Source organism: Arachis hypogaea, chromosome 20 (genome assembly GCF_003086295.3).
Source record: "Arachis hypogaea cultivar Tifrunner chromosome 20, arahy.Tifrunner.gnm2.J5K5, whole genome shotgun sequence".
In the NCBI taxonomy this organism is placed as follows: domain Eukaryota; kingdom Viridiplantae; phylum Streptophyta; class Magnoliopsida; order Fabales; family Fabaceae; genus Arachis; species Arachis hypogaea.
Window position 1 is genome coordinate 3078154 of NC_092055.1, and position 72089 is coordinate 3150242.

General features: G+C 27.6%; 2 protein-coding genes, 1 non-coding gene and 1 pseudogene across 3 annotated transcripts; 2 read left to right on the forward strand and 2 right to left on the reverse strand.

Annotated features, from left to right (window-relative positions):
- Window positions 1–12281: 12281 nt before the first annotated feature.
- LOC112784912 (protein GRAVITROPIC IN THE LIGHT 1) lies at window positions 12282–13649 on the forward strand. Its single transcript, XM_025828272.2, has one exon. It carries the CDS (start codon window positions 12282–12284, stop codon window positions 13647–13649), a length of 1368 nt encoding a protein of 455 aa, XP_025684057.2.
- A 2288-nt stretch (window positions 13650–15937) lies between these two features.
- Window positions 15938–16011, reverse strand: TRNAI-AAU (transfer RNA isoleucine (anticodon AAU)). Its single transcript has one exon. It is a non-coding gene; the product is annotated as a tRNA-Ile (tRNA).
- A 28694-nt stretch (window positions 16012–44705) lies between these two features.
- Window positions 44706–47072, forward strand: LOC112783566 (uncharacterized). The gene is made up of 2 exons (XM_072230136.1): window positions 44706–45583; window positions 45644–47072. Exons 1-2 carry the CDS (start codon window positions 44706–44708, stop codon window positions 47070–47072), a joined length of 2307 nt encoding a protein of 768 aa, XP_072086237.1.
- Window positions 47073–53235: 6163 nt separating this feature from the next.
- Window positions 53236–55407, reverse strand: LOC112783570 (protein virilizer homolog; annotated as a pseudogene).
- Between the last annotated feature and the right edge of the window lie 16682 nt (window positions 55408–72089).

The window sequence follows — 72089 nt, forward strand, 5'->3', positions numbered from 1 at the left end:
GCTTTTAAAGTTACTTTAGGGAATTTGACCAAATCAACCACTAGATTTTTTTTTGTCAAAAATAAATGTTATTTTATTAATATAAAATAAAAGTGTTTTCATAAAGAAGTACAATTGGGTATTTTTATTTATCACCCAACTGTAACTGAAAGACTAAGAGCTTAAAGAAGAGTAAAGTAAGAATAAAGAAAATTAGCAGCATCTATCAGGTATAGCTCACGAGTTCACGCACTAAATTGCTGACTTCTTTCACTATCTTTGGTGCCGGGCTTATTACCTTCTCAAAAACACACCGATTCCTCGCTTTCCAAGTGCTCCAACACAGCGCCGCTATGAGAAGGGTCTTTTGTCTACCGTCGAATTGAGCCACTGCCTAGGATAAGACTCGTTGCCACCAATTGAAAAAGGTCTCTTCTTCTCTCATCCATAGGTCAGGGGTTATTAAACTTAGACTCCATATTATTGAAGATAGAGGCATTGGAACAAAGCATTAGAAATTGATTCAGCCTTCAACATGCATCTTGGACAAGTGGCAGTAGTGGATACGAACCGGCTGTGAACTTGTTGCAACACCGAAAGCTTTTCATGAAGATTTTTTCATAGAAAAATCTTAGTTTTATGTGGTAATTTCAACTCTCAAATGCTATTCCAGACTCTGTTGTGTATGTTCTGGGGCTTCAATGAAGTAGGAGAATGAAAGAATCTATAAGCAATTTTGTATCCTGACCCAACTTCATATATACCAGATTTTGTCCAGCACCAATTAACTTCATCCTCCTCCTCTGTTGGTTTAATTGAAAAAATTTTATTACATATATCAACTAAAAAAATCGAATCAATCAGATTTCTATTCCAACTTTCAAATCAAGCACTAGATTAAATTAAAATAAAAATAATACTACATAAATATTATTATTTTTTGTCAGTATTTAGCCAGTAATAATTTATATTTATATTTATAGAAATTTTGTACACAAAAAATATATAATTTTTACTAATATTTACTAAAATTTACACACATAAATTAATACAATTTATATTCATATTTTTTAGAGTTTGCACATATTAATATATAAAATTTATTTAATTAAAAATAATTTAATATTTATGTTAGTGAAATAAGGACAAAAAATATTAAAGATTGTATACCCAAGAATTTCTCTATACATAATTCGATTATATATTATAAGTTATATAGAGGAAAATGAGGAAAGATATATAGCACATCTTTTAAAACTAATAAATTAACTGTTCTTATTGGAAAGTGACTGATCTAATTAGACACCATCCATTGCATGTGTGACTATAATGAATTATCTTTTAGATTATTAGTGGTGGAACATGTGATCATATTGTAATAAGGCTTATAGCTTGGTCTAGCATAGAATAATATATGTTGTCTTTGACTGCTAAATGCTAACACTATGAAAAAACATACCCCCCCAATGCATGTAGCTGACTCTAGTAGCTAGATGATGACTCATTAACATTTTTTTTATAGGAAGCCGAGTAATTTAAGTGGATATGGTGGAGGGAATCATTTTGAGTCATGGGGAAAGAGTTCTAGTGTATGGTTCCGGGTAAACATTTAGTTAACTTCCCGATATGTGAAATCTAGTAATCTCTTTTAAAATAATTAAATCTTTTTAAGTGATACAGTAGACTCTAATGTTGAGAAAAGCAGGCTGAACTGGCTTACATAGGATTTTGATCATTATTATTAGCACCATAACTTGCACCTTTGCGGCGGTGGAGCTTGAGAAGGTTTACTATACTTAATTAAAAGAGTATAATTAATATGTAATAGTACTCAATAAACTTAATATATATAACTCTCAGCATGATGAGCATCATATGAACAAAATGTTAGGGTGAGCACGGGTAGTGGATACTTGATTATCCGTCCGAATCCAAATCGAATCAATTAAATTGGTTCTGGAACCAACGGGTAATCGGGTCCAATCCGAACCAAACTAATGACTTTTGTTAGTGATTGGTTCGGGTATCGGTTCTAGGGGTGTGGAACTTGAACCAACCCGTGAATCCGATAATATATTAATTAAATAAAAAAATAAAAAATATATATATGACTTTTTCATTAGACAATGATTATTCACTATTAATATGTTTGAATTTTAATGAATTTAGTTTTTAATGTATTTGGTGTTTAACATGTTTGGATTATTTCTATTAATGTTATATGTTTATTGTATTTATTGAATTTTTAAGATAAAAATTTAGTTTTTTTTTTTTATGAATTTCAAAGTCATCGGGTACCCAATTATCCAAACCGAACCAATCTGTTTTTAATCGGTTTGATTTAATTCAAATACATATAAAAAAAAATACAAATCCAAATCAAACTAAACCAATTACATTTTGATCGGTTCGATTCTAATTTTATCATAAATTCGAACCAAACCGACCCGTGCTCATCCTCCAAAATATTACCTTACATAGGATTTTAATCATGTATTGTACACTAGTCATCCCTCTTCTTATGAACAAAGATATCAGTATCTATGACCCAAAAGAAAATGATAGACCTTTTTGGAGTTTGGTGCAAATTAAATAAGCTTATTATGATGTCAGATATCAATCATAGCCATCAAGTCATCTATGAGTTTATTAGAGATATACCCATACAATGCAATTCTGGGAAGCAAGTATCGATTCAGAAGACTAAATCGATGCAAACGTTTCCTTAGAAATTATGATGATTCCTACAACTACTAGGTACAACCTATACTCATGAGGTGAGAAGGGAAACACAATAATGGTCCACACTCCACACAAATTAAAGTGTGTTTGGTTTTATACATTTTCGTTGGTTGGACGAAATTTAGAAGCAATTTGTGCTAGTTAGTAATCTACTCTTTTTTTTTCCCATGTTCATTGTATATTCCCTTTTATTTGTCAGAATTTTTTGGATAAATTACTAATTTCATCCTTGAATTATTAATATGCTGACAAAAACTTCACTTTTATTAATGACAAAAATACATTTAAAATATTAGAAAATGCTATAAAAATATCCAACTATAAATAAAAATATATTCTGTTGATAGAATTAATTGAGCTGTCAACCGAATTTCGTTACACCCCTTCTTCTGTTTTTATTTCATTCTCCCTCACTTTTTTCCTCCCCAAAGCAACTACAACAACAATAAACAGTATCTCAGTCACTCCTTCCCTCTCCCAAACCTCCCAGAAGCCGCTACAAGCTGCAACAACAACATATCTCATTCACCCCAAAATTGCAATAACGATAACAATATCATCTTCTTAGCTGAAGCTCCTACAACAACAACATCTTCCTCACTATTTCTCTCTTCAAATACAATGTCACTTCTTCTTTCACAGTTTTTCTCCCTCAAGTACGACAATGGTCTTGCTCTTTGTCAATGTCATCTTGCTCATCCACTTCTCGTTCTTCGATTCTTCTCTCTCGCCGCCTCTCTCTTTCTCTCTCCTTGTTGTTCTGCTTCTCTTTCTCCTCAACCATGGTGCCTGCGGTGATGCTGCCCGCTCCTCCCATCCTTCCTTACTCCCCAAAGCAACTACAACAACAAAAAGCAACATCTTAGTGACTCCCTCCCTCCTCCAAACCTCCCAAAATAGACCTTACGCCTCACTCTCTTCATTTCAACCACAGCAATAATTAGCCATAATCAATAATAATCATCTATAATCAGCAATTCCACAATTTTACATTATGATTTTTTAAATAATCTAATAAAAACAGAATCCAAAGAGAAAGAATGACAAAGAGAGGAGCTGGAGAGAGAGGGACTGTCCGCTGCTGGCTTACTATGTGCAAGACAGGTTTCTGACAGCGATGGAGGGGCAGCGAGCAAGCAGCGACGTCGATGGCGAATCTTGAGAGGAAAGATCGAGAGATCTACTGCGAGAGTGAGAGGGTAAGGAACTGCGAGATCCGCTTCTGACGACAATGGATGGGCGGTGAGCAAGCAGCAATAGCGACAACGAGGTTCTGCCGTTGAAGACAAAGAGAAAGTGGCATGGGTTGATGAGCAACAGTTCTGTGCATTAGAGAAATGAAAGTGAGAAGAAGGGAGAAGAAAAAAGGAGCATGGAGTGGGGTGTGAGAGCGCGAGACAGAGAAGATCGAAAGGCAACAGCCATAGATTCAGAGTGAAAGTGAAGAAGGTAAGGCGTAAGCTCTTTTTGGGAGGTTTGGGGGAGGGAGGGAGTAGGGATAGCAAAACTCTCTGAGACGTGGAGATCCCTACAGGGATTGCCCCGAATGGAGATCTGACTATGGAAAATTTTCTCCGTGGGGATGGGGACGGAGGCAAAATTCTCTCGAGGTAGGTGCGGGGACCCGAGCAGGGATCTTCGCCCCCGTCCTCGCTAATCCCCAAAATTCATAAATTTACTTAATTGTCCTTAATAATTTATTTCGCATATATATTTTTTAATAATTTCACATGCCATATATATATATAGACAGAGAGAAACCCAAAATTTTTAATCCTTATTTGCATAGCCCTTCTTCAATTCATAGAACCTTAGTGTCGTCTATACTCCATCCAACCTCTCTGCAGCCACCCTCTTGCCACTCTCCTGTCTCACTATATTGTGACCCCTTATTGTTCCATTCCCTCATCACGTCGTTCTCTATATTCGTGGCATTCCTTTCCACAACTCTGTCGCAGTATCCATTCTCCTCTCTACTGCCGCGTCCTCAACCTCATCCACTGTTCTGTGCTCTGACTCGCCGTGGCGTCTCTCACTGTGTCATTTTGAAAGAAGTCACTATCTTGTTGTCTAGATTTTTTGTATAGAATATTGCTATTTTTGTATAAAATGGATACTTTTAACTCTATTCCTATAAAAATTAATAATTAGTCAAAACTATTAGAGAAATAGGGAATGGATCCTCGCGGAGAATGGAGCCCTGTGGAGAATGGGGATGGAGAGCAATATCCCCTACGGCGAAAAATGGAAACAGAGATGGAGAGCAAATCACGGGACGGGGATGGAGAGCAAGAAGACATCCCACGTCTCCGCCCTACCCGTTGACATCCCTAGGAGGGAGTGAGAGATAATGAAAGAGAAGCAGAAGAATGATGTAACAAAATCCGTTTGATAGCTCAGGCAACTCTGTTAATAGAATAGATTTTGATTTGCGGGCAGATATTTTTGTAGTGTTTTTCAATATTTTAGATGTATTTTTGTCGTTAATAAAAGTGGAGGTTATTTTAAGTGTATTTACTCGAGGTTTTTTTATGTTATTTCTTAACGTAATAGGTTAAGAATTAATTTGTCGTAGATTAAAATTTTGTTTAAGAGTTTATTATTGACTAGTAAATTATTACACACAAAACGAAATTTAATTTTTGACACTTGCTGGAGACACTTGCTTAAGTGGATGTGTCATTGAGTTTCTTAAATTGTTTTTGGTCCGAGTGACTGTGTTTGTATATTTTCTGAGAAAGCCCAAGAAAAAAAAAGGAACTTCATCATGTCCTAAACAAGAATTGAAACTTCATTCGAGCCCAAGTTCTTTTATCTTTCCGTACATTTTAGCACGAGTTATTGGTACTTGTGTTCCAACATGAAAAGTCCAACCAAAATTGAAAGAGTGATTTGACAAAAGAAAAGCTGCTTTTCATGTCAATTATTTTGGGCTCTTCGTTGATTCATTTGATGATTTATTGTTGTACTTGGTATTTGGTAACTGTAATGCTTGTTTATACTTTATGATGGAGATTAAGGGCTAAACCTCCAAGACAAAAAAAAAAAAAAAGGATAAACCTTAACATCATTCCTTTTAGTGAAGTTTTCACTTAATTATTTGTTCTTTCCTTTATCTTATTTAATAATAACAGGATCTCGTTAGGGAGACAATGTACTATTTGTACAATATGTACAATGAGCTATTAAATTACAAAATGAACATCTCTCATACTATCTAGAATAATCATCTCTAGAGTTCTAATACCATATCATAATACCACTCATCCCAAAAGTTTTAGCTGATGGAAAAAGATAATACTAATAGTTATATCTCTAATACTTCCTAAACCTCCGTTATATACATTGTACAACAATTCTATTGATACTTTCCCTTAATAATAATGTCCAATACTAAAAGTGAGTTTAAAATTTATATTACAAAATTGCATAAACAATTCATGTTGAAACATGGAAACAATGCAATAAGCAGGGTTTGACAAGATTGGCATCACTACACTACTAGCTATTTTCTGCCACTTGAGGTCTTAAGACCATCTCCAGTAGAGAACTCATCCCAGTTCCTGTTTATGGCCCACCTGTCATAAAAAGTAACTCCACATCAGCTTTTGCGTCATAAACAGTAAATAGGAACTCAAAGCATCTCTCTCTTCTCCATTAGGAGGAACTAACTTTAGTCCCTGTTGTGGTCCCACTTAATTAATTAATTAAAATACTTAAAATTTAAATAATTAATTTAAAAATAATTCACTATTAAAAGAAATTAATATTAAATAAATTTATATATAACAACAATACACAATATATAATTCGGAATTACACAAATTTGTAAAATTACTTAATACAAAAAAAAACATAATTAAATTCTATAGTTGACGACAAGCATTGTGAAATTGTCATATGTGTTCAATCAAATCCTCTTTCAATTGTCTATACTGCTGCCTATTTCGAAGTATTATAATTACTTATATTAATTTAATTACTTATATTAATTATGATTTAAATAATTAATATAAATTATTAATCAAATAGAGTTATAATTAATTATTATAATTATTAATAAATTAAATATAATTTAATTATTTGATATAATTTTTTAGATAACTAAATTAAATACTTAAATCACATTTAATTTATAAATAATTATAATATTTAATTATATACATAAGGTTAAATAAGTTAGTATCTAATAAGATTAATACCAACCTTTTATTCACAACATATTTTATAACATTATTAGTTGTTATATTATTACGATATTATTTAATTTTTTTTTAAATTAAGTGCCACATGTTAAAATTTTATTGCTTACCATGAAAACAAAGCAAGGCCCTACTCAGAGGGACTTACTTGCTTTAAAATACGTACGGGGACTCATATTTATATTACTCCAATGGCAGGGCTTCAATTTTTGTCAGAACAGGTCCTTCATTGGATTGCCGTTGGAGATGCTCTAAATTCCTCACCTTCATGAACTTATAAGATACCATATCCTTCAGATTAGACCATTATTGTATTCTATGTGATTTCCTTTGCCAATTGCAACGCTGACTCACACACTCTGACAAACTCGAGAAAAAGTCCCGTAAACATGTTGAGGACACATTATTATTATTATTATTATTATTATTATTATTATTATTATTATTATTATTATTATTCATTTACCTACTCATTATTTTATTATCATGAGTTATGACATATAAATCTTCTCTAAACATAAATTAAGGTGTAGGAGAAAAAAAAAAGTGAAATTTTTTATTTTATATTTAGAAACACTTATATAAATCAAAAACAATCCTACTTGAATCACCCAAAACAATAAACATTACCTAAATATCTTTACGTAGATGATTATTTTAATTGGATTTGATTTAGTTATATATAATTAAAATATGTTAGATGTTTAATTCACTAGGTATGCCGATGATTATTTTTATCTTTAAGTGGATGGTTATTTTTACTAAGGATGAGTAGCGTGTGGCAAGCCAAACAGCGACGGTAAAATGAGATGATTATTAATGAATGTTGGGTGGCCGTCAGTCGAGAAAGAAGAGAGTATTTGAGTGAAATGCTTTAGTAAATTAGGATTTAAGATGGTTATTTTTTTAAAATAACTAACTGAATTTTTTAAAAATTTGAAAATTAAAATTGGAGAATTTGAAATTTGATATGAAATAATGAGAGTTTTTTAATTTAGATAACCTATGAAGTAATTGAACTAAATAACTAGCTCATTATACAAAATTTCAGGCCTAACTACTAAATAAAATAAATAGTACGTAAATCGCGCTAAAGTACTGTGATACCTTTTGCATATAAATCGTGTTACCTTTAGGTGAAAAATACTACAAATCATGCTACTTTTGGGACAAATTATATTCAATTTAAAAAGTTCAAATTCCTAGAACGATTTATGTGCATTTTTAAAATGAGTTTAATGCATAAATTATTTTAAAGTATGGTGATTTTCATATTATAAAAAGTACCAAATTTTAGGACAATTTATATATATTAATAAAAATAGAAGATTCACATTTTAAAATATGATCATATTAATTCTCTTTTATTTTATTTAAATAAAAAAGCCGTACTATATAATAAAATTGTATTTAATTTTTACTCATTACTAGTTAGAAAGGGTGCCTTTTCTGCGCATGGAGAAGGTGTTATTGGATCTTTTGATAATGTAGATAGCAGAAAGCGGGATGGCCTTAATTAAATTTTATATTTTTAAAGAGAGTAAGGTTAAGTAATCAATATTTTTTAGCTAATATTAATTATTTTTTAAAATTATTTTATTTATTTTAAATTTTAGACCTTTAATTATAAATATCGTTAAAATATTATAATTTTAAATTAATAGTTAAAAAATACTAACTAAAAATTACAAAAAGTTATTATTTTTAATTTTATTTAATATATTTTATAATAAATAAATATTAAATAAAATAAATTTAAATCGTTTGAATTTATTATTTTTAATATATATAATACATATGCATCAAATTGTGGAAACAAAACAATGGCATCGTATCGCAAATAATACTGTTGTAGCCAGTAACTCTATATTATTATTGAGAACGCCAAAATCATATCTTCCATTCTAGGATTTGACCCAATCAAACCCTTGATGGTATTTAATACTTTCTCTTATTTTATTGATTGTTAAGGTGGTCGGTCGGATTCAAGCGCCATAAAAAATAAAAAAAATTTTAAATTTTCCCAATCAATACGATACAATAACAATAATCATGGTACAATCAAAGATAATGGGATTTTCAAGTGTTTATATTATAATAATATTATATTATTATAGGACTTCTATAATTCAAGATATTGCTAATCATGGGATGTATATATGCATCAATCATAAGATTTGGTGTTGAACTGTTGATAGATTGACAAGGCCAACAAATTAAATATTTTATATGGAAACCTTTTTTATTATTATCTGATGTAGTAGTTAAATAGATAAATGATATATAAATCCTATAACAGTGGAAATTAAGCTTGAGATAGACTTCACTGCACAGTTAATTAACGGCATAATTCTGAGTTATTGACGGTACTTAGTACTTACGCATGAAAGTGCATGCCAAAGATTGAATCTAATACTAATACAAATTATAGTTTTTTACTTTAATATAGTATCTAATAAGGTTGTGTGCTTAAGAAGATATGGCAATGCTATATTAACTAATCGACTAATAATAATAATGAACTATGTCTATATGTATGTATTCGGCAGATCTAATTAATTGTTGCGATATGTGGAACATATAATTGCAGAAAGCGTGTATGGAATGTGGAAATGGGTCCCAAGAGAAAAATAATAGATCGCATGGAACTTGATATTGAAGCAACAAAAACTCAAATAGCTAGGTTGTATAATTTAATGTATCTGAGGCTCATGTTATGCAAATTTCATATTCCACATTTTTGTCCAAAACAATATTGTAGCCATCAATCACGTATGATAAAAGGGCCCACGGATCATATAATGTTTCTGTATAGCACTACATAATTCTAAGTCTACAAGTATATTATTATTAAAAAGGAGAGGGGGAAATTAAATAAAGAAGAGTAAAGTATCGTTTTTATTCTCAATATTTGGGATAAATTCTAAAGTTGTTTCTAACGTTTTAATCGTTCTATTTAAGTCTCTAATGAAACTGACTCAATGTTGTCCTGCCATTAGGGATCCGTTAACATAATTGACGACGGGACAAAATTGAGACGATTTTGAAACGTTAGGGATTTAAATAGGACGAAAACATTAGGGACAAAGATGATACATAGAAATAAATTTTAATTTTATCCTTCAAAAACATTAATTTTTTACTATACATAGTATTCAATTATTTTTTAGTCACATCTAAGTAAATTCTTAATCATATTACTTTTATTTTAAATAAATGATTTTTTTTATAATTTTACTCTTAAAAATTTTTAGTTATCATGAAATGTTTGTAAAATGACTAGTATATAAACTTGCAGACAAGAAAAAAATAATATATATATAATAAAATATAAATTATACCTTTTGTCTCTAATGTATTAAATTTTTTTAAAATTATAAAAAAATAAATTTATTTAAAATAAAAGTAATGTGATTAAGTGTAATTTATTTAGATGTAATTAAAAAATAATTGAATACTATGTACGGTAAAAAAATTAATATTATTAAAAGATAAAATTAAATTAAAATTTATTTTTATGTATCATTTTTGTCCCTAAGGTAGCGTTTAGTGGAAAGACAGAGACGGAAAGACTGAGACTGAGAGACAGAGACTAAGAGACAGGGATTGAAATAAATCTCAGTATTCTGTTTGGTGCAAAATGGGAGACAGGAATTGAAACAAGAATAAAATTCTAATTTAATTTGCACAAAGGGTAAAATTGGAATTAATTAATTGAAATGAAAGTATTTTAGGTATAAAATATTATTAAAGTTTCAGTGTCCATCTCTAAAAATTTCAGTCCCCTGTGTCCCTACTTTTTGGAGGTACTGAAATACTGAAATTTTAGAGACAGAGACAGAAATTTTAGTACCAGTCTCTGAACTAACAAACACGATACTGAGTCTCAATCTCTCAGTATCTGTCTACCTCAAAACAAACGCTACCTAAGTTTTCATTCTATTTAAGTCCCTAGCGTTTCTAAATCGTCTCAATTTTGTCTCGCCGTCAATTCTGTTAACAGATCCCTAATGGTAGGACAATATTGAATCAATTTTGAAATGTTAGAGACTTAAATAGGATAATTAAAATGTTAAAGATAACTTTAGAACTTATCCCAAAAGTTAAGGACAAAAAATACTTTACTCAATAAAAAATTAAAAAAGAAAGAATAAAATTAATGGCTTACATGTAAATTGCAAAACTCCTTCTGCTATAACCCTACCACATGACTACTTTCTCCAAGTAATCAAGTACTTTACTATTTATTTTAGAAGAGATTATATTTGTATTCTTTATCGGTATAAAAAGACATTATTTCATTTTTATTAATCACTTTAGTACTAAAACAAAAAGAAATATACAAAAAATAATATATGCGGTTGAAAAATTTGTATATGATTTTAAAAATGGTTAAATTCTTTAAGAAGGACCTAAGTTTTTTGCATATTACAAAAAACAAAGTTTTTATCTTTTTTGCATTTCTTATTTTTTAATTGTAAAAAAGATTATGTGTTTTCTTTTAATTTGTTAGTAGTATTAGACGATCAACACATTTTATGATTTGTAGTCATTAATTAATTATTAATATTTTTAATAGTCTCAGATTATATCTAATAGTATAAAATTATATATATATTTTTTAAATAATTAAATAGTAATTAAATTTTAATAAAAATACTAACGTTTTAGGCTTTCTCTTTTTCTATCCCAATGACTAATCTGAATCTCTGACATTTTGTAGGTTGATCAACCCATATTTTTTTACATCATTTTAGCCATCCATTTTAATAAATCTCATTAATTAAAGAATCATTTAATATATACAGTAGCGTTAGTAAAAAGATAATTTAGATTTATTTTATTTAATATTTATTAATCGAGGTTTTATGTCTACGCGTGGGTGCATGTGTTTATATAATAACATTCTTTTTATTTTTATCATAAAAAAGCAGATAATGCTACATATTTTTCCTTAATTTTTAACTCCAAAATAATTGACAGTGCTTGCAATATATTTATAGAAAAAGTTTAGGGCCAGTAAGTTTTGTATTTTATGTCCAACATTTAATCATTAAAATAAAAGTGAGTGATCTCCCACCATTAGATGTAATCTCACATCATTAAAAATACTATTAATAATCAATTGATAATTACAAAATACCAAAATTACTGATCTAGCATTTCTCATATTTATATATATTAAACATCACTGGCTACAACGTTTAGTCAAAAAGATTTGTGACCATTTTCAAACCAAAATCAAATTTTTGTCTCCCAAGTGACAAGTCCATAGAGTCTGATTTGACTGTGTTAGAGAGAGATAGATAGATATCTCTTCTAATTCTCATGCTTCAAACTAAGCATTATTTTCATGAGATGGAAACCATTGGAACGAAATCAGTAACCAAAGGTAGAAGCAATAATAAACTGTCCAAGACAATCCAGAAGGTCACTAGTCTCAATTTTGCTTCAAACAATGCCCTTTTCTTCCTCACTACTCATGAAACCAAAGCACATCATCATCAAGCTAAGAACAAAAATGAAGAATCCAAAGCAAGAACAAGAAGAAGAGCGGTTATGGAGGCTCTTATTGCAAGGCTCTTTGCTGGTGTCACCACCATTAAAGCTTCCTATGCAGAGCTGCAAATGGCTCAGCAACCTTACAACAATGAAGCAATTCAGAAAGCTGATCAAGCTGTTGTTGATGAACTCATTTCCATCTCTGAGTTGAAGAAAAGGTTCTTGAAGAAAGAACTTAACATTTCATCACCACAAGTGACTCTCATGCTTGCAGAGGTTCAAGAACAACAAAGCCTAATGAAGACCTTTGGAATCACCATCCAAAAGCTCCAATCTTTGGTTGATACCAAAGATTCTGAAATCTCATCACTGAAGAAACAGCTTCATGAGTGCACTGCATTCAACAAATCGCTTGAGAAGAAGCTACACTCAAGTGGTTCATTATCAAAGTTCGAGAGTCTTCATCTTTCAGCACTTAACACAACACACTTCATCCATTTTCTTCAACATACTCTAAGCTCAATGAAGAGCTTCACCAAGTTGATGATCAAAGAAATGGAATCATCAAATTGGGATTTAGAACTAGCAGCCAAATGTATCCAACCAGATGCGGTTTTTATCAAACAAAGGCATCAATGCTATGCATTTGAATCCTTTGTAAACATGACAATGTTTGAAGGCTTCAACTACCAAAACTTCAATGTTCCAAGTGAACCACTTCAGAAACACCATAACAGAAACCTTTACTTGGAAAACTTCAAGAGGCACAAATCTCTGAACACAAAACATTACTTATCAGCACACGATCCAAACTCATCGTTTGCCAGATTCTTGAAATCCAAGTACCTTCAAGTGGTTCATGAAAAAATGGAGTGTTCCTTCTTTGGAAACCTTAACCATAGGAAGCTACTCAAACTCAACAATGGTGGTGTCCCAGATTCAGCTTTCTTCGTTGCTTTTGCGGAGATGGCAAAGCGTGTGTGGTGTTTGCACTGTTTGGCACTTTCTTTAGATGAAGATGTCAGAATTTTTCAGGTGAAGAAGAACACTAGATTCTCTGAGGCCTACATGGAATGTGAAGCAGAACAAGTAGTTTCAACCTCCTCAGAGGAAGTTACTGATTCCGATTCCGGCGAGCTTCGGGTGGGTTTCACGGTGGTTCCGGGTTTTATGATTGGAAAAAGTGTTATACAGAGCCAGGTTTACCTTTCTCCAGTGAGTTAGAATGCATATATTTGGTCTCAAAAGTCAAAGTAGGGTTCTTCACACACTCTGCCTCAAATTTCCTTTCTTTTTCTTTTACTTTCTTAAATTTGTTTATGGTATGGTGCAATTACTTTGTAGCTTAAATTATTAGCAATATCAAGTGTATATTGTAATGAGTAATGAGTAATGTTTGGCAAGCTTTTGTTCTAGTAGCACTCAAGTCTCTTTAGATTACTATTCTGATTTTGATATAGGCCAAAGAAAGTTTTAATTGAGTAAATCCTAGTAGTGCTAAAACTATAGCTTATGCCAAAATAATGATTAAGCGGTTGGCGCCAAATAGAGGGAGGAGACATGATCATGATGGTGGCTAGGTGGTTGGGAAGGGAAGGTACATCGATTTATAAGAATGTTGCAGTTTGAGAGAATATTTTGATGATTGTTTTACTATCAATAATTAGTACAGCAATGTTAATTAGTGCATTAGGATTATATTAAACCAAAGAAAAGATAAATAGTGGTCTCACATATGAGTGAGGGTAGTTACTAGTTAGGAGGTTGGTTTTGTAGACAAAGACAAGTACCAATGTTTGGAAATGTCACATTCTTTTTTCAGGTGATGGGTTATAACTTGGAGGTTCTGATGTTTCTGACTATAGTTCACGGGATTGCTATCTAACATGCATTATTAGGACAAGTACTGCTATAACCTTTAGCTAATGTCTTTGTACAATCACAAGACCCAATCAACAATTTTTCTCATCTCATGTAATTCACAGGAAATAATAAATCACAACAATTTTTCTATGTTTGAACATAGGAATATTGTAGCTAATTAATTAACAAGAAGGCTTATGCTTAAAACCTTTCCTAGAACAGGTAAAGTGTATCTAACAATTCATAATTCTTTCCGAATTACCATTATTACCATAGTCAATTAACATGTTTGCTTAATGCTTACTCTCTAGTAAAGTTCAACTCCATGTGACAATCTGTTAGCTTGCAGTTTCTATTTGGGTTATAAAAGAGGGAGATAGAGATTCAAGTTGTTTATAATAAAGTGGCTTGCAATAAGAAGTTGACTGTTAGTTTGGAAAACATTGCCCCTCATGATGGCATGCACATGGACAGAGTATAGAGACAAAGAAAGGTTTGTACTTTGTAATGATAATGTATTTAAAACTCCATTCAAACCTTGAATTTATTTAAGAAAAAGTATAGGTAAACAATAAAAATATTAAATAATGTAAATAATAGATATATCGGATGTTTATTTTACTAGTGTACGGATGGTTATTTTAATATTAAAATTTAGAGAATTAATTTGGAGATGTAGTGTGTTTTTATTTAATTGGTGGTTGTTCATATTGTTCAACAAAATCATTGTCCCCCTAGCATTTCCCGTAATTATATATCTTCACAATGGAAAAGTATAGGAAAACAACGAAAATATTAAATAATGTAAACAATGGATATATCGGATGTTCAATTTAATAGGTATGCAGATATTATGTTGATTATTTTTAATTAGATGGTTATTTTTTTATTCGATTTATTCATGCATAGTTAACAATGATTGGATGTCTGAATGTTTAATTCACTAGGTGTGCAGATGGTTATCCTAATATTATAGTTTAGGAGGTAATTTAAAGATGGAGTATTTTTACTTTATTTGTCAATTCTAAAGCCTATTGTTCACATTGTTTAGAAAAATCATTGTCTACCTAACAAAATGGAACAATTTTACGATGACATAGTAACAGTCCTACATGTGAGTTTTATTTTGGTGATTTCTCAACTAGGTAACCAAACCCCTAGTAAATATCTCTCTCTGACTCTGTGGGCTACTTATCATGGAAAGCAGAGAAACCCATTTTAGCATTTTCTTCAATGTGCTGCCATAGCTTTCATTTCGAATGATTGATAACAACTATTGTGGCTGTGAGCAAGTAGAAGCAGAGTTATCACACTCTTCAATGAATGACACTGACTAAAGATGCAGAACATGCAATTATCAAAGTTTCTCTTCCTTGTCATTGTTCTTTGGAAATTATTATGATATTATCCAAATTAGCAGGCAACTTAGTTCGATTGACCTATGCAAAAATCTCCCTATGGTTTTTCTGCTCATTGTAACCAAATCAAAGTAGATTCCGCAAGTGACAACCTGATAAATAAACATATGGGAAGACATGATTAATAGAGTCGACATGCTTTTTTTCGTTATTAAAAGGTGTCATGTAAAAAGGGATATATTTAATATCACAGTAAACTTCAATGATGGAAGAAACATTAAAACGTTAATATGGCCCATGCAGGTTTCGAACCTGCGACCTTCGCGTTATTAGCACGACGCTCTAACCAACTGAGCTAATAGGCCAATTGTTCTTGGAGTATCAATATTATTATTTTGTTTAATGTAGACAGTTTTTTTTTAAAACATGTTATCAGTTTGGAGTAAAAAATTATTTATTTTATACTTTAAAGGGATACATAAATTTGTTTCAGATTAATACGTAATAATGATATACTAATATTTTAGCCTCCTAAATTACCAAAAATATTTATATTATTATATTTTTTATAATTTAAATTTAATATCTTTTATAATTAGCCACAGAGTCATCAATTTTAAGACATAAAATAACGAAAAACTCTACATTCAAATCATTTATCTAATAGTCAAAGAGTAATAGCTCAAATGGTATAGTCTCTCCATACTTAATTAAGAGGTTGCGAGTTTGAGTCTCCTATCTTTGGTAAAAAAAAAATCATTTATCTAATAAGTCCAACCAAATTATTATAATATATTTATCGTCGTCATTGTCACCATCACCATCAACTCCTCCTCTTCATCCTCCTTTCTTTTTCACTTGAATTTATTCTCCTCATTCCTTTTCCTCCTCCTCTATCATCATTATCATTATCGTCGTCAATGTCGTTTTCTTCTTATACGTAAGTTACCATGTTTCTTTTCCTCCTTCATTCTCTTTCAAAATTTTGCACATATAAAATTTCAATCTAATAAGTATGCATTCAAGTCTAATTGAAAAACAATGCTTAAATTAATAAATTTCGGTATTTTTTTATTTTTGGCAAGAATTCAATCCAATAAGTGTGAATCTACATTCATTCAATTAAATAAGTTTCTAACATAGTATAAACATATTCATTCAAATGATTTCGGTGTTATCTTATGATCTTTTAGTATGCAATTTACTTTTTACATTTATTTAATTAAATAAGATTGTAATATATGTTCATTCAAATTTAATATGAGAAACAATACTCATATAAAAAAATAAAAATCACAATTCAAAACAACAACTTCTCCTCCTCTTCTTCCTCCTCTTATTTCTTGTTATCTTGATTAACATTATTAGTTAGCAAGATTAGAACATTAAATTAAAATATTAAATTCTCATTATCTTTAGTTAGTAAGTAAAAGAAGAGAAGAAGTTCTCATTAAAGCATAAAAAAATATTTTTGTGTTTGTAATAAAATTTTAGTGTCAAAATTAAGAAGGTTTTTTGTTTTTTAGCAATATTTCAATGTAAAATAAAAAAATTTTGGTGTTTTTTATTTTTGGTAAGAATTCAATCCAATAAATATAAAGTTACATCCATTCAACTAAATAAAATTGCAATATAATATAAACATGTTCATTCAAATAATTTCGGTGCTATGTTGTGATCTTAACAATTCAAAACTACTACTCCTCATCATCATCATTATCATCACTATCATCATCAGCATCATCATCATAAGAAGCACAAAAAATACAGCATTAAAGAAGCTGTGTTTTTGTAGTTAAATTTTGGTATCAAAATTAAGAAGTTTTGGTGTTATTGTTAAGATATTTTGGTGTTATTTTTTAATAAATTTTACATAATTCAAAACTCATCATCCTCTTCTTCTTCGTTATCATCATCTTCTTCTTTTCTTGTATTGTATTTTCATAATTCTTTTTGTTTTACCTTTTTAACAAGAAAAAAAAAACAAAAAAAATAGAAAAAAAATCAAATAAAGAAAAAGATAATATATATAATGGTACAAAAAATCACCAGAAAAATAAAGAGAAAAAGAAAAGAAAAACGCAGCAACTGCTTGGAGAGAAAAAGGAACACCAAACAAAAGAAAAAATGCGAAAAAGAGGAAGTGCACGATGCCGCTAGAAGTCAGAACGTGTTTATACACTCTCACTAATAAAATTGATTTTTGTTAGATTTGACTCAATTTAATTATAAAAGAATCTTAAATATATACTTAGGATTGATAAAATAAATAATAAAATGGCCAATTCTATAGTGCCTATGAATTTTTGTCTAAATTTTGCCTAACTTACTTTTTGTAGTAAATTTTAATTTTTTAAAAATTATTTATTCTTATATCTTTTAAATTAAATAATAACTTTTAACCCTTTTTAATAAATAGACACAACTTTTTAGGCACCATAGCATTCACCTAATAAAATACTCATGAGATCAAGATAAATAATCACTGAAGTGGTATGCAAAAATATGATGTTTTGTTATTTATTTATTTATTTTTTTTTTGAATTGTTAGCATATCATATAAACTATAAAAAATTTTTCAAGTATATTTGTGCATTAGTGTTTCAATAATTTTTAATTATTAATTTAATTATAAAAATATGTATAATATATAATTAAGATCAACCATTTAAAATTATTAAAATACAGTGGATTAATATACTTAAAACCTTTCTTTCCAAACGATATATAATTCATTGATTGATGATAGGAAAAAACTAGCTACTAGTAGTATTGTCGTTTGAAATGAATAAAAAAAGAGAGAAAAAATAAAGCAGCATACTCGCATGGTCTACAGTTCTCTCTTCCATCATTTTAAGTACTTCAAATTTTTTAGAAAAAAAAATTTAAATATTCTCTCTGCAAATTACGATTCTCGTATTGGTATATTAATTGAATAATAAATCGTTAATGAATATTTATAACAAAATCATTTATTCCATGGTATAAATATTAAAAAATTATTAATTTTTTAATTTATTTATGAACAATACATATATTAATTATAATTGTTAATTAAATTATTTTATATTAAATTATTTATATAACGATAAACTCATTTATAATTTATTATCATTATTAAATCATCATTCTTTTTTTAAATTTGTTATGTTTATTTTTTTAATAGAATTATCTAGAAATTTTTGTTGTTTTAGCTTATTTAATTTAAATTCGGTTTAGTATAAATAAAAATAAAATAAGATAAGAACAAATAAAGATAAAATAAAAACAAGCGATTTAATAGTTATAAATGTTGAATTGAATAACTCATTATTATTTTTATGGATTAATCTCTACATATAAGTGTTTTGCGCTTACAAGCTTTACAAGCCTGAAGAGAACGAAACCCTTAAATGCGCTGCTTATGTTACGTGCCTCTTTAACAGATTTTTAAATCAATCAAAATCAATTAACGCGCGAATATATAACTTCTATTTTTCAAAAGATTTCGTTTCCTTTTTCGAGTTTCTTGCCAAATTTCTTCGATCTCTTTTGTGAGTTCTCTCTTTGCCTTTTTATTCATTGTTTTACCTACATTTATCACTGGTTTCTTCTTCGTCATTTACGTGCGTTTCTCTCTCTATATTCTTGCTTAGTTTTTTTCCAATTTTCATGATTTCTGAAATCAAGCTTTGAAATCGTTTTGAAGATAATGGAACTTCAGAAATACACCCAAATAATTACAGAAATACACCCAAACGGTTATAGAAATACACCCAAACAGTTACAGAAAGGATTATAGAAATACACCCAAACAGTTATAGAAATACACCCAAACGATTACAGAAATACACCCAAACGATTTAAGAAATACACCTAAAACAGGGGGGAGACAATATATTTCTTCTTGAAATCTTTTAATGTTTTGCTGGTTAAGGATGAGGCACATAGCAGAAACAATCTAGAAAAAAAACCTAGAAAAATAGTAAAACAGTACCTTGAATAATGTTTCTTGGTTTTTCTGGTGATTTTTTATGGAGATTTGTATCTTTTCTTCTTGATTTCTTCTACTCTTCGCGAGGAGTTAGAATGTTTCTTTAGAATTGTAGTTTGTTTCGAATGTCGCTTGAATTTTGACGGTTTGCATTTTGATTGAGGAAGAAGAGGAAGAGTGCGGCATAATGAACATGTTGTGGAAAAACGCAACGGGTGATTAAGGCGCGTGCGTTGGAAGCTCGATTCTAACGGAGTGGTGCGCGTATTTTTTTCTTGAATTTGGGCCAACTTGCATAGCTTGTAAGCCAAAAAGGCTTGTATGTGTAGCAGGCCTCTATTTTTATTTGAATTTAAATAAAAATAAAATCAAAAGTACTATTTTGTCTGAGTATTTAGATGTAACCGATGTTACACTTAAATATAATTAGTAATTCATAATTTTGGGGGCAAAAAACATAAATAAATTAAGGGGAGAATAATTTTACACAAATAAGATAAAGCAAAATCTGATTCATCAATCAACCAAATTACGTTTACATGTAGTTCGAACCTACCTGTTTTCGAACTTGGATTGCATGTAATTCGAATCACATAGATTCGAATTACTCACTGACACTCAAAGCAACATAATTCGAATCAAGTTGATTCGAACTACTTCCATGCACGCCATTCAACGTAATTCGAAGTGGATTAATTCAAACTACACCTGAATATTTTTTTTATAAATTTTTTTAATAAATTTATTTAAATTATACCACAAAAAAATATTTTATTCTATACAAAATAATTTTAAAAATGGCTTAAAAGATGTTAGGAGTACTATAAAAATTTGTAATGTCCTAATGACTTAGGATATTAAAGAAATACTCTGTATAGTCAACAATAATTTAAAAATTAAAATAAATATAGTTATAACTAGTATTTACCTAAATTACTAGAATATTACAAACTTTTATAGTACTCCTAATATTTTTTAAGCTGTTTTTTTTAAAATTATTTTGCATAGAATAAAGGGCATTTTAAGCCATTTTCTATGCAAAATAATTTTTAAAAAATGGCTTAAAAATGTTAGAAGTACTATAAAAGTTTGTAATATTTTAGTAATTTAGGTAAATACTGGTTATAACTATATTTATTTTAATTTTTAAATTATTGTTGACTATGTAAACTATTTCTTTAATATCCTAAGTTATTAAGACATTACAAATTTTTATAGTACTCCTAACATCTTTTAAGCCATTTTTTAAAATTATTTTGTATAGAATAAAATATTTTTTGTGGCATAATTTAAATAAATTTATTAAAAAAATTTATAAAAAAATATTCATGTATAGTTCGAATTAATCCACTTCGAATTACGTTAAATGACGTGCATGGAAGTAGTTCGAATCAACTTGATTCGAATTACATGTTGCTGTCTAATTCGAATTAGCTGAATTCGAATTATGTTGCTTTGAGTGTCAATGAGTAATTCGAATCTATATGATTCGAATTACATGCAATCCAAGTTCAAAACAGGTAGGTTCGAACTATATTATATGTAAATGTGATTTGGTTGTCCTAATTTTGGTTCGTTTCTAATATATTAAAGTCATCATTGCCGTTCCTTTTTGTTATCTGAGGAGTTGTTATTCAATCCAATCAAAAAAAACTTTGATCGAAAAAATCAAAGAATAAAACCTTTTAATTATGTTCACAAATTTAAGTACCATTTAGACCATCTCTAATAAAGAACTCATCTCAATCTTTATTTATGATCCATCTATCATAAAAAGTAATTTCACATAAGCTTTTGTGTCATAAACAGTAAATAAGAACTCAAAGCATCTCTTTTTTCTCCATTAGAAGGAACTAACTTTAGTCCCTGTTGTGATCACACTTAATTAATTAATTAAAATACTTAAAATTAATGTAATTAATTTTTTCAATAATATTATTTAAATTTATAAATTTAAAAATAATTCACTATTAAAAGATATTAATATTAAATAAATTCATATATAACAATAATACATAATATATAATTCGGAATTATACTAATTTATAATTTTGTGTTTACAACTGCTAATTTTAATAATATCGTTAGCATTTTAAATTTTAAAAATAAAAATAACTAACTCAACTAAAAATTATTTTGTAAGGTATAAAAATTAAATTTATTTTTTAATGTAAATAAATTTAATTAATTATAATATAAATAATTAATATAAATTATTAATTAAATAAAAATTTAATTATTACTAACTTTATTATTATAAAGTTAATAAATTTAATTTATTATAATTATTACTAACTTTATTATTATTTAATTATTTAATATAATTATTAATTATTTCAGATTTTATATGATTAGTTTTTTATAATAACTTATCAAAGTGACAAATTATTATTGAGAGACTCTTTCACCTTGAGATTCGTATAAAAACTCATCCCTTCTCTCTTTCAACAGTGTCTTTCTACTTTTGTCATAAATAAGGCCTCAAGATCCGCCCATTAGAGTTACTCTTAGCTCTTAGTTCTCTATATGGATGATTTTAGAGATGAAGAATTATCTTATCAATAAATTGATTAGAGAGAATAAATTAATTATTTTATAAACACCTAAGAATGACTTAATTTTTTAGAATTTTGTGTATCATCTCTTATAAGTTATAACGACAGAAAAAGAATGTTCGTTTAATCGTGTATCTGTTCTAATATAATATATATTATTGCATGCATATAGAAAAAGGAGGAATATAAGTAAACCGAAATATTTATATAATTAATCATTAATAAGTCGTCATACATAGAATATACGATGCATGCCCAATATTTATTAGCTATAGCTTTGCTTTGATTTGATGCATGAAGGGATTGTATTATTAAAATGGCTTGCCAAGTGTGGGCGGTGGCTGTGGATCATGGCGATGGCCTGGTCCGGATGGTGGTGGGGTTGGTCCCTTAATTAGAGAGGGCGGTGGCTCTGGATTATGGCGATGGCCTGGTCCAGATGGTGGTGGGGTTGGTCCCTTAATTAGAGAGGGCGGTGGCTCTGGATTATGGCGATGGCCTGGTCCTGATGGTGGTGGGATTGGTCCCTTAGTTAGAACAACGAATGCATCTTTATTATTACCTATTCCCTTATTTTCTTGCTCAATAGAAGTAAATAATTTTTGTCGACTTGCTGAGACTCCTTCCCCCAGCAACATCAGTAAGATTATGAAACAACAAAGTGACTGCATTGTGGCACCTAATTTAGCCATATTACTATTACGACCAAATTTGAGAAAGCTGTGTGTTTATGGTGAAAAACATGATACAACATATAATCTATTTATAGGTGAGAAACAAATGATAGGACAATTAAAATAATAAATACCTACCTAATATTTTATCGGAAATATTTGGTAACCAAAGAAAATCAGCCAAAAACAGCCATAACTTGCCTTATTTAGCATTTATTAATTGTTGCGACAATTAATTAATACTAAATAAGACAAGTTCCGACTGTTTTATTAATTAATTGTTACCTATATTTTATAATTAATAATAAGAGGTAATATATTAAAAACATTTTTTATGCAGGATGACAATAATTTGGTCTTTTATTGTACATGATGAGTAATAAACTAATAATTTGATTTTAGAGTACTACTACACATACAAGTCTTTCTGGTTGTTGCTACAAATTTTTCCTCCTTCTCTTTTTATTGATTTTGCAACATTATTTATTATTTTTCTTTCTTTGATTTTTTTCTCCCAAGAAGAATTATGAGAATATGAAATAAAAAGATGAAGAAGAAGAGGAGGAAGAGAAAGACTTTTAAATTATGCAGAATTTATCAGCATACGTACACTGAAAATTCTTAAAAAATACACTCAAATATCTTCGTGTTACGCCCAAATATCTTCGTGTTACACCCAAATTTGCTGTAAATACAGAAAAATATTTTCTCTAATGCAGAACTTTTACATTACACTCAATTCAAACCATCAAGGATAAAATATTATTCACCTATAGAATTGAACCACACCTCAACCACTTGATTGGATTCAAAACAATAATCATGATGATGATGATGATGATGATGATGAAAAAGAAGAAGAAGCAACAGAAGATGAGGAGGGGAGAGAAGAAAAGTTTTGAATTATACAGAATTTATCAGCATACATACACCGAAAATTATTAAAAAATACACCCAAATATCTTTATGTTACACCCAAATATTTTCGTATTACACCCAAATTAGCTACAAATACAGAAAAATATTTTCTCTAATGCAGAACATTTACATTACACTCAATTCAAACCATCAAGGATGAAACATTATTCACATATAGAATCATAAACTACTAACGAAAAAGTTGACTAGAATTGAACCACACCTCAACTACCACTTGATTGGATTCAAAATAATAATCAATTTCGTTCTGATTCAATTGACAATCTGAACTTGACTTATTCATCATCTTTAATAACGAGATAACTGATGGAGGAGAAGGGGGAAAAGAAAAGAGGAGAAGAAATTCCAATGAAAAAAAGAATGAGGAAGAGGAGGAAGAGAAGGAGGAGAAGGAGGAGGAGGAGGAGGAGGAGGAGGTGTTAGTGACGATGATAACGAAGGAAGAGGAGAAGAAGAACGTGCTCACGTAAAAAATATCAATGACTTGTAAGGACTTGTATTAGGAATCGAGATAATAAGAGATTGCTCTTAAGGTATTCTTGGATTATCACAAAAGAACTATATAAAAAAAATTTTAAGTAGATATGTCATAGAAAGTTGTAGACCAATAGACACACTCGTAACTAAAGGAGACAAGTTTAGTCCCAAGCAATGCCGCAAAATGATCTTGAGAAGACAACAATGCATGATAAACCTTATGCATCAGCACTAGGAAATTTAATGTATGCTCAAGTCTGCACACATCCCGGTATATCATTTACAGTAGGAGTGTTGAGTAGATACTTGAGCAATCCGGGCATAGATCATTGAATAGCTGTTAAACGCGTAATGCGTTATCTAAAGAGAATAAAGGATTACATGCTTACTTATTGGAGATCATAAAAAATTTGGAGATCATTGGGTACTCTGATTTCGATTTCATGCCATATGGTTGCGAAACTTTGTCACTGAGTTTCGTATAATAGATGATATTGAAAGGTTATTAAAGATATTTTGTGACAATAAGTCAACAATACTATATACTCCAACAACAATAAGAAGAGCTTGACAAAATCGAAGTATATAGACATCAATTTCTTAGTTGTCAAGGAGAAAGGTTAAGAAAAACAGATTTCTATAGAACATATAGGAACAGAGTATATGCTAGCAGACCCATTACTAAGGGATTGACCCCTAAAGTCTTTCATGAGCACACTGGTCGGATGGGTGTCAATATTTGTGATGCCTTGGTTTAGTGGGAGTTTATTTTATGCTATATGTCCTATGAAAGATATTGAATTATTTTATGCAGAATTAAGTTGGTGTTTATTTCATGTTATGTGAAATGTTTATTTTGTAATATTTGTTTTGTGTTTGATCTCAATAAAGTTTTAAAGTTGGACCAGTTGAAAATAGACATGCATGATATCACTTGGTATGTAATTTTCATATTATTCATCCAAATTTAATCTATGTCGTCAAGTATATTAGGATGGTGATTGTCGTGATTCAGTCATGACATTAATGTGATAAAAGCTGCGGTAGTTCCATATCTAATGTATGAGACGGATCAGATTATTAAAGTAATAAGGGAAATAGCATTTAGATGCGCGCATAAAGTTTATAAGATGTGATTATGTCAAGAAAGAATATATGTATAGCCCAAGTGGGAGATTGTTAGGAAATTATTTTAATTTCCTAATTTGTTTGTGGACAATACATATATTAATTATAATCATGAATTATGCTATTTCAAAATCAATGACTTATATAATGGTGATCTTATTTATTGTTATAAATGCTAAATTGAATAAGTCATAATTACTTTTGATTTGGAATTAAATGAGAATAAAACCAGATATTATCTTTTGGATTTTAGATATATTATCTTTTGGTTTAGGGTTTAGGTCAAGTTCAAATCACATCCCATCTACATTTTCTACGTTTGTCCCAAAATATTCGAAGTGGAGCATATAATGAGATCGAATTTCCTCAATTTAGGTTCAATTTTGAAAAATTCGTGCCAACCTTGAAGATACAATTCAAAGATTGGTACTATATCTAAATTTTTTTCTCTTAAGCTTTTTGTATTAAAAATAATTTTATAAAAGTCTCTTATAATTTGACAATTTTAACAAGAAGATAGTCTGAATTTGTACCGATTCTAAGTATTCGATCTTATGATGTTATTTCGGTTGGTTGTTACGAGAATGACTCTAATCTATACATATCTAAGGATTAGAATAGATTAAATATTATTTAAATAATTTAGTTCTAATATTAGTAGTTGATTAAATTAGTTTTAGAGAAATTTAAATTGTTGTATCAATTTATATATTATGACTATTCTTTATGGATATGTTATTTTTAAACTTTTTAATATGATTTTTTTAAGTTTATTTTCTTTTTTGATATATGTATCACCTTTTTTTTTGTATTTCAGATTAGTAATGCAATTATTAAGAGAAATGTAATTCATCAATAAATTAGAATGATTAAAAGTTCAATTAAGATTAACTAACATCTGTTTTGGACACAAGATTGGTTAATTAAGATTAAGGCGTGAAAAAAGAAAAAGAGTCACAATACGTGATTTTGCTTTCTTGCTAATATATAAAAATACGTAAAAAAATTAAAATATCACCATTTAAAAAATTGTTAATTATACATATGAAAAGGGATTGGGAATATGCATGGATATAAAAAAAAATTATTACTCGATTATAGAATAAAAAATAATCATATATATATATAAAAAATCATAACAAAAATATAATTAGCATATGTGACTTAAATTTTTACATGTACAATATATATATATATATATATATATATATATATATATATATATATATATATATATATATATATATATATAGATAAATAAAGAAATTATTATAATTTATAAAAATTATACATACGATACGATGACATTAATAATAAAGAATAAAAAAATTATTGAATGATTGTAGACTCAAAAAAATTAATTATGAAAAAAAATAATTAATATATATGATTTAAATATATTTACATATAATTAATATATATATATATATATATATATATATATATATATATATATATATATATATATATATAAACTACATAAAGAAGTATTTAGAATTATTTAAAACAATAAATATATTCTAAAAATAAAAAAAAAATTATTAACTAAACAATTGATATATATATATATACGGAAATTAGTATGATTTATAAATATTATTACGCATATGATGGTATTAATGGAATAACAAAATCAGTATAATTATTGTAGGCTAAAAAAATTATTTATAATAGAAAAATAAAAAATATTTAATATATGTGACTTAATATATGTGTACTTAAATAAGGAAATATTTAAAATTATTTAAACAAAATAAATAAATATATCCTACGAATAAAAAAATCATTGACCAATCGATTAATATATACTGGTAGTATAAATAAAAAACTATTAAATAAAAAAGAAATAGTATGTTTTCAATTTTGGGAATAAAACGTAAATAATTATAATATAATAATTTGTTTAATTATTAATATTTATAATTGTTATTTTAAATCATAAATTTAGATAAAAAAAGTAGATTAACAAAAACGATTAATAACTATATTAGAGTTGATATACATAACACTAGATTAAGAAAAAATAAACGCAATTACTACAATTTAAATTAATTTTAATAAAATAATTTAAAATTATAATTTCAAACTTATTATGTGCATAGTACGAATTATTGAAAGATTTATTATCATGTACATGGCACGGATTATTAAACAATTTCTCATGTGTTTTTTTCCTAAAATAAAAATATTATTTTTACTTATAATTATTATTCTTTATCAACTCTTTCATTTAAACACTAATATTATTTACTAATTTTTTTATTTTTATTCCTCACATTTATTAAAAATTCCTTTTCAATAATTTAGGTATTAATTGTGTTATTTAATTAACTTATTTTAGGTATTTACTTATTAAAATTTTAGGTATTAATTATACCTCAATTACAGTATTAAGACTTTGAACATAATTTTAATTTAATTTTGGACAATATCAAAAACAAATATATATATATATATATATATATGATATTTTAGGTATTAATTATTATTATCTATTAACTTATTTTAGGTTTTTAATTATTACCATGTTAAGCCTTTAGACATAATTTCAATTTAATTTTAGACAATGTAAGAAGTAAATATATATATAATATTAAATTAGAAGAGTAGATTTTAATTTTATATAAAATAATATAATAGATATAGAGTATAAATAAATTTACTTGACAAATATAATTATTTATAGTGTGATATTTTATTACGATAACATATCTTTGTGCATTGACTCCCTATATAGCATTAATATATATATAGTTTGTTATTTTTTCATTACATGACATATTTACTATCTACTTCTACTTAATATATTAAAATTAGGTTTTCCCCCAACTAATTAAGGTGACATGTCGATCTCTCATGACTCAATTTTCTCTCCAAAATGAACTTTCATATTCTCTATTCTAAATTATTTTATAAAAAATATATATTTTATAATTATATTATAATTAATATTTAATGAATAATACATAATTATACTAATTTAGAAACATATTTTTATTTTTAGAAAGTACTATTTCATGTAATTCTAGCACTCTTCTCTTTTCTAAAATTATTTTTAGAAAAATATCTTTATCATAATTATATTACAATTAGCATTTAATGAATAATGCATGATTATACTAATTTAGAAAAATATCTTTATTTTTAGAAAGTACTATTCTCATGTAATTAAAGCACTCTTCTCTCTTCTAAAATTATTTTTAGAAAAATATCTTTATCATAATTATATTACAATTAGCATTTAATGAATAATGCATGATTATACTAATTTAGGAAAATATCTTTATTTTTAGAAAGTACTATTCTCATGTAATGAAAGCACTATTCTCTTTTCTAAAATTATTTTTAAAAAAATATCTTTATTATAATTATATTACCATTAGCATTTAATGAATAATACATGATTATACCAATTTAAAAAAATATATTTATTATAATTATATAAAATAATATACTTAATATACTAAAATTGGATTTCCCCCCAACTAATGAAAGTAAGGTGTCAATTTCTCATGAATTTATTTTCTTTTCAAAATAAAGGCACTATTCTCTCTTCTAAATTTATTTTAAAAAATATCTTTACTAGAATTATATTACAATTAGCATTTAATGAATAATGCATAATTATACTGATTTAAAAATATCTTAATTATAATTATATAAAAAGTGAAACATAAATTTATAATTCTAATTGCTATAAATATGATACTAACGTTCATAGTGGTAAATTGATATTGCAATAATTAATTTCTATAATTATTTTTGTACTACTAAAGGCTATATATAGTATTTCTTTGTGGTTAGTGAATCTAAATCTAAGAATCAAAGCATTTTTTTCTAATCTGTTATTCTTTTTTTATTGGGCAATTGTTTCTAAGGAGTTTTGTAGGTCAAGTTTAAGTTACATCCCCTCTACGTTTTCTACGTTTGTCCAAAAATATTCGAAGTGGAGCATATAATGAGATCGAATTTTCTCAATTTAGGTTTAATTTTGAAAATTTCGTGCCAACCTTGAAGATGCAATTCAAATATTGGTACTATATTTAAATTTTGTTCTCTTAAGATTTTTGTATTAAAAATAATTTTATAAAAGTCTCTTCTAATTTGACAATTTTAACAAGAAGATAGTCTGAATTTGTACCGATTCTAAGTATTCGATCTCATGATATTATTTCGGTTGGTTATTACGAGAATGACTCTAATCTATACGTATCTAAGGATTAGAATAGATTAAATATTATTTAAATAATTTAGTTCTAATATTGGTAGTTGATTAAATTAGTTTTAGAGAAATTTAAATTGTTGTCTCAATTTATATATTATGACTATTCTTTATGGATATGTTATTTTTAAACTTTTTAATAAGATTTTTTTAAAGTTTATTTTCTTTTTTGATATATGTATCACTTTTTTTTGTATTTCAGATTAGTAATGCAATTATTAAGAGAAATGTAATTCATCAATAAATTAGAATGATTAAAAGTTCAATTAAGATTAACTAACATCTGTTTTGGACACAAGATTGATTAATTAAGATTAAGGCGTGAAAAAGGAAAAAAAGAGTCACAATACGTGATTTTGCTTTCTTGCTAATATATAAAAATACACAAAAAAAAAATTAAAATATCACCATTTAAAAAAATTGTTAATCATACGTATGAAAAGGGATTAGAAAATATGCATGGATATAAAAAAAATTATTACTCGATTGTAGAATAAAAATAATCATATATATAAAAAAATAATCATAACAAAAAAAATAATTAGCATATGTGACTTAAATTTTTATATGTACAATATATATATATATATATATAAAATTATTAACAAAATTAATATATATGTATAGATAAATAAAGAAATTATTATAATTTATAAAAATTACACATACGATGACAAATAATAAAGAATAAAAAAATTATTGAATGATTGTAGACTCAAAAAAAATTAATTATGATAAAAAATTAATTAATATATACGATTTAAATATATTTACATACAATTAATATATATATATATATATATATATATATATATATATATATATATATATATATAAACTACGTAAAGAAGTATTTAGAATTATTTAAAACAATAAATATATTCTAAAAATAAAAAAATTATTAACTAAACAATTGATATATATATATATATATATATATATATATATATATATATATATATAAATTCGAAAATTAGTATGATTTATAAATATTATTACGCATATGATGGTATTAATGGAATAACAAAATCAGTATAATTATTGTAGGCTAAAAAATTATTTATAATAGAAAAATAAAAAAATATTTAATATATGTGACTTAATATATGTGTATTTAAATAAGAAAAAATTTAAAATTTTTTAAATAAAATAAATAAATATATCCTACGAATAAAAAAACTATTGACTAATCGATTAATATATACTGGTAGTATAAATAAAAAATCATTAAATAAAAAAGAAATAGTATTTTTTCAATTTGGGGAATAAAACATAAATAATTATAATATAATAATTTGTTTAATTATTAATATTTATAATTGTTATTTTAAATCATAAATTTAGAGAAAAAAAAAGTAGATTAACAGAAACGATTAATAACTATATTAGAGTTGATATACATAACACTACATTAAGAAAAAATAAATGCAATTACTACAATTTAAATTAATTTTAATAAAATAATTTAAAATTATAATTTCAAACTTATCACGTGTATAGTACGAATTATTGAACAATTTATTATCATGTACATGGCAAGGATTATTAAACAATTTCTCATGTGTTTTTTTTTCTAAAATAAAAATACTATTTTTACTTATAATTATTATTCTTTATCAACTCTTTCATTTAAACACTAATATTATTTACTATTTTTTTTTATTTTTATTCCTCACATTTATTAAAAATTCCTTTTCAATAATTTAGGTATTAATTGTTGTTATTTAATTAACTTATTTTAGGTATTTACTTATTAAAATTTTAGGTATTAATTATACCTCAATTACAGTATTAAGACTTTGAAAATAGTTTCAATTTAATTTTGGACAATATCAAATATATATATATATATATATATATATATATATATATATATATGATATTTTAGGTATTAATTATTATTATCTATTAACTTATTTTAGGTTTTTAATTATTAAAATATTAGATATTAATTATATTCTGTTTTCCATGTTAAGCCTTTAGACATAATTCTAATTTAATTTTAGACAATGTAAGAAGTAAATATATAAATATAATATGAAATTAGAAGAGTAGATTTTAATTTTACATAAAATAATATAATAGATATAGAGTATAAATAAATTTACTTGACAAATATAATTATTCATAGTGTGATATTTTATTACGATAACATATCTTTGTGCATTGACTCCCTATATATATATATATTGTTATTTTTTCATTACATGACATATTTACTATCTACTTCTACTTAATATTCTAAAACTGGGTTTTTCCCTAACTAATTAAGGTGACGTGTCGATCTCTCATGACTCAATTTTCTCTTCAAAATGAACTTTCCTATTATCTATTCTAAATTATTTTATATAAAATATATTTATTATAATTATATTATAATTAATATTTAATGAATAATACATAATTATACTAATTTAGGAACATATTTTTATTTTTAGAAAGTACTATTTTCATGTAATTAAAGCACTCTTCTCTCTTCTAAAATTATTTTTAGAAAAATATCTTTATCATAATTATATTACAATTAGTATTTAATGAATAATGCATGATTATACTAATTTAGAAAAATATCTTTATTTTTAGAAAATACTATTCTCGTGTAATGAATGCACTATTCTCTTTTCTAAAAATATCTTTATTATAATTATATAACCATTAGCATTTAATGAATAATGCATGATTATACCAATTTAGAAAAATATATTTATTATAATTATATAAAATAATCTACTTAATATACTAAAATTGAATTTTCCTCCAACTAATAAAAGTAAGGTCTCAATTTCTCATGAATTTATTTTCTTTTCAAAATAAAGGCACTATTCTCTCTTCTAAATTTATTTTAAAAAATATCTGTACTAGAATTATATTACAATTAGCATTTAATGAATAATGCATAATTATTATGATTTAAAAAATATCTTAATTATAATTATATAAAAAGTAAAACATACATTTATAATTCTAATTGCTATAAATATGATACTAACGTTCATAGTGGTAAATTGATATTGCAATAATTAATTTCTATAAATTTTTTGTATTACTAAACGCTATATATAGTGTTTCTTTGTGGTTAGTGAGTCTAAATCTAAGAATCAAAGCATTTTTTTCTAATCTGTTATTCTTTTTTGATTGGGCAATTGTTTTTAAGGAGCTTTGTAGGTCAAGTTCAAGTCACATCCCCTCTATGTTTTCTATGTTTGTCAAAAAATATTCGAAGTAGAGCATATAATGAGATCGAATTTCCTCAATTTAGGTTCAATTTTGAAAAATTCGTGCCAACTTTGAAGATGCAATTCAAAAATTGGTACTATATTTAAATTTTTTTCTCTTAAGCTTTTTGTATTAAAAATAATTTTATAAAAGTCTCTTCTAATTTGACAATTTTAACAAGAAGATAGTCTGAATTTGTACCGATTTCGATCTTATGATGTTATTTCGGTTGGTTGTTACGAGAATGACTCTAATCTATACGTATCTAAGGATTAGAATAGATTAAATATTATTTAAATAATTTAATTCTAATATTGGTAGTTGATTAAATTAGTTTTAGAGAAATTTAAATTATTGTCTCAATTTATATATTATGACTATTCTTTATAGATATGTTATTTTTAAACTTTTTAATATGATTTTTTTAAAGTTTATTTTCTTTTTTGATATATGTATCACCTTTTTTTTTATTTCAGATTCGTAATGCAATTATTAAGAGAAATGTAATTCATCAATAAATTAGAATGATTAAAAGTTCAATTAAGATTAACTAACATCTGTTTTGGATACAAGATTGGTTAATTAAGATTAAGGTGTGAAAAAAGAAAAAGAGTCACAATACATGATTTTGCTTTCTTGCTAATATATAAAAATACGTGAAAGAAAAAATTAAAATATTACCATTTAAAAAAAATTGTTGATCATACATATGAAAAGGAATTGAAAAATATACATAGATATAAAAAATAAAAAATTATTACTCAATTGTAGAATAAAAAATAATCATATATATATATATATATATATAAACTACATAAAGAAGTATTTAGAATTATTTAAAACAATAAATATATTATAAAAATAAAAAAATTATTAACTAAACAATTTATATAAATACGGAAATTAGTATGATTTATGAATATTATTACGCATATGATGGTATTAATGAAATAACAAAATCAGTATAATTATTGTAGGCTAAAAAAATTATTTATAATAAAAAACTCAAAAAATAATTAATATATGTGACTTAATATATGTGTACTTAAATAAGAAAAGATTTAAAATTATTTAAACAAAATAAATAAATATATCCTACAAATAAAAAAACTATTGACTAATCGATTAATATATGCTGGTAGTATAAATAAAAAACTATTAAATAAAAAAATAGTATATTTTCAATTTTGAAAATAAAACGTAAATAATTATAATATAATAATTTATTTAATTATTAATATTTATAATTGTTATTTTAAATCATAAATTAAAAAAAAATTAGATTAACAAAAACGATTAATAACTATATTAGAGTTGATACACATAACACTAGATTAAGAAAAAATAAACGCAATTACTACAATTTAAATTAATTTTAATAAAATAATTTAAAATTATAATTTTAAACTTATCACGTGCATAGTACGAATTATTGAACAATTTATTATCATGTACATGGCACGGATTATTAAACAATTTTTCATGTGTTTTTTTTTTCAAAATAAAAATACTATTTTTACTTATAATTATTATTTTTTATCAACTCTTTCATTTAAACACTAATATTATTTATTAATTTTTTTTATTTTTATTCCTCACATTTATTGAAAATTTCTTTTTAATAATTTAGGTATTAATTATTGTTATTTAATTAACTTATTTTAGGTATTAATTATACCTCAATTACGGTATTAAGACTTTGAACATAATTTCAATTTAATTTTGGACAATATCAAAAATAAATAAATAAATATATATATATATATATATATATATATATATATATGATATTTTAGGTATTAATTATTATTATCTATTAACTTATTTTAGGTTTTTAATTATTAAAATATTAGATATTAATTATATTCTGTTTACTATGTTAAGTCTTTAGACATAATCCCAATTTAATTTTAGACAATGTAAGAAGAAAATATATATATAATATTAAATTAGAAGAGTAAATTTTAATTTTATATAAAATAATATAATAGATATAGAGTATAAATAAATTTACTTGACAAATATAATTATTCATAGTGTGATATTTTATTACGATAATATATCTTTGTGTATTTGGCTCCCTATATAGCAATAATATATATATATATATATATATATATATATATATATATATATATATATATATATATATATATATATATAGTTTGTTATTTTTTCATTACATGACATATTTATTATTATATTTCAAATTTAGAGTTTTTTTATCTAACATTGCAGTGAAAGAATAACAAGCAAAAAAAAAATTAAAAAAAAAACCATGGGAACATTCTAAACATGATTATCGCTAATCTTTTTTTCTTTAGTTTTCAAATATATTATTTATTTTATTTATTTAGAGTAATAACTAAATTTATTATAACTATAGTAAAATTATCTTTAAACTATTAGTATTATTAGTAAATTTTTAAAATTATTGGCATATTATTAGTATATATAATAAGCAATAAATTTTCTTTCATGTTTATTATTTAAAAAATTTATAATTTTCACATAGTCTTTATTCTATTTTTTTCCATACCTAATGACTATTTACTACGATTCTGTTAATAGTATCACCTATAGTAGATTATACGAAGAGAAAGTATGAAAAATAAAGACAAGAATTATAAGGTTATAAAAAGTTTCATTCAAGTTTGACAAGAGTAAGACAGTTTACATAGAAATAGTTCTAATAGATGATAAGATTAATTGATTCATTTACTAAATTTTTTCAAGTAATGCTAAGTTCAATTTATAAATAGAGTTTAATTTTGATGCACTGACAGTGTAAAGCATTTTACATAGTCGTGCAATCACATCCGTTCTTTTGGATGACCATTCACACGGTCAATGTGAAATGTATTTATTTTTATTGATGTGTCATTACGTAATTGGATACACGTGTAAAACTACTTTACACTGCAGTGTATCAAAATTAAATTCTTATAAATATTTGTAGTTCATATTTTAAGTTAATTTTATAAGTACACCATTTCACAAGTCAAATACAATTCTTTTTAATAGCTTTGTAAATGCTAATAGATTTTATATTTAATTTATTTTGCAATACGATAAAATTCATTGTTCAATCAAGTCAAAGAAATTCTTTTTAATAGCTTTGTAAATGCTAATAGCTTTTATATTTAATTTGTTTTACAATATGATAAAATTCATTGTTTAATCAAGAATTATTTGACAAAAATATTTGAGAATGAATTGGTAGAAAGGAAAGTCTATGTCTTCTCAAATTTTGAGATCGAGAAATCAAGCGGAATATATCTTCTGACTGTACACACGTGCAAAATATCTTTTGAGACGGAGTCAAGTATAGTACATTTGGTCGATGATCGTAAAATTCTGGATAATCATTTTAATTTGCTTGCTCATGCTGATATATTGAAACAAACAAATGAACGATTCTACTTATTTGGTACGTAATTAATTTATATTAACCCACACAAAATTATTTTTCTTTTGATTTTAAGTTTTACCAAAAAATTGTATAATAGCATTATTTTATTGATAACAAAAATTTTAATAGTTTATTTATGAAAATATTTGAAATTGTATTGTGACTTTTTTTAAAGGTATATCCTTTTATTAATATACTATTGTTAGTTTTATCGTTTAATATAAAATAAATCAGTAAATTCTTTTTATTTTATTCACGTTCGAAGTTATAATTTCTTATATTATTCACTCATTTGTCCTTAATTTGGTACTTTTAATTCAATTTTTTTGTTCAATTAGATGTTATTAGATTCTTGACTAGAAAAGAAAAACTCATATCATGGTCAAAAATAAAGAGAAGTGACCAGTACATTGTGATTGATCTTCATGATTTGCAGTATGTAAAATTTTAATATGAATATTTCTTTAGGTTATAATTATGCGTTGATGTGGTTGAATTTTTTTTTCTTTATATATTACTACTTACTCCCTTAATTCTCGCTTTCATTCAAAAATGAGAAAAAAATAAGATGTACACTATGAGATCAATTTACAATCCAATTACTTGATCATCTATGTGATCACCAAGCAACCGAATACATAATTTATTCTCTAATTTATAAAATTTAACAAAGACATTGGTAAACATATTGGTTTCGCATTTATTTATATATTTTATTTATTTATGTTATATTTGGAATTATATTATATCTATTTTTATCAATATATTTTTAAAAAAAATATCATTAGTGTTAGCACATTATGTATTAAATAAATTAAATGATAGAAACACGTAACTATTTTTTTTTTAGTCAAGATTAAGTAAAATACTGTAATTTAGACTTGCAATATCAACATATTAATAGTAAAATGAAGAAAAAAATGTAATATTATATCAAAAAAAATTTTAAATCATAATTATAATTTATGATTGAAATCATAATTTAAATATTTTAAACGGGATAATTTCATTTAGAGAATTCATAATTTAAACATAATTTTTATACACTTAATAACTACATTCGAGTTAATACATTTAATACTATATTTAAAAAAATACGAACAATGCACATCATATTATTTATTTATTAATTAAATTATTACAATTCAAATTAATTTTAATAGAATAATTTAAAATTATAATTTCAGTTTTATCACGTGCATGGCATGGGTTATTACACTTATTTTATTTGGGATTTAGGGTTTAATAGGTGTCATGCTCAAATATAAATAGTGCCTTTAAGGTTTCGGTCTCTAATATACCAAAGCCACCTCATCAACTCTCTCCCCATCAGAAAAGTTGCAATTCAGCTGCGTAGGAATACAGAAAGTTTTGGTTGAGGAAGATCGAAAGAACCGTACGATTCAAACTCTTTCAATCATAATTCATGTTTATGAATTTAGGTATGTTCTTGTATTCAAGTATTTTATTTTTTAATTATTTAACATAGATAATCTCTGGATTAAGAAATTCTGAAAAAATTTTAACATTGGTTAGATGTGTCTTTGAGTTATATGGATGTGTCTTTATTTTGAGCGGGTATTTAGAGTGGGGTGGAGGTATTTGCAGTTTTGACGAAAATATTGTTTGCAGCTATTGAACGGTCTAAGGAGGGAGTGAGTTGTGTTTTGAGTGGATGTGTCTTTATTTTGGGTGGATGCATCTTTGAGTTATATAGAAGTGTTTTTGTTATTAATTAATTGCTGATGTTTAAAATTGACTTGATTAAAAATTGATTATCTATATTTTTTTGTTATTTATTTATTTGTTTCAGATTGTTAGCATATCATATAAACGATAATTCATTGATTGATGACAGGGAAAAACTACTAAAAGTCTAAAAGTATTGTTGTTTGAAATGAATAAAAAAAGAGAAGAAAAAAAAAAAAGCAGCATACGCTTGCATGGTTTAGAGTTTTCTCTTCCATCATGCTAAGTACTTCAATTTTTTTGGAAAAAAAAATTTAAGTATTCTCTGTACAAATTATGATTCTTGTATTGATATATTAATTGAATAATAAATCGTTAATTAATATTTATAACAATCATTTATTTTATGGTATAAAATATTAGGAAGATATTAAATTTTTAATTTATTTACAGACAACATATATATTAATTATAATCGTCAATTAATCTATTTCATATTAAATAATTTATATAACGGTGATCTCAATTATTATTATTATTATTAAATTAAATAATTTATTATTACTTTTAATTTACATTTAAACAAAAGCAAAATTAAAAATACTATTTTATTAAAATTTTAAGGTTTAATGAATGTCACATTCAAATATAAATAGTAATTCAAAATTTTGATTTTTAATATATCAAAGTCGTCTTTATGTATTTTCATTTTTTATCAGAAGAACTGTGATTTAATTATATTCACAAATTTAAGTTTGTTTTTGCCCTCAAATCTCTTTTTTAATAATTTTATATGAATGGTTTTAAAGTTCAGAAATTAAAAAAAAATTCTAACAATAAATTGAATAGAGAGAATAAATTACTTATTCTATAAACACTTAAGAAGGACTCAATTTTTTAGAATTCTGCTATCATTTAGTTGGAAATAAATAATAAAAGAATTCTTATAACGACAGAAAAAAGAATGTCTAGTTAACTGTTTATATAAAGGATGATTTTAACCAACTTGGGTTGGTCGAGTGATCAGCTTACTCGTCCGCTTAAATAAATGGAGCTCCGATCTGCGACGGATTAGTCCTTAACCTGTCGGGTTGGGGGATACTGTGGGCAACAAAAAAAAATATAAAGGATGATTTTAAAGCAGTATCTGTTTTATATATTAAATTATTAATACACGCGTATAGAAATGTGATTTGTAGCCATCAAATAGTTATCAATGATGGTTTTAATGGTATGAGATTGGTGTGAGATTTCATCCAATGGCTCATTTTTCTTCACCGGTTACATGCTGGTTAGAATTTAACAAAATTACCGTCCCTAGACTTTTTCATATAATAAATAAATTAGATGGGTAGGTCAACTACAAAAAAGTGGATGCATTATTCATAAGCCGAAATACACATATAATTAATTACTAATACGCCCTCGTTTATTAGCTAGCTTTGCTTTGATTTATTTGATGCATGAAGGGCTTGTATTATTAATATGGCTTGCCAAGTGTGGACTTTTTTGGAGGAGGAGGATGGCTTGGTCCAGATGGTGGAATTGGTCCCTTCCTTAGAACAACGAATGCATCTGATGAAGCCCTTAACATGGTAGAAGCTTCACCATTTATTCCCTTATTTTCTTGCTCCATAGAAGTAAATAAGTTTTGCCTGCTTGCTGAGACTCCTTCACCCAGCAACAGCAGTAAGATTATGAAACAACAAAGGGAGTGGATTGTGGCACCTAATTTAGCCATATTACTATTACGACCAAATTTGAGAAGACTGTGTTTAATTACCGTGAAAAACATGATACAAGATATAATCTATTTATAGGTGAGAAACAAAAGATAGGACAAGCAAAATAACATATAAATACTTAATATTTTATCATTAATGATAAGAGATAATATAGTATCATTTTAATAAATATACAAATATTTTAATTAACTACATTAATATGTGATAATTAATTAATTAAGACTATAATCACAAAAGACAAAATTATTTCAATGATAATACTAAAGAGAAAAAAAACCAATTTTTTTTATTAATTTTTTTGTTATCAAACATTTTTGTTACTTCCAATTATCTAATTTAGGGATGTACATGGGTCGGGTGAAATCGGATTTGTTCTTATCCAGATTCTGACTCTAAATATACACCAGATTTAGTTTTTAGATTCTAACTCGATCCTAGATCTAATGAAATCTAAATATTTTCGAGCTAAAATTATATCAGGTCTAAACCGGATGAAAACCAGACCTTTAAAGTTTTAACAATAATTTATAAAAGAAATTATTTATAAAGAAGAAACTTGTTACCGAGAAGTTGATATATCCATATTTGAACTTAAATTTGTTCATAAATTTTAATTTGATGCTTCTTTGATCTATTTTTTAATTCAACAAGTGTAATTAAAAATAAAACAATAGGCTTATAATTAATATAACATAATATTATAATTAATTTAAAATATATATACATATTTTAGTTTTCTTAAAGTGCACATGAATTGGATGAAGTTGGGTTTGCTTTGACCTTGATTCAACCTTAGATAATGACTGAGTCTATTTTTGAGACCCTAAACTCGATAAAATCACACCAAATTAGTCCTTAAAATATTCAAGTCATCAGGCCATATACACCCTTAATCTAACCTTGTCTTGTTTAATATGTTTAATTCAGAATTCGCCTTTGCGTGATTAAATTCTTGAAGGCACAGTTGGCTAGGGAGTTTGATATGAAAGACTTGGGACCAGCAAATAAGATTTTAGGAATATAAATCCACCAAGACAAAAGGGTTAGGAAGATTTGGCTATCGCCAAAGAATTATTTGAAGAAGATCTTGCAACGCTTCAAGATGTAAGAATGTAAGCCAATTTCAACCCCACTTCCTATAAATTTTAAATTATTCTCAAGTATGTGCCCTAGTAGTGAAGCAGAGAGGATGAAAATGTCTCAAGTACCGTATGCATCAGCGGTGGAAAGCCTTTATGTATGCCATGATTTGTACAAGATCAGATATTGTTCAAATAGTTGCAGTAGTAAGTCGATTTATGGCAGATCCGGGTAAAGAGCATTGGAATGTTGTTAATAGGATCCTGAGATATATCAAAGGGACCTCAAATGTTGCATTATGTTTTGGAGGATCAAAATTCATTGTCAATGGATATGTCGATTCAGACTTTGCAGGTAATCTTGATAAATGAAAATCTACTACAGGCTATGTGTTTACATTTGCAAGAGGAGCTATGAGCTGGCTATCTAAATTACAGACTGTTGTAGCTTTATCTACTACAAAAGCTGAATATATGGTAGCTACACAAGCATGTAAGGAAGCTATTTGGATCCAAAGGTTGGTGGAGGAACTCAGGCACAAACAACAGAAGATTCTTGTGTATTGTGACAGTTAGAGTGCCTTGCACATTGCAAGAAATCCTGCTTTTCATTCAAGAACAAAACACATTGTAGTACAATATCACTTTGTTTGGGAAGTAGTAGAAGAAGGAAGTGTTGATATGCAGAAGATTCACACGAAAGATAACCTAGCAGATGTCATGACAAAATCAATCAACACAGAAAAGTTTGAATGTTGTAGATTCTCACATGGCCTATCGAATATATGAGCAGCATGAATTTTAAAAATTTATCAAAATTAGCTTTAAGTGGGAGATTGTGAAATTAGTAAAGCTAATTTTAAAAAATAAATACATAAATAAATAAATAATAACTAAATAAAATGAAAGGTAATAAACAATCCTAGTTTATAACCTTAAAATTTTAATGGTTGAAAAAGAGAAGAATTATATATCTCTAGTTGACGGATGGTTCATATTGAAAAAACTCACCTATAAATTGAGTTTTTCTTTAATTCATTTCAATCAAGTCATCCAACAAGAACAATAGTAACATTGAGTTACATAGAGAGTTTTAACATAGAGAGTTTTATTTCTTTCAGAAGTTTTCTCCTATATATAGAGAGAGGTGTATTCTCCTTTTGTCAAGAGAGAGTGTTATGGTAATCTTCTTGTGATAGAGAGAAGTTATAATTCTCAAAAAAAGTTATTCAGTTATTTTCATATTTTTTACAAATTTTTAATTTTTCATTTCTATATTTTACTGTGTCATTTGTTTGATACCTAATATAAACTATTATAGGAGTACTGCGATTTATGCCTTTTAAGTATTCCATCAAAAACTGCTAGAAGGATGTAGCGGTTTCTTCTCATTAATTATCAATATGTTTATTGTGTTTCATGTAGACAGTTTTTTTTTTTTTTTTTGTAAATCATAAGTTATCAACTTAGAGTAAAAATTTATTTATTTTATACTTTAAAGGTATACATAAATTTTTCACATTAATACATAGCGATATACTAATAATTTAGCCTCCTAAATTACCAAAAATATTTATGTTATTATTTTTTGATAATTTAAAATAATTTTAATATCTTTTATAATTAACTAGGCAGTAATCAATTTTAGAGAATAAAATAAATAATAAAATACTCATGATATCAAGATAAACAATCACTCCAACAGTTGAGTGGTATGCTATTTTGTTATGAATTCCGCTAAGTAATTAACACCCAACCAGCTAAGTAGCTAACTATCAGTCAACTTTAATGGACTATTCGAAAAAAAAAAAAAAACCTAAGACACATCTTAAAATCTTATCTCATTGTAATCTTAATTTCACTTTTCACTTTCACATAACATTCAAAGAATAACTGCACACCCATTCATTCACCTTTCTCTCCCACTTGCAGTCAAGCTGTTGCCAAATAAGATCCATTAACAATATAAATTTTGAAATATAGTAATATTAACTAATAATAAAAAACAGTTAAAATAAAAAATAAGATCCAAATATACAAATATTTATTAATATTTTTTTTTTGAAGTTAGTTCTAGTTTTGTTAGTAATAACAACATTAATTAAAAAAACTTTAATTATAAATATTATAAAAAACTAATTTCATAATTTTATAAGACATGAATTTTTAAATGATTATTTAGTAATATATATAAAAAAATAAAATATTTAATTATATTAACAATAAAAGAATTATTCAATCTATTTAAAATATCAAATTTAAAAGAATAAAATTTTAAATTATATATTATTATTTAAATTACTATATAAATATTTTAATTTATTAGTTAAATAGTTAAAAAATTAATTATACTTTATAATAATAAAATATAATTATAAAATTATTATCATGTTATACATATTTTATCTTCACCAATAAATTTTTTTCAATTCATCACTGGAGATGTGTGTAGTTTTAATAGAAGTATTGTTTGCAGTTATCCGATAGTCCAAGAAAAAAGTGAATTGTGTTTTAAGTGGATGTATCTTTATTTTGAATGCATGTGTTTTTTGAGTTATATAGACGTATCTTTATTATTAATTAATTATTGATGTTTAAAGTTGACTGATTAAAAATTGGTTATCTATATTTTTTTGTTATTTATTTATTTATTTATTTTTAGATTGTTAGCATATCATACAAACGATAATTCATTGATTGATGATAGGGAAAAACTACTAGAAGTATTGTCGTTTGAAGTGAATAAAAAAAGAGAAAAAAAAAGCAGCATACTCTTGCATGGTCTAGAGTTCTCTCTTTCATCGTGTTAAGGCTTAGTTTGGTAAATTTTTATTTTTTAAAAGTAATTTATAAAAGTTAATTTTTAAAAAATAACTTTTTAAAAGTTGTAATATTTATGTTTGATGGCTCAGGATTCGGTGGTCTTAGAACGTTTGGACCATTAAATGGTCTCATAACAAAACATGTTTTTTAAAATTTTTTAATAATTGTTAAATAGTCTTTTTTTAAATTTAATTACAAATTAATCTCATATATTTTATTTAATTATAAAAACGATTTTTTATTTTATAAATAGTTATTTTAACCAAAATCTATCATATTTATTAACAATCAAGAACAAAAACAATAACAAATTAGATCTTCTATTGATCCTAATAAATTTTTTGGCCATTCCAATCGATTAAAATATTAAATTTGATATGTCACGTTCGTGACGAGTCATGAAATCGTGTTTGATTGAAATCCAATCGATTGGACTATCAAACCAATCGACTGAAAATTGCTGGGAAGCAGGCACGGACCCACCTTCATGAATGGGGGGGCACTTGCCCCCAGTGACATTTGATATTTTTAAACCCAAAAAAAAAAAAATATATATATATATATATAATATGCCCCCACTTTAAATTTTAAATGACCCCACTACAAATAAACTAAGCCCAATTATTAAAAGTCTAAGTCCATTTTATCTTTTTATAATTTTGACTATTAGTTAACCTAATTAAATTTAGTCTTCTTCTGTTTTTAAATCCTAGCCGTCACTCATTTATTCTCTTAAACCCTTTTCTTAGTTTCATATTTTCAATCTTCTTTTTCTATTCCTTGTCTAGTGGTCATCTTCTCTTCATCAAAAGGTAAATTTTAAATTCTCTATTTTATTTTATATAGCTCTCTATGACTCTATGTATCTTTCAATTTCATTGTTTCTCTTTTTGATATTTTCAATTGCAAATTTTAATTCAAACAATTATAGTTTAAGTATTAATCTATTTTTTATTCTTTTCATGAATTTATATATTTTATTTTATTCTCAATTTAGTGATCCTTATTATTTATTTGTTTATCTTTCGTTCTATTCTATTATATGTAATTAGATTGCATATAAATTTTTAAAGTGAATTGATCAATTTACTAATTTAGAATATATATTTTTATTTTTAGAAATAGTAATGGAGAAATATTTCAAAAGAAAGCTACCACTAGAATCTGAAGTCACTCCATTAGTCTCTTCTAATAAAAAGTTCTTAGAATTCAATGTGGAAAGTCTGGTAGCTGATCCTGGACAACGACCCAAAATTTCAAATTATGATCCAAATGACAGAGATGAAGTTAGACGAGCTTATTTGCAAAAAGGTCCTTGTCAACCAAGAGAACATGATTTTCCACAAACATATTTTGGAACTTCTCTCCGTAGATTTAATGCTGATTGGTTTGATGAATTTGGCAATTGGTTGGAATATAGTATTTCAAAAGATGCTGTATTTTGTCTTTGTTGCTATCTTATGAAACCTGATGGTGCGAGTGGTGATGCTTTTGTAAAAGAGGGCTTTTCAAATTGGAAAAAGAAGGAGCGATTACAAACACATGTTGGAAATCATGATAGTGCTCATAATCAAGCTCGAAGAAAATGCGAAGCACTCATGAAGCAAAAACAACATATTGAAGTTGTTTTTCAAAAGCATTCAGACCAAGCTAAAAGAGATTACCGAACTCACTTAACAGCAACAATTGAGTGCATTAGGTTCTTATTGCGACAAGGATTGGCCTTTCGTGGTGATGATGAATCGCACAATTCAAATAATCAAGGTAATTTTTTGGAGCTTCTTGACTTTCTTGCTCAACATAATACAGAGATTGATCGTGTTTTCAAAAATGCTCGTGGAAACCTTAAGCTAGTAGCACCTAAAATTCAAAAAGATATTGTTAGAGCTGCTGCAAGTGAAACTACTAAAGTTATTATTGATGATCTTGGAGATGATTTATTTGCTGTTTTAGTTGATGAAGCTCGAGACATCTCTGTTAAAGAGCAAATGGCTGTTTGTTTGCGGTATGTGAACAAAGAAGGGATTGTAATGGAGCGATTTCTTGGCCTTGTCCATGTTTCTAGCACAAATGCGTTGTCATTAAAAGTAGCTTTGGAATCTTTATTAACAAAGCATAATTTAAGTTTAGCAAGAATACGTGGACAAGGTTACGATGGAGCTACTAATATGCAGGGAGAATTTAATGGCTTAAAAAGTTTGATCTTGAAAGAAAATGCTTGTGCTTTTTATGTTCATTGTTTTGCTCACCAACTTCAATTAGCACTTGTGGTTGTTGCAAAGAAACAGGTCGAAATTGCACTACTTTTTAATTTGCTTGCTAGTTTGTGCAATATTGTTGGAGCTTCTTGTAAACGTAAAGACATGCTTCGTGAAAGTCAAATGCAAAAGACAATTGTTGCATTACAAAATGGAGATGTTTCTAGTGGGCGTGGCTTAAATCAAGAAACAACATTGAAAAGGGCAGGTGATACTCGATGGGGCTCACATTATGGTACAATACTTAGCTTGATTTCTATTTTTTCTTCCGTGGTAGAAGTTCTTGAAGTTATTGAGGAAGATGGAAATAATCCTGAACAAAGAGCTGAAGCATGCCAATTATTGAATCATATTCAATCTTTTGAATTTGTATTCAATTTACATTTGATGAAAAGTATATTAGGAGTTACTAATGAGTTGTCTCAAGCTCTACAAAGAAGTGATCAAGACATTATAAATGCTATGACATTGGTTAAAGTGTCCAAGCAACGATTGCAAAGTATAAGAGACGATGGTTGGTCCTCTTTGCTCAACGAAGTTTTACTATTTTGTGATAGTCACAATATTCTTGCTCCAAATATGAATGATATATTTGTAACACAAGGAAGATCAAGGCGCAAAATCCAAAAGGTCTCAAACTTGCATCATTTTCAAGTTGAATTATTTTATCAAGTGATTGATAGACAACTTCAAGAGCTTAACAATCGTTTTACAGAGGTAAATACTGAGCTACTTCTTTGTATAGCTTGTTTGAATCCAAGTGACTCATTTTTTGCATTTGATAAGGAGAAGTTGCTTCGTTTAGCTGAATTTTATCCACATGAATTCTCTTCTACTCAAATTTTGGCACTTGATAGTCAACTTGAGAATTTTATATTGGATATGCGTCTTGATGATCAATTCTCAAATATAAATGGAATCAGTGGACTATCTCAAAAGTTAGTTGAGACAAAAAAGCATATTGTTTATCCATTGGTATTTCTTCTGTTGAAATTAGCTTTGATTCTACCTGTGGCAACAGCATCAGTTGAGAGAACATTTTCTGCTATGAATATCATAAAGAGTCGACTTCGTAATCGAATGGGAGATGAGTGGTTGAATGATTGTTTGGTTACATATATAGAAAGAGAGACATTCAATCAAGTTGATAATGAAACAATTATTCAACATTTTCAAAATATGAAAACAAGAAGAGAAGTACCTTCAAGATTTGAAGCGAAGAAAGTTAGCAGCTAATGTAATTTTTGGTTTTTTTTTGTATTCGAATAATTAATGTGCACTTTTATATTTTTAAATTTAAATTAATATATATTTTGATAATAATGTGTATTATTTTTGCCCCCCCACCATAAATTTTCTGGGTCCGTCACTGCTGGGAAGCATGGTTTTGCATAAATCAATCGATTGGTTATAGTAACCAATCAATTGAACAATGAATTTTATGTGGATTTTATGTAATTCAATCGATTGTTTAGGATTTTCAATCGATTGAATTCTTCAAAACAATCGATTGGTCTCACTATTCAATCGATTGGCTTTGCACGTGACTTCTAAGTCAATCGATTGGTTTGAAAATTCAATCGATTGGAAAGTGATCTAAATATGTTTTTTTCGGCTTTCAATCGATTGGTATTTTAATCCAATCGATTGAAATTTCAAATTCGCTATATATTAAACCCAAACCATGCATATTGAATTAGAAGTAACGTTTTAAAAGATTCGAACCCCCATTTCTGCACCGCTCTCTTCTTTCATCGAACAAGAAAGCTTCATCTTCTTCTCTCTTCTTCTTCTCCAATCTCACCAACATCCACTCCGTCCTACATACGTATTATTAATCCTCATCCAATTCCTTACAAAACCCACCAAATCAATATCCCCAAAATGGACAGAACTAAAAACACCAAAAGAGCCAGGATTGAGGGAGAAAGCTCTGCTTCCGCCAGACTAGTTGCTTCATCACATTACATGGCAAGGTGGCTGCCGTCTCGAAGGGCACTGAAAAACTATGTGGAGAAGTTCGAGTCAAGGCCAATTGTTCCTCCCAGGTACATAACAGCCGAGTTCATTCATGGTAGACATTATAACTTGGTCTGAAATGCTTTGCAAACACAGCACTTAACCGATTTTGTACAAACTAGGCTTGATTATTACCCGAACTTGGTTAGGGCTGTTTATAGTACTTTAAATTATGTTGTTCCTGAACCTGATGAAGAGGGTGAGGAGGTAATGCCGCTGATTGAGTTTGATTTAGGGTCAGTATTATAGAGTTATTTTGCAAGAACTAGCTGAACAATGGAATTTAGTTTATCATGGGGCAAAATTTACTGGAGGTATTGGGGAAGATGAGGAATAGGGTGAATATAATAGGATCGTTGGTTTGCAGAATCTACAGTATGAGAATCCACAAATGGATGTTAGAGGTAATATAAGTTGCAGTGGGTTGGGTAACGAGCAGCGTATATTGATGTATTTGTTTTCATACATGTTGATTCCAAGAAAACATAATCATGGAATCTTGTTTAACGAAGATATTATAGTGCTTTGGGCTATAGTGACTGAAAAGGAGATAAATTGGCCTTATTTTATGGTTCATCATATGCTTGAAATGAAGAAAGGAAAATCAAGTGTTGGTTTAGGATATGCCTGCCATTGGACCAAGATTTTTACCTGGCTTGGAATTGACTTGAGTGCAGAGAAAAGTGTCGTCTTGAGTAATGTAGCCAAGATTGATGACAGCACTCTAAGACAGATGGGAAGAGATCCGAATACCCAAGAACCTTAGGTCCAAAGACAACCACAAGACACTGAGGTGCAAGCACAATCACTTAGTTACTTCTTCAATCGATTAGTTTTTAATGCAATCGATTGAAGAATGGGTGCAATCAGGTGTTTGTATGGATTCAATCGATTGTTTTCTTAGTGCAATCGATTGAAGTACACCTAAACACTGTTCCAATCAATTGTTTTATTATTTTAATCGATTGGAGTGCACTTAATTACTGTATCAATCGATTGGTTTTATATGCAATCGATTGAAATTGAATTTGATAGAAAAAAACTACTAGAAGTATTGTCGTTTGAAATGAATAAAAAAGAGAGAGAAAAACTAAAGCAGCATACTCACATGGTCTACAATTCTCGATCTCTTCCATCATGTCAAGTACTTCAAATTTTTTAGAAAAAAAATTTAAATATTCTCTCTGCAAATTATGATTCTCGTATTGGTATATTAATTGAATAATGAATCGTTAATGAATATTTATAACAAAATCATTTATTCTATGGTATAAATAATATTAAAAAAATATTAATTTTTTAATTTATTTATAAACAATATATATATTAATTATAATTGTTAATTAAATTATTTTATATTAAATTATTTATATAACGATAAACTCATTTATAATTTATTATCATTATTAAATCATCATTTTTTTTAAATTTGTTATGTTTATTTTTTTTAATAGAATTATCTAAAATTTTTTGTTGTTTTAGCTTATTTTAAAATTTAAAATAAAAAATTCTTGTTATTTTAGCTTATTTTAAAATTTAAAATCAGTTTAGTATAAATAAAAATAAGATAAGATAAAAACAAATAAAAATAAAATAAAAACAAGCGATTTAATAGTCATAAATATTGAATTGAATAACTCATTATTATTTTAAAATAAAATCAGAAGTACTATTTTGTCTAAGTATTTAGATATAGCAGATGTTACACTTAAATATAATTGAATTTTGGTTCGTTTCTAATATATTAAAGTGGTCATTGCATGCCATTCTTTTTTGTTATTAGAGAAGTTGTTATTCAATCCAATTAAAAAAAATTTTAATCGAAAAAAAATCAAAGAATAAAACCTTTTAATTATGTTCACAAATTTAAGTACCCTTTAGCTCTAAGTTCTCTATATGGATGATTTTAGAGATGAAGAATTCAATACAATCCTATCAATAAATTGATTAGCTAGAGAGAATAAATTATTTATCTTATAAACACCTAAAAATGACTCAATGTTTTAGAATTTTGTGTATCATCTCTTATAACGACGGAAAAAGAATGTTCGTTTAATCGTGTATCTGTTCTATACTTCTATATAATATATAGGTTAAATTATATAGTTAGTCTCTATACTTTCAGTAAAATTGCAAATTGATCTCTACACTTTAAAAGTTTGTAATTAGATCTCTAAAGAGAATTTAAATTTGTAATTTAGTCTCTACCGATCAAAAAGTGTTGATTTAATAGAATATTCTCAGTATATATTAAGAATATTCTGTTAAAATAGAGAATATATTGAGAATATTTGGTTAAATCAAATACTTTTTGAATGATAGAGATTAAATTATAAATTTTAATTTTCTTTAGAAATTCAATTATAAATTTTTAAAATATAAAAACTAATTTATAATTTCATTGAAAATGTAGAAATCAACCGTGTAATTTAACCTAATATATATTATTGCACGCATATAGAAAGGAGGAATATAAATAAATTAGATAGAGTCCCCTGTAAAAGTAGACGCATAAGTAAACCGAAATATTTATATAATTAATCATTAATAAGCCGTCATATATATACAATATACGATCACGATGCATTCCCATTATTGAATTTATTAGCTATAGCTTTGCTTTGATTTGATGCATGAAGGGCTTGTATTATTAAAATGTGGGCGGTGGCAGTGGATCATGGCGATGGCCTGGTCCGGACGGTGGGATTGGTCCCTTAATTAGAGAGGGCGGTGGCTCTGGATTATGGCGATGGCCTGGTCCTGATGGTGGGATTGGTCCCTTAATTAGAACACCGAATGCATCTTTATTATTACCTATTCCCTTATTATTTTCTTGCTCCATAGAAGTAAATAATTTTTGTCGACTTGCTGAGACTCCTTCCCCCACCAACATCAGTAACATTATGAAACAACAAAGTGACTGCATTGTGGCACCTAATTTAGCCATATTACTATTACGATCAAATTTGAGAAAGCTGTGTGTTTATCGTGAAAAACATGATACAACACATAATCTATTTATAGGTGAGAAACAAATGATAGGACAATTAAAATAATAAATACCTAATATTTTATCATTAATAATAAGAGGTAACATATAGTATCATTTTTTATTAGTTACTTAAGCTATGATTCGACTTGATCTGTTATGCATGATGAAAATAATTTGGTCTTTTTTTGTACATGATGAATAATAATTTGATTTTATTTGTTTTAAAGGTGATGTTAGGTAACTAGTAATTTTTTTGAATAACATGAATAAACACCAATCAAATCAAAATACACTACACATTCAAATTACCTACCTAAATTTTAGTATTAGAATAATCATCCGCACACCTAGTAAAATGAACATCCAATATATCCATTGTTCACATTGTTTAGTATTTTTGTTGTCTACCTATATATACTTTTCCTTATTTTAATTTTAAGTTTGTAATAGACAAATTTAATGATTATCATGACTAACTTAATTATCAAATGGTCATAACATCAATGTCATTTATAATTTAATTAGAGTAAAGTATCATTTTTGTCCCTGATGTTTGGGGCAAGTTCTATTTTTGTCCTTAATGTTTAAATCGTCCTATTTATATCCCTAACGTTTGTAAAAGTGATTCAATGTATCCTGTCGTTAATTACACATTATGAACTTTAGTTGGAATATGAAAATCTCTTCTCGAAATTAGAATACAAATGTCTAGGATAGAACTGATAATCCACTCCGGATAATAACTCATCAAAAATTGAAACTAATCCTGCAATATTTACATAATTCACTTTTTTAGAGACATAATTGAACGTAAACACAAATAGTGAGTATAATATTGAAATCAAACACATCTAAATAAGAATAATTAAAAAATACAATCTATTCCGTTAATTAGTATAATTGATGGCAGGACAATATTAAATTATTTTTATAAACGTTAGGGATATAAAAGGACAATTTAAACGTTAGGAATATAAATAGGACTTACCCCAAACGTTGAAGATAAAAACAATATTTTACTTATTTAATTTCTATATAAATTATTCTTTATTTTTAATCAAAGATAAGTTCTGATATTTGAATTATTTTATTATTCTCATATATTTCTGATATTGATTTGATCGCGTGGGAGTGTCTTTTAACACGAGATGAAATTATTCCAATTATCTAACCTTATGTTGTTTAATATATAGCATTTTCTTTCTCAGAAATATTTGGTAACTAATAACTTTCTTGAACAACATGAATAACTACCAATCAAATTAAAATACACTACACCTCTAAATTATCCACCTAAATCTTAATATTAGAATAACCATCTCCACACCTAGTGAAATAAACATTCAATATATCCATTATTCACATTATTTAGTATTTTTATTATCTATCTATATTTTTTCTCTTTCTTCAATGTGCTGTCGTAGCTAATTGCAAATGAGGATAATGTTACGATGAGGAACTCAAATTTTTTCTATAGGTGAGGAACTTATGTGTCAAAACTCTGAGTTGACGCGTGTTTTGGAATAGGTGAGATTATATCTAATGGTGTGAAATTACTCCATTTTCTTTTGCTGCTTATGTGTTAGCCAAATTTTAATAAAATTGTTGACCCCTAAACTTTCTCTTGTTTATATATATAGTCTAAAGATTTACTTGAACTAAAGTTTATGTTACCTATTTCGAGTGGATATAACAGATAAAATTTGGATTATGTTGTTATGAGACTAGTACCTAAGTAAAAAATATGCTCCAAGAGCTATGAATAGAAAGTTGCAAAAAAATATTTAAAGTTCAACAAATTACTATAAGAAAACATGTTTTTTGCTAACTTTTAAAGCGTGGCGAAAAGTTATCGCTACGTTTTTTTTACTTTTCGCCACGCTTTTTGAGCTATCGGCACACTTTTGAAAGGTACATCTGCAAGGGTGCCGGTTACTCTATCGCCACGCTTTTGGTGACCGATCACCATACTTTATTTTTTGCTATACTTTAAAAGCGTAGCCATATGTGCCAAATATGGCTATGCTTTAAAAGTGTGGTCGTATATGAGAGATATGGCCACGCTTTTAAAGCGTGGCGATAGAGAGATACGGCCACGCTTTAAAAGCGTGGCAATAGCCTTATCATATTTTTTTAAAAAAAAAATCATGTTTCTAACTAACGAAGATTAGCATAGAAAACTTGGAGCTCAATTAACAATGACCAATGTAACTAACGAATTTTCCCAATAAAATTAGCACTTAAACTTGAATATAATTTAGTAAAAGGAGAAGGAAATAACTATACACATTAAGGCAATGATATCAAGAACTAATAATGCAATTGTACAATAGAAGTACAACAGCACCATGATTGCGCCAGAAATCAACATAAGGACCCATTGGGGCATTGACTAAGAAATTAAAAGCACGTTTATAAAGTACATATTAACATAAAATTTCAATGGCTGAGGCATAAACATCAGCACAAGCTCATTAGTAATCAATAATGAAGAATATTTACAGATAAGAATAGTGCAAGAAATCATGCTTCTTTAGTTCTACTTTGCCATCATGCTGCTACAGCTGGCCCAGTCTTTCCTGCAGAAGAAAAAAAACCAATTTGAATGCTGATAAATAATTTTGGTTTAATTGCATTCTGCCCTATCATTATAAGCCATGTGCAATTCAACCCCCTCTCCCCAAATCTTTAAAAAAAGTGCAACTCGCGTCAGGAACACATACTTAAGGTTTAGGGATGTTATAGTGCTAATATGGTAACACCCAATAAAGGACTAAATCTTGTTACCTGTAGCATCTGCATTAACTTCAAATGCTGCTCCAAAAGTTGGCAAAGTTTGTCGCAGTCACACAACAAAGACTACCAAGTCAAAAGAGTAAGATGGTAAGAATAAAAAGGTAAATCAAGTTTGTATATCAGCATCATCAATAGAAAGTAGTGTGTGACGTGTGCTCGAAAACAAGAACAATAGTAAGAAACAGCAGCATGCATTGCAAATACCTGAATTGCTTCGGGTGATTTGAAATACTCATGTAATGACATTCCAGGATCTGACTGCTGCTGTGCTTGAGCATCGCGTTGTTGTGTAAATTCGGCTGGCTGATGCTGCTGCTGTTGCATGTGGAAACTCTTGGTGCTGGTTTTGATAATAAGTTTGCATCGACAAAACCTGAGATTGCTGTAGCATCTGTAATTGATGCATTTGAACATTTGAATGGAGATGAATAATCCGTCTGAACCTACAAAGAATCATAACAATGATATGATAAACATGATGGGTGAAGGAAAGAAAAATTCAAAACACCAAAGCAGATGCTAGAAATAGACAAAAATAAGGGAGGCAAAGTTTCTCACTTGTTAGAACTATGCTTAATAGATATGAATCCACTGAATTTCAGAAACAAATTAAAATTGAAAGAAACAAAGAATGAATATTCCATAGCTTCTAACCTCATCAAATAATTGAGTGAGCCAAGAAGGAAATTCCCACTTTTTCTCTCTTGAGCAAGAAAACAGCAAAGCAATGCAATAATAACTCTCTCTCAAAAAGGAATGAAAAAGCCAATATAGAATCAAGAAGCTCCTCCTTTTAGCAACAAAAACCTTTGTTTCTTTTATTCCACTTACAAAGAACCCCCTTAATAATCACTCTGCTCTAACATTGCATATCTCTTGCTGGGGAATTAAACAGAAACAGAACTATACTCTATTTGTGGAAATTAAGATTCTCTCTGTCTATGGTGAATCACTTACTACTTAAATTAAACTTCAACTCTCTTTTGTTATTTGGTTTGATTATAGAGTTCAATCTATCAATTATTTGGAAAATTCTTCTCTTTTGAGCTCAAAGCATAACCAATAATGCATTGTCTCATGTCCCATTTTGCACCTACTTGCTATATACTAAAACCTTAGACAAAAGATGTCAACAATTTCAACTTCTTTTGAGTCTCAAATATTCAAAATTACTTACTCTACACTTCCCAAATCCCCTTAATTGAATTTATTCCTACTTTAAATTGCAGGTTGAAATTTAGGTAATGACTTAAGCTTCATACTAGCATAACTGTATCTAGATTTATAAATCCCCAAACAGTGCCCTTTTATGCAACATCTATTGAAAATGTAAGCAAAACTATCGTAAAATAGTTCCCTTTCAAAATATCACCGCAATTTAATAAATAATAGGCAATCAGATAGACATATGATTTTAAGGTTTAAAAAGATGCATATGATTTTAAACTAATAAAACTTTTAAAAAATAACACTAAAATTATCTTCCCTAATATAATATCAAAAAATCAATAAAAATATTTGCCATACCGTGAGTTGTGATGTGCCTTCCATAAATGTTTAAGCTGTGCAGGTTTTACTGCTGAAGGTACAATCCCACAATTTGTTCCAATCTTTCCAATTCTGCCTCTTCAAGCTCTTCTTCTTCAAGGCCTTCACTTCTGCCATGGTAGGGGTGTAGTCCCCGCTTCCGTCCTGCGGCACCACCACATGTGTCTCCGTCTCGTTTACTTTCCCTGCCAAAAGTCTCCCATACGGCGCCGTCATTTACTCTTGAAACCTGAGTGATCAAAATAAAATAAAATAAGAACAGATAACACTAAACCAAAATTGAAATGAGAACACCAAACAACAAATTAAAATCAAATAATTAAAAAACTGCAACCACAAAAGTTAGAGAACAAATTCAAAATCAACAAAGATCAAGAATCAAGAACAGAACAGAAACTGGCAGTCAAAAATAGATGCAGACAAAATACAAGAACAAAAATCAAGTACAGAATCAAGCAATGAAAAATAGATGCAGTGAAAAATAAAGAACCAAAAATCAAGAACATAATCAACTCAAGTACAGAACAGGAAAAAATTAGAAGCATTACTGAAGGATTACCATGTGTTCATAATACGCAGTGGAAGAAAATAAAGTAATCCTAAGGATCTATTTTGTGCTTAAACTTTATTCCAATAATAATATATAATAGATCAGATCTAAATACCTTTAGACGCTTTAGTAAAAATCACTTTCTCCTTCGATGGTACGAAGGCGATATGCGTATCCACACCGAGACCAACCTTTGCTGTCAACTCCTTGACCAATGGACATCTGATCTAAATTGAGAAACCTCTTGCAACTCTTTGCACGTCATAAAATTCTTCTTCAAGAATTAGGCTCACATACGTTTATGTGTGTAGAGGTAAATGAATAAAACTCTTGTGTTTTATTCTCATCTTTTTCTCATGTTTTCCTCTACTCTTGGCATACATATATATAGTATGAGATTTGTTACTGATTTTAAATTTGAATCTCAATTCAAATTTGAATCATATCTTACTATTTTAATTTGAATCTTTCAAATTTATGAATCATATCATAATTCAATTTGAAACAGAATCAGTTAGGATCTCATCCAACTTTATAATTCAAATTTAGAAATAGAATAACTAATTATTCTCAAATCTCATTTAATATTCTCAATTATCATACTATTATTATATTTTTGGTGCTAGAAAAAAATATAATAATATTTCATTTGAATTAATATAATTATTTATTTGATCAAATCAAATTAATAATTAAATAATTCTATAGCAAAGATTAGAACACTCGTTAGTGTGTGACCCCATAGGTTCAATACTAAGCGGGTAGTAAATTAGTCATACTAAATTTACTAATCAAGGTTGGCGTCTAGCAACACTCCTCAACGACCCGATAGTATGAAGTAATATATTTTTACTAATAACCTTAGAAGAACAAAGTATAATTCCTTCCATCTTTCCAGCTCTTGGTTAACCCTTAAAGTATGGTTTAATTGTCAAACTCTAACTTGTTACCATTATTATAATGAACTGTGAATGACTTAAAAAACTCATTTCTTCATTCATTCAATCCCCTCGGTCAAGGTTTTATTCATCTCAGTTATTATAATCATAGAGCTCAAACTCTTTACCGAGAGTTGACGGATTCCTTATTGACTAATCGTTAATTCTACAAGTATTTAAATTATACCCAATATCCATTCAACTAGCACCCTAGGGTATTAGGTGTCCGAAATCAAAGTATAATAAATACATTGTTAATTACTATGACAGTCGTAGGTCAAAGGAAACTCTATTACCATGTTCATCTTGAGAATATCCTATTGACAAATATACGGTAATTATAACCATTAGGAATTTTCAAAGTGAGTCAGTTCAATGGTCATATCTCTATATGCACCATCTATATATATAATTTAATAAATGAGATCTATTAATCTTCATCCAATGAAGACCATTATATATATATTGATTTTTCTGGATTATTAATGTCCTTTTTAATAATCCTATGACCAAGAACAATTTAGATTAAATTATAAAAGATTTATCTCTCAATATTATGATCACTATCACAATGATAAATCTCTAAATTTAATCAAGGACCTTATTATATTAGTATTTTAATATAATAACAATAATAAATTATTTGACACATGATTGATTGGATTGTGGTCATACTCCTTATTCCCAACATTAAAAAATCATAACAAAAATCAAGAATCAATAATAGCAACCAAGAGAATACTAGAGAACTGCAGAAAATTTGCCAACCAAGAGTCCAGAACAAATTAAAAATTATAACTAAAATCAAGAACTAAAATACTTAGGAACAAACTAGAATTAACTCAAGAACAAAATAGAAAAACAAATAGAAGCAGTGAAAAATCAGACAAAAAAATCAAGAACCAACCTGAGTCAAAGGCTCCATTCTTGATGATGCAGACAGAGAGTGGCAGAGTGCAGGGAGGAGTGGAGGTAGACGCGGTGGCTGCCAGAAAGGGAAAGGCGCTGGATGACGACAGCTGGACGGGGCTCGACGATGGAGGGCGAAGGGAATCGACGCGATGGCACAGGGGGATGAAGATGCTACTACCTGCTAGCTCGATAGCGCAGCGAAAAATGGAAAGGGGTTAGGGGTTTGCAACGACGGAAGGGAGCGGTGGCGGAGGGAGCATCGATGGAGGCATTGCGAGCGTCAGCGATGTTCTTCGTGGAGTGCTGTGGTTCTTTGCGAAGTGCTAGGGTTCTTCAATGTTCTTTGGAGTGCTGAAGAGAGGGTTAATCGTTAGTATTTAGGATGAGGGACAATGAAGAGAGGGTTGACCGCTGCCATATCTGAACGAGTTAGGATTTAGGTTCTTTGAAAGAGGGAAAAACGGTATAGGGCCAGTGCACCAGGAAAATGGAGAAAGATGAAGTTTCGAAGAGAGAGAGTGTGCCAATTGTGTAACTCATCAAAGTCATTTTAAAGGGACTTCATTGAAATGTTTTTTTCTTTGGAACCTTTTGGCCACGCTTTTGAAGCGTGCCAAAAGACTTGTAAGAAACAGCTAAAGTATGCTATTTTATTATGAATTCCGCTAGGTAATTAACACTCAACCAGCTAACTATCAATCAACTTTAATGGACTATTCGGAAAAAAACCTAAGACACATCCTAAAGTCATATCTCATTGTGATCTTAATTTAACTTTTCACTTTTACATAGCATTCAAAAAATAACTACACCCCCATTCACTTTTCTCTCCCACTAGCAGTCAAACTATTGCCAACTTCCATCGCCGCTGCGCCACCGTTGCCATCCGCCTGTCATGTAGCCGATGACATCCCACGGCCAACAGGACACGAGACCCCGCGTTGTCACTGCCCTTCATGTGCTCCGTTCCACGCGTCCTCCCAATGCCGCACCAACCAATCCACTGCCGCCTCGACCCAATTTCATGAGTCATTGCTGTCGATGCCTTGACGCGAGTTCTGAGTGACATCCCTGCTCAGCATGGCCACTGTTGCGGCCTCGAACTAGCACCGATCATTCTCCCTGTCGCATGTCTTCAACGGCGAAGCCCGACCTGGTTCGTAACTGCGTCCCCACCCTCCCCTCCGTGAATCCCTCCTGAATTGTCACTTTATCAGTTTCGTCTTTGTTTTGGTTTGATATGTCTTTGAGTTATATGGATGTGTCTTTATTTTGGGCAGGTATTTAGGATGGGAATACGAGTGGGGGTGTGTACAGTCTTGACAAAAGTATTATTCGCCGCTATCTGACGGTCCAAAGATGTATTGTTATTTTTGGTGGATGTGTCTTTGAGTTATATAGATATGTCTTTATTATTAATTAATTGTTGATGTTTAAAGTTGACTGATTAAAAATTAATTATTTATATTTTTTTGTTATTTATTTATTTGTTTTTAGATTGTTAGCATATCATACAAACGATAATTCATTGATTGATGATAGGGAGAAACTACTAGAAGTATTGTCGTTTGAAATGAATAAAAAAAGAGAAGAAAAAGCAGCATACTCTTGCATGGTCTAGAGTTCTCTCTTCCATCATGTTCTTTCTTGTATTGATATATTAATTGAATAATAAATCGTTAACGAATATTTATAACAATCATTTATTTTATGGTATAAATATATATTAGGAAATTATTAAATTTTTAATTTATTTATGGTTAATATATATTAATTACAACTATTTTATATTAAATAACTCATAACGCTGATCTCAATTATTATCATTAATACTAAATTGAATAATTTATTATTACTTTTGATTTAAATTTAAACGAAAATAAAATCAAAAATACTATTTATTAGAATTTTAAGGTTTAATGAATGCCACACTCAAATATAAATAGTAATTTAACATTTTGATTTTCAATATATCAAAATCGTCTCTGCGTGCTTTCAATTTTCATCAGAAGAATTGTGATTTAGTTATGTTCACAAATTTAAGTATGTTTTTGTTCTCAATTCTCTTTTTTAATAATTTTATATGAATGGTTTTAAAGTCAAGAAATTTTTAAAAAATTCTAACAATAAATTGATTAGAGAGAATAAATTACTTATTTTATAAACACCTAAAAATGACTCAATTTTTTAGAATTTTTCTATCATTTAGTTGGAAATAAATAATAAAAGAACTCTTGTAACAACAGAAAAAAAAATGTCTGTTTAACCGTTTATATAGAGAATGATTTTAAAGTCGTATTTGTTTTATATATTAAATTATTAATACATGGTACATGCGTATAGAAAGGAGGAATATAAATAAATTAGATATGGTAAGGTCAACTACAAAAAAGTGGATGCATTATTCATAAGCCGAAATACATATATAATTAATTATTAATAAGCCCCACTTTGCTTTGATTTATTTGATGCATGAAGGGATTGTATTATGGCTTGCCAAGTGAGGACGATGGAGGAGGAGGATGGGGATGGCTTGGTCCAGATGGTGGAATTGGTCCCTTGCTTAGAACAACGAATGCATCTGATGAAGCCCTTAACATGGTAGAAGCTTCACCACTACTTATTCCCTTATTTTCTTGCTCCACAGAAGTAAATAAGTTTTGCCTGCTTGCTGAGACTCCTTCACCCAGCAACAGCAGTAAGATTATGAAACAACAAAGGGAGTGGATTGTGGCACCTAATTTAGCCATATTACTATTACGACCAAATTTGAGAAAACTGTGTTTAATTACCGTGGAAAACATGATACAAGATATAATCTATTTATAGGTGAGAAACAAATAATAGGACAATTAAAATAATATATAAGTACTTCATATTTTATCATTAATAATAAGAGATAATATAGTGTCATTTTAATAAATATACAAATATGTTAATTAACTACATTAATATGTGATAATTAATTAATTAAGACTATAATCACAAGAGACAAAATTATTTCAATGATAATATTAAAGAGTTAAAAAAAATAACCAATTTTTTTTATTAATTTTTTTGTTATCAAACATTCTTGTTACTTTCAATTGTCTAATTTAGGGGTGTACATAGATCGGGTGAAACCGAATTTGTCCTTATTCAGATCCGACTTTAAATATACACCGGATCTATTTTTTAGACTCTAACCCGATCCTAGACCTGATGAAACCTAAATATTTTTTGGTCACAATTATATCAGGTCTAAATTGGATGAAAATCGAACCTTTAAAGTTTTAACAATAATTTATAAAAAAAATTATTTATAAAAAAATTTATTTATGATGCACTTATTTATAAAGAATAAATTTGTTATCGAGAAGTTGATATCCATATTTGAACTTAAATTTGTACATAAATTTTAATTTGATACTTTTTTTATCTATTTTTTAATTTAACAAATGTGATTAAAAATAAAATAATTAATTTATAATTAATATAACATAATATTAGAATTAATACTTAAATTGAATTGAAATTATGTTTAAAGTCTTAATACTGTAATTGAGGTATAATTAATACTTAAAATTTTAATAAGTAAATACCTAAAATAAGTTAATTAAATTACAACAATTAATACCTAAAATATTGAAAAGGAATTTTTAATAAATGTGAGAAATAAAAATAAAAAATTAATAAATAATATTAGTATTTAAATGAAAGAATTGATAAAGAATAATAATTATAAGTAAAAATAGTATTTTTATTTTGAAAAAAAAACACATGAGAAATTGTTTAATAATCCGTGCCATGTACATAATAATAAATTGTTCAATAATTCGTACTATGCACGTGATAAGGTTGAAATTATAATTTTAAATTATTTTATTGAAATTAATTTGAATTGTAGTAATTTGATTAATAAAAAAGTAACATGTTATGCGTTTATTTTTTCTTAATCTAGTGTTATGTGTATCAACTCTAATATAGTTATTAATCATTTTTGTTAATCTACTTTTTTTTTCTAAATTTATGATTTAAAATAACAATTATAAATATTAATAATTAAACAAATTATTATATTATAATTTATTTACGTTTTATTCCCAAAATTGAAAACATACTATTTCTTTTTTATTTAATGATTGTTTATTTATACTAACAGTATATATTAATCGATTAGTCAATAACTTTCTTATTCGTAGGATATATTTATTTATTTTGTTTAAATAATTTTAAATTTTTTCTTATTTAAGTATACATATATATTAACTCATATATATTAATTATTTTTTATTTTCTTATTATAAATAATTTTTTTAGCCTACAATCATTTAATAATTTATATAATATATATATATATATATATATATGTATTAATTGTATGTAAATATATTTAAATAGCATATATTAATTTTTTTTATCATGATTCATTTTTTTTAAGCCTACAATCATTCAAAAAATTTTTTATTCTTTATTATTAATGTCATCGTATGTATAATTTTCATAAATTATAATAATTTCTTTATTTACTTATACATATATATTAATTTTGTTAAATAATTCTAAATATTTGTTTATATATATATATATATATATATATATATATATATATAAAAATTTAACGCACATATATTAATTGTTTTTTGTTATGATTATTTTTTATTCTACAATCGAGTAATAATTTTTTATTTTTTATATCCATGCATATTTTCCAATCATTTTTTATATGCTTGATTAACAAATTTTTTTAAATAGTGATATTTTTTTTCTTTCACGTATTTTTATATATTAGCAAGAAAATAAAACCACGTATTGTGACTCTTTTTTTCTTTTTCACATCTTAATCTTAATTAATCAATCTTGTGTCCACACAATATAATTAAACTTTTAATCATTCTAATTTATTGATGAATTACATTTCTCTTAATAATTGCATTACTAATCTGAAATACAAAAAAAATGTGATACATATATATATCCAAAAAAGAAAACAAATTTTAAAAAAAAATTCATATTAAAAAGTTTAAAAATAACATATCCAAAAAGAATAGTCATAATAAATAAATTGAGACAACAATTTAAATTTATAGAAAACTAATTTAATTAATTACCAATATTAGAACTAAATTATTTAAATAATATTTAATCTATTCTAATCCTTAGATACGTATAGATTAGAGTCATTCTCGTAACAACCAACCGAAATAACATCATAAGATCGAACACTTAGAATCTGTACAAATTCAGTCTATCTTCTTGTTAAAATTTTCAAATTAAGTTGACTTTTATTCTCCTCAAAGGCATTGCATTAATGCACCAGAAGCTGGTAGTTTCTGAAAAAAAATCACAATATGTTATAAAATTATTTTTAATATAAAAAGTTTAAGAGAAGAAAATTTAAATATAGTACCAATCTTTGAATTGTATCTTCAAGGTTGGCACGAATTTTTCAAAACTGAACCTAAATTGAGGAAATTCAATCTCATTATATGCTCCACTTCAAATATTTTCGGACAAACGTAGAAAATATGGAGGGGATGTGACTTGAACTTGACCTACAATGCTCCTTAGAAACAATTGTCCAATCAAAGAAGAATAACATATTAGAAAAAAAAGAATGCTTTGATTCTTAGATTTAGACTCACTAACCACAAAGAAACACTATATATAGCCTTCGTAGTACAAAAATAATTATAAAAATTAATTATTGCAATATCAATTTACCACTATAAAAGTTAGTATCATATTTATAGCAATTAGAATTATAAATTTATGTTTAATTTTTTATATAATTATAATTAAGATATTTTATTTAAATTGGTATAATTATGCATTATTCATTAAATGCTAATTGTAATATAATTCAAATAAAGATATTTTTTAAAATAAATTTAGAAGAGAGAACATCAGAATAGTGCTTTTATTTTGAAAAGAAAATAATAAATTCATGAGAAATTGACACCTTACTTTCATTAGTTGGGAAAAAATCCAATTTTAGTATATTAAGTAGATTATTTTATATAATTATAATAAAGATATTTTCTTAAATTAGTATAATAATGCATTATTCATTCAATGCTAATTGTAATATAATTATAATAAAGATATTTTTCTAAAAATAATTTTAGAAGAGAGAATAGTGTTTTCATTACATGAGAATAGTACTTTCTAAAAATAAAGATATTTTTCTAAATTAGTATAATCATGCATTATTCATTAAATGCTAATTGTAATATAATTATAATAAAAATATTTTTCTAAAAATAATTTTAGAAGAGAAGAGAGAATAGTGCTTTCATTACATGAGAATAGAACTTTCTAAAAATAAAGATATTTTTCTAAATTAGTATAATCATGCATTATTCATTAAATGCTAATTATAATATAATTATAATTAAGATATTTTTCTAAAAATAATTTTAGAAGAGAGAATAGTACTTTTATTACATGAGAATAGTACTTTCTAAAAATAAAGATATTTTCCTAAATTAGTATAATCATGCCTTATTCATTAAATGCTAATTGTAATAATATAATTATAATAAAGATATTTTTCTAAAAATAATTTTAGAAGAGAAAATAGTGCTTTCAATACATGAGAATAATACTTTCTAAAAATAAAGATATTTTTCTAAATTAGTATAATTATGCATTATTACTTAAATACTAATTATAGTATAATTATAATAAAGATATATTTATAAAATAAACTTAGAAGAGAAAATAATGCATTCATTTTGGCAAAAAAATGAATTCATGAAAAATTGACATCTTACTTTCATTAGTTGGGGGAAAACCAATTTTAGTATATTAAATAGAAGTAGATGTCTAAGAACTAAAATAGTTTAAATATTATTTTACGTAATCATAATACAATCGATAATTTTATTATTTCTATTATAACATTATATCCATACATACAAGTTTATGTATTTAATTGTAATTTATGAAAATTACTATGATTAATAAAAATTATCATGATTTGTGAATATTACACTACACTAATATTAATAATAAAGAATAAGCAAAAAAAAAATTTCTTGAATGATTATAGGTTATATATATATATATAAAATAAAAAAATAAATATATTCTGAAAATAAAAAAAATTAATAATTATAAAAAAATAATTAATATATAACTTAAATATATTTACCTACAATTAATATGATATGTATATATAAATAATAAAATATTTAGAATTATTTAAATAAAACAAATATATTCTAAGAATAAAGAAATTATTAATTACACAATTAAGATATATGTATATATAAATAAGAAAACTGTCATAATTTATAAAAATGATTACACGTATGTGATATTAATAGAATAAAAGAATCATTGAATGATTGTGGGCTAAAAAAGAAATAATCATAATAAAAAAATAATTAATTTATGTGACTTAAATATATTTATATACAATTAATATCTACGTTTACATAAATACCAAAATATTTAAAATTATTTAGACAAAATAAATATATCTTGAGAACAAAAAAATTATTAATTAAATAATTAACATATACGTATACACAAATAAGAAAATTATTAATTAAAAAAATCATATATTTTAATTTTTAGGAGTCAAATGCACTTAATTATAATGATATCAATAATTAATTTTGTATTACTAAAAGTTATATATAATGTTTCTTTTATAGTTTATGAGTCTAAATTTGAGAATCAAAGTATTTTATTTAATTTTTTAATTTATTATTTTTTTTGACTATTTCATTGAACAAGAATGTATTCTTTATTTTTCATCGAAGTTAATTATTTTAAAGCATAAGTTACAATTTTTATGATATTTTTATGTAGTCATTCTATTATTATTCTTTTGACAATTTGATAATTGTTCTTACTAAAACTTATTTCTTTTCTTTATCGAGCAATTACTTCTAAAGAGCTTTATAGGCCAAATTCAAATTCCATCCCTCCATGCTTTCTACATCTATTCAAAAATCTTCGAAATAGAGCATATAATGAAACTGAATTTTCTCAATTTAGATTCATTTTTGCTAAAATTATGTCAACCTTGGAGATGCAGCTTCAAAGATTGATACTACATTAAAATCTTCTTCTTTTAAGCTTTTTGTAATAAAAATAATTTTATAACATATTGTGATTTTTTTTTTCAGAAACTACTGACCTTCTGGTGCATCAATGCAATGCCATTGATGAAAATAAAGATCAATTTAGTTCGTTTTTCGGTGTGACTATTTTATATCTTACCGCATTATAATATTATATGAATAGCGGATGATAAAACTTATTTAACAAGAAGATGATCTATATTTGCATAGAATTTAAATGTTTAAGCTAATGACATTATTTCAATTGGACGTTGTTACGACAATAACCCTAATTTATATGGGTCTACGAACTAGAATAGCTTAAATATTGTTTTACGTAATTATAATTTATTCATAATTTTATTATTCCTATTATACCACAATATCCATACAAATTTATGTCTTTAATAGTAATTTATGAAGATTATCATAATTAACAAAGATTATCATGATTTGTGAATATTACACGTACGCTAATATTAATAACAAAAAATAAAAAAATTCTTGAATGCATGATTGTAGAATAAGAAAACTATTAATTACACAATTAATACATATGTATATATAAATAAAGAAACTGTCATAACTTATGAAATGAAAATTATTACATGTATGTGTGATATTAATAAAATAAAAGAATCATTAAACGATTGTGAGCTCAAAAAGAAATAATCATAATAAAAAAAATAATTAACTTATGTAATTTAAATATATTTACATATAATTAATATATACATATATATAAAATAAAAAATATTTAAAATTATTTAAACAAAATAAGTATATCTTAAGAAAAAAATTATTAATTAAATAATTAATATATACGTATACACAAATAAAAAAATTATTGATAAAAAAGAAATCATATATTTTTAATTTTAGGAATCAAATGCACATAATTATAGTGATTTGTTCTGAGTAAATAATCAAATTAATTGAATGTTTTTATTTCTAATTTAAAATAGATTAATCCTACATTACATATATGTCCCCTTAATATATTATGTGATTGTAAATTTTTATATTTGAGACTTAATATTGTTTTTGACAATTGTCATGGTTAATGTAACACCCTACTACACTGAGTTTTACGCTTAAGTCGTAAATTAGAGGTGGTGTAATATTACGATCTCTAAAATAAAATGTGTACATGTAATAGTAGAAAGATTATAATATACTAGGAGCTTTGAAGAATAGAGGAAATAAAAATCGCAAAATAAAAACACAATGCTCAAGAAACGAGTAACTTGCGTGTTAAGAAAGCTATAGCTGTTAAGTGTAAAGTAACCCAAAACAGGAGTAGAGAGTCAAAGATACAAAGTAACAAACTCCTAACTCAGTCTGGGAAGTCAAGACTGGCCGGAGAATATACACACATATATACATATATACATATCCAAAACCCAAATGTACATAAACAAAATCCTGCCTCTCCATAAACCTCTAAGAGGATAAAAAAGAATAAGTTATGTGAAGAGAAAGCTAAGTATACATATATACATCTCTGTACAACAAAATAACCCAGTAACCACTTCGCTTCAGGAGCCCAGACGCCTACCGAGATGCCTCTCGACCTGCATCTAAAACACAACAACATAGCATGGAATGAGAACCGGAGGTTCTCAGTATGGTAAAGGTGCCACACACATAATATATAAGGTCCTGAGAATGCCAGAGGCAATCCTAGAACGCCGACACTCAGATTATAGAGTTTAAAGTATTAAACAGAAGCCATAAAAGGTGGTTTTCTAAGAGTATCTAAGCCAACTTAACTTAACCTTAAATCTAAGTCCCATACTGCCATTCCTCCACACCTCCGTCTCCGTCAGCATTTCACAGACAAATAAACAGATAAAGGCAGGCACAAGAAGGTTACAAGTACTGCAAGTAACAGATATACATTTAGCATGACAAGTACATTTAGGCACCCTCAGTTAATGCACAACAAGTAATTCAAGTAGAATGCATATGATGCATGCCTGTCCTATGACTGATGAGGCTCATCTGTCGGTTATCCAGCCAACCCGACAAGTCCAAAAACCTTAGACTGTCCCTCGACGTGTATCCCCAAGAGTCTATGCATAGCTTTTTCTCAAATAATCAATATTGCTCAATGGGGTTAACATTCCCGGGAATTTATACGTTCCCAGTCACCCTTACGTCGTAGGGTCAATAGAGTATCGAGTTTTCAACCTGGTACACGTGGTGGCAAGCCACGACACTTTATCCAAGGAACCTCGTATCTCAGATCATTTAATCATTCAAGCCAAGTTTCATACATAATCATTCATTTGATTATCAAGGTAAGTATCATACATGATCATCCATAACATTTCATAATAAATTCATCACTTTTCAATTTTACTTCACCTCCAAGTCATCCCCATTTCCTAACTTCATCTGATTATCAGGTGTAATGCTACTATTCATGACTAAAGGAATGAAAATAGAGGTTTAGAGGTTTGAAATATAGTTTAAGATGTTAAAAATCATGTTTGCTGAAATAGGATCCACGCGTACGCGTGGGTGAAAACTTCATGTCACGCGTGCACGTGGGTCACGCGTATGCGTGGACATGCTTGTTTGCTCCTCCCGCGCACGCATGGGACCAGTCGCGTACGCATCGCCAAAAATTCACTCCACGCATACGCGTGGGTGTACGTTCTTAAGAAAAATAAGGCAGATGCAGTAGCAAAGTTGCAGTAGCAAGGAAACAAAGCTGTTAAAACAGAATAGTTTGCAGGTACAACCTTCAAATTCCCATAACTTCTTCGATTTACAATATTTTTCACCCGTTCTTCGAGTAGCATAAACATCACGAACTCAATTTTCATTTTAAAATAAGTTGAAAGTAAATTGAGGATCCGGAAGCTAAGTTATGTCTCGCTGAAGTTCGGTCAAAAACCAACCTTTGCACAAGTACCCAAACCTCAATTTTCAATCAAAAACTCCATTCCTTTTACCACTAAACCTGCATACTTCAATGTAATATTTCCCTTCCTCATCATTCAACAATCAGCACAATACTCATTCTCAAATTAACAATAATACACTTTCAATATTCAAAGCCATCAATCTATACCATTCAAAAACCATAATTGACCAATCTATCATCATAAACATACCACAAGTCCATACTTCTCTAAATCATCAATTATCCAACAAACACCAATCAAACATATTCATTAACAAATTACTAAACATTCAATATTCACGTGCATTCCAACTTATTCTATGGTCATCTAGTCTAAATTTTCACAGAACATTATATATTAAATACAAGAAACCTAAACCATACCTTGGCCGATTTCCTTGTAGTGATCAAAGTAACTTATTTAAAACAAACACAGCCCTTCTAAAACAAACACATCCCTTCCAAAATTCAGTAAACACTAGGCTCATGTTTCTCCAAGTTCCAATATTCACAATTCCAAGCTCCAATTATTTATTCACAACCTAATACACATTTATAACACATATATATCCAATTTAATACTCAAGGCTCAAATTCAATGAAATTAAAATAGAATTATCGTATCCTCACCTTACCCAAACTTCACATAAGCAAGAGTGAACGTTTTCCTCAAACTAATTGGATCCTAAAACATCAAAAAAGTAAAGAAATTCAATACCCGTACCATACTTCCAAGAATTGGGGGAGAGAAGTGGCTGGGAGTATTTAACGACTTACCTATGAAATTGTTCCGATAGAAACGTAGAGCTCGACGCGGTGAATGCGTGGCCGCAAAAGGTGCAGCGATCGGAGCTCGGACGGAGGAGTTACGACGAGTTGCCATAAGGGTTCGGGAGTGTTTCTCTTCTCCCTGGAGCTTTAGCTGCGTTTCTGCTGAAATGAGGGAGAAGAAAGGCTTGGGTTCATTTAATAGGTTGGTCTGGTTGGACAGACGGCCCAGTTTGGGCCCAGTTCAACCAGTTTGGTCTGCTCAGTCCAATTTTGGACTGATTTCTTCGAAATTAGTGTCAAAATTCTCATTTCAATGAGCTCTATCCTAATTTAATATAATATTTGCATTTCAAACCTTTTTTATTAAAAACTAATTTATTGACTAATTATCTACTAATTTATCGGGGTTTACATCATACCCACCTAACGAAGAATTTTGCCCTCAAAATTCAAATTCACTTACCTGAAAAGAGATGTGGGTAGTCCTTTTGCATATCTGACTCAAGTTCCCAAGTGTGTTCCTTAATACCAGCTCGACTCCAGGATACCTTTACCAGTGATACTTCCTTCCCACGCAATCGTTTAACGCTGGTGTCATCAATTCTCACCAGAATTACCGGAAGTGTTAGATCTTCTCTCACTTAGATTGGTTCTGGTTCCAGAACATGACCCGCGTCAGGAGTATACTTCCGAAGCTATGATACATGAAACACGTCGTGCAAGTTCGAAAGATAAGGCGGTAAAGCAATTCTATAAGCTACTGGCCCAATTCTTTTCAGGATTTCAAATGGTCCAATATAACGGAAATTCAGTTTCTTAGTCTTAATAGCTCTTCCCACTCCAGTAGTTAGTGTAACCTTTAGAAAGAAATGCTTCCCTTCTTCAAATTCTAAAGGCTTTCGCCTTTGATCAGCATAGCTCTTCAGACAGCTTTGGGCTATAAGCATTCGGCTACGAATCTTCTTTATCTGCTCAGTAGTTTCAGCTATCATCTTAGACCCTAATAAACTTCTTTCTCCAGTTTCATACCAACATAGCGGAGATTGACATTTCCTGCCATACAGAGCTTCATATGGAGCCATTTCGATGCTCGCATGGTAGCTATTGTTATAAGCAAATTCTACTAATAGCATATACCTATCCCAGCTCACCGGCTGGTCTAAAACACAAGCTCTTAGCATATCCTCCAAGGTCTGAATGGTTCTCTCTGACTGACCATCTGTCTGAGGGTGATATGTAGTAATCAAACTTAACTGAGTCCCAAATGCACGCTGAAAGGCTCCCCAGAACCTTGATGTAAAATGAGGATCTTTGTCAGATATAATGGTAGAAGGCACACCGTGCAATCTGACAATCTCTTTAATATACATTTGGGCCAATTCCTCCATTGTGCAACTTATTCGAGCGGAGAAAGTGAGCTGATTTTGTCAGTCAGTCTACAACTACCCAAATAGAGTCACAACCAGTCCGGGTCCTAGGCAAACCTATCACAAAATCCATTGCAATACTCTCCCATTTTCATTTTGGAATCTCTAAAGGCTGAAGAGTTTCTGATGGTCTCTGATGCTCAATCTTAACTTTCTGACACGTTAAACTTTTATATACATGTAATGCCACATCATTTTTCATTCCTGGCCACCAGAACATCGCTTTCAGATCTTGTACATTTTGGTGCTTCCTGGATGAATTGAAAACCCGCTCTTATGAGCTTCCTCCAATATACTTTGTCGTAGGTCTCCGATATCCGTCACAACAATCCGGTTCTTGAACCTCCACAAACCATCCTAACCTTTTGACACTCTCCACTGTTTTTCCTGTTCAATTGCTGGCAATACCTTACGTAGCACTTCACTATCTCGATGAGCCTTCAGAAGTTCTGATTTAAAATCACTTGAAATCTGCAATTACCTTAAACACAGAATTCCAGATTCTTCTCTAACTCCCAAATTCAAACCCTGAAATGCCTTTAATAACTCTTCTTCTCGCAACATCATCCAAGCTGCATATAAAGACTTCCAACTCAAAGTGTCTGCCACAATGTTCGCTTTTCCTGGATGGTAATTCAATTCAAAATCATAGTCTTTCAGAAGCTCCATCCACCTCCTCTGACGCATATTCAACTCTTTCTGCTCAAAGAGATACTTCAAACTCTTATAGTCTGAGAAAACGTGAAACTTAACACCATAGAGATAATGCCTCCAGATTTTCAGAGCAAACACAATAGCAGCAAGTTCTAAGTCGTGAGTTGGGTAGTTCATCTCATGCGGCCTTAATTGCCGTGAGGCTTATGCTACAACATTCTGGTTTACTTAAGAAAGAATATCATTTTGCATTTAGTTGAAGACTCCTTGATCTCATTAAATTTGTTTTGCTTTTAATCGTATGAAGAAATACACACACACAGAGAGAGAGAGAAGATTCGCACTTAATACGTAAGAGTTGTATAATTCATATTGAAATTATAAGTATCCATCTATTTTGATAATTTTTTAACATAATAACACTTTGAGTTTTAAAATTCCAAATGTAATAGGTTTTTTAAGTGGAAAAGAAAATTTAGACATCTCTAATAAATTTGGAAGTCCTATTTTTTTTTTGTGCTAGAATTTAATGAGATGCGATAAGTTAAAAGAAATTTATTAATTTTATTTTTTAAATTTCTAAAAATTATTATATTTTTAATTATTTTGTCTTCATGTAGTATAAGAGTAGATCTAAATTCAGATACACACTGGAAAAAAATTTTACAAGACAGTTCA

Bases quoted from the DNA above. Each gene is read 5' to 3' on its own strand.
- LOC112783566 (XM_072230136.1), top strand. From the start codon at position 44,706: ATGGAGAAATATTTCAAAAGAAAGCTACCACTAGAATCTGAAGTCACT. The intron at 45,584-45,643 runs GTATGTGAACAA...CCATGTTTCTAG, and splicing joins CAAATGGCTGTTTGTTTGCG to CACAAATGCGTTGTCATTAA.
- LOC112784912 (XM_025828272.2), top strand. From the start codon at position 12,282: ATGGAAACCATTGGAACGAAATCAGTAACCAAAGGTAGAAGCAATAAT.